This window comes from Sorex fumeus, unplaced genomic scaffold (assembly GCF_029834395.1).
Source record: "Sorex fumeus unplaced genomic scaffold, SorFum_2.1 ptg000128l, whole genome shotgun sequence".
Lineage (NCBI taxonomy): Eukaryota > Metazoa > Chordata > Mammalia > Eulipotyphla > Soricidae > Sorex > Sorex fumeus.
Window position 1 is genome coordinate 30,823,428 of NW_026606185.1, and position 72,089 is coordinate 30,895,516.

The 72,089-nt window shown below is 37.2% G+C and overlaps 1 pseudogene; it reads left to right on the forward strand.

Annotated features, from left to right (window-relative positions):
* The first annotated feature begins 26,088 nt into the window (after nucleotides 1-26,088).
* On the forward strand, nucleotides 26,089-26,432 carry LOC130045516 (uncharacterized; annotated as a pseudogene).
* The last annotated feature ends 45,657 nt before the right edge of the window (nucleotides 26,433-72,089 follow it).

The following is a 72,089-nucleotide window of genomic DNA, read 5'->3' on the forward strand; positions in this document are numbered from 1 at the left end:
TCTCATCCTGTTTTCATAAGGCCCAGGTGTCTGAGGTGTATGTTAGTGCAAGAAGAACGGTGAAGTCGAAAAGATATGCCTGGAGCCTGAGATTCTTCATCCTCTTAACAACCTCTTCGATGCTTTTGAAGGCGTTCCATGCTGCTCCCCTCCTCCTGTGCAGCTCAGGTGCCAGGTCATTCCTCATGTTGTGTTCGTGACCTAGGTACACGTTACTGCTGCATTTGGAGATGTTCATTCCATTGAGAGCAAATGGAATGGCAGGAACTAGTCCGTTTCTCATGAACGTTGTTTTTGTGAGATTCACCTGCAGTATGACCTTTCCACATTCACGGTCAAAGTCGTCCAGCATTTGTGCCTCTTGGCTAATGTTTGGTGTTAGGTTGCTTGAGAGAAGATTGCCCAAAGAACTTCACATCGGGATCCACGAACTAGAATGGAATGAACAGGGTGAGAGACTGTCTGAGTTCATCATGTTGATCAAGACCATCCACAGTAACTTGCGTTCCAAAAGGCCGAATCTAAATTTTGGACATGGGAGTCTCCTGGTGGACAGTTCCACAACAAAACTGACCACATCATATTCAATTGACAGTTTGGCCTGACTGATGTCGCTGTTGTCCCAAAATTTCAAAGGGGTTCCTCTTCACCCCCAAAGCTCTGCTGGTCTTCTTCCCCACCCAGGTCAGTTTATCCACAGGTATATGAACCCGGGACTTGGATTTCTCCTTGCAAATGACCCAGGCATCCTCTCGGAGCCTGGGAAAAATGCAGCTCTGAGGTTCTACCTCTTTCTCTTCATCCCCAAAGCTCTGATGGTCTTCTTTCCCATCCAGCCTTTACCCTCGTCCCCTTCATACCAGGTTCCCATAGGGGACGTGGCCCCTTCTGAAGTGGGCTGGCTTTGATAGAAGTGGGCATGCCTAATTTTAGGTGGGCCAACGCTCATGCAGCCGTAGGTAGTTTAGTCATATCAAGAAATCTAGTGTAACATCACAGTCCCCATACCTACAGACCAACATGAAGAAACAATGCAAATTCCCACAACCTCGGGTCGAAAATGAAAAGAGTCCAGAAACCTCAGTAGGTGCTACTCACCTAAAGGAACTCTCTGAGAAAGAATTCAGATATGAATTCATGAAGATGTTCAATGAACTCAATGAAACAGTCAGACAGATATCCAGTAACATGACAGAAACTATCGACAAATTACAGGAAGAAATGAGAGCAGAAATGTCATGAATAAAAGATTCTGTAGATCAAATGAAAAACTCAGTCTCTGCCTTCAATAGTAGAATGACCACAGCTGAATAGAGAATCAGTGAGCAGGAAGATCAGCTGCACCAAGCCAACAGGCAACAACAAACAGTGGCAAGGGAACCTCAAAATAGCTCTACAGAGAATCAGAGTCCTAGGAGATGATTCCAAGAGGAACAATATTAGAATCATTGTACTACCAGAAGCTCAGGGAAACAATCCCAATGAAAAAAACACGGTTAAACAAATCATCACGGAAAAATTCCCAGAGCTCGACAATGCAGCCATACAGGTTCAAGGAGCCCGAAGGGTGGTAACTAAAAGAGACCCTAACAAAAGCACTCCAAGACATATTAAAGTTAGAATGATCAATGCTGCCAATAGAGATACAATACTGCAAGCAGCAAGGTCAAAGAAGGAAATCACATACAAAGGAGCACCCCTTCGATTCACAGCAGATCTATCAGAGGAAACCCTCCAAGCCCAAAGGCAATGGCGGGATATAGTGAAAAAACTCACTGAAATGAATGCTTCTCCAAGAATACTCTATACAGCTAAACTCTCACTCAAAATCAAAGGAACGGTACACTATTTTCTAGATAATCGGCAGCTCAGGAACTTCATAGACTCAAAACCAAACCTAAAAGAAGGACTACAGGGGCTACTATAAGACAAGACAAACCCTACAAGCACAACAGACACTTACAGAAAGATGACACAAAACCCCATAACAATAATCTCTCTCAATGTCAATGGTCTAAATTCACCAATTAAGAGACACATAATGGCGAAATGGATTCAGAGACAGAACCCAACATTCTGCTGCCTACAGGAAACTCATCTCAACAGTCAGCGCAAACATAGACTCAAAGTGAAAGGATGGAAAACAATTCTGCAAGCTAACATCTCCCTCAAAAAGCTGGGGTGGCCATACTAGTATCCAACAACATTAATTTTACATTGAAAAAGACTAGAAGGGACAGTGAAGGCTATTTTCTCTTCATCAAGAGATACGTACAACAGGAAGAAATCAAACTCTTAAATGTATACGCACCTAATGAGGGAACAGCTACATACTTAAAACAACTGCTAACAGATTTTAAGGAGGACATTGCTAACAATACAAAAGTAGCTGGAGACTTCAACATCGCCTTATCACCTCTGGACAGATCAACAAGAACAAAACTCAGCAAGGAAAAATTGGTTTTGAAAGAAGAAATAGAAGAGAAAGGGCTTATAGACCTATACAGAGCTTTGCACCCCAAAAAGAAAGAATACATATTGTTCTCCAGTGCACATGAAACGTTTTCCAAAATATATCATGTACTAGGCCACAAAACATACCTCAATAGAATCAGGAAGATAGAAATAGTATCAACAGCACGATGCACTGAGAATAGAAGTGAATCACACACAGACACGGAGAACTAAATAAAACACCTGGAAATTGTACAACTCAATGCTGAACAATGAGTGGGTCAGGAAGGAAGTCAAAGAGACAATCAAAAGATACATGGAAACAAATGAGAATGAAAACATAAGCTACCAGAACTCAAGGGATGCAGCTAAGGCCATATTAAGGAGAAAATTTATAGCTCTGCAAGCATTTCTCAGGACGGAAGAAAAGATCCACATAAACAACTTGACTTTACAGCTCAAGATCTTAGAAAAGGTTCGACAGAATGAACCCAAATGAGAGAGAAGGAAAGAGATCATCAAACTTAGAGCAGAAATCAATGACATAGAAACCAAAGAAACAATCCGAAAGATCAATGAAACCAAGAGATGGTTCTTTGAGAAAATAAATAAGATAGATAAACCACTAGAAACACTCACAAAGACAAAGAGAGAGAGAACACTAACAAATCAAATCAGAAATAAGAATGGGTATATCAAAATAGAAACCAAAGAAATTCAAAAGATAATCAGAGATTACTTTGAAAGTCTGTATGCCACAAAACAAGAGAACCTAGAAGAAATGGATAAATTCATGGATTCCTATAATCTCCCAAAGCTGAACCAAGAAGATCTAGAGTACCTAAACAGACCTATTAACATCAAAGAAATTGAAATTGTAATCAAAATTCTTCCCAAAAACAAAAGCGCAGGTCCAGATAGATTCACTAGCGAATTTTTCCAAACACTTAAAGAGGACCTATTGCCCAGTTCTCCTCAAGCTTTTCCAGGAAATTTAAAAAAACAGAAACTCTCCCAAACAGTTTCTATAAAGCCCATATATCCCTAATACCAAAAGGAAACAAAGACACCACAAGAAAAGAAAACTACAGGCCAATATCCCTGATGAACACGGATGTGAAAAATTTCAACAAAATACTAGAAAATAGAATTCAACAACACATCAAAAAGATCATACACTATGACCAAGTGGGATTCATCCCGGGCATGAAAGGGTGGTTTAACATTTGGAAATCAAACAACATAATTCATCATATCAACAAAAGAAAAGATAAAAATCATACGATCATATCAATAGATGCAGAGAAAGCATTTGACAAGATCTAGCAGCCATTTATGATGAAAACCCTTGCCAAAACTGGGATAGAGGGGACTTTCCTCAACATAGTTAAGGGCCTCTACCACAAGCCTACAGCAAGCATCATCCTCAATGGTGAAAAAATGAGAGCCTTCCTCCTTAGATCAGGAACGAGAGAAAGGATGCCCACTCTCTCCACTACTGTTCAATATAGTACTGGAAGTACTTGCAATAGTGATTAGGAAAGAAAAAGATATTCAGGACATCCAGGTAGGAAAGGAAGAAATTAAGCTCTCACTATTCGCGGATGATATGATACTATACTTAGAGAAACCTAAAACCTCTACCAAGAAACTCCTAGTAAGAATAGGCTTGTACAGTAAAGTGGCAGGCTATAAAATCAGTACCCGATAATCCATGGTTTTCCTATATGCAAATAGTGAGAGAGAAGAAAGTTACATGAAGAAAACAATCCCTTTCACAATTGTGCCTCAGAAAATCAATTACCTAGGAATCAGCTTAACTAAGGAAGTAAAGGACCTGTACAAAGAAAACTACAAAATGCTATATCAGGAAATAAAAGAGGACATGAGGAAATGGACAAATATTCCCTGTTCATGAATCAGGAGAATTAACATTGTCAAAATGGCAATACTTCCCAAAGCACTGTACAAATTCAATGCAATCCCTATTACAATACCCATGACATTCTTCAAAGAAATTGAGCAAACAATGCTGAAATTTATATGGAACAATAAGCCCCCACGAATAGCTAAAGCAATTCTTGGGAAAAAGAAAATGGGAGGAATCAACCTCCTTAACTTCAAACTCTACTACAAAGCAGTAATAATTAAAACAGTATGGTACTGGAACACAGGCAGAGCTGTAGACCAATGAAACAGGGTTGATTATACAAACAACTCCCCCCAAGCATACGAGCATCTAATCTTTGATAAGGGGGCAAGAAAAGTGAAGTGGAGCAATGAAAGCCTCTTTAACAAATTGTGCTGGCAAAACTGGACAGCTACATGCAAAAAAGTTGGCTCAGATCTCTGCCTAACACCATGTACAAACATAAGATCAAAATGGATTAAAGACCTCAGCATCAGATCGGAATCCATAAGGTACATTGAAGACAAAGTTAGTAAAACCCTCCATGGCATTGAAGCTAATGGTATCTTCAAAGATGTCACAACACTGGCCAAGCAAGTGAAAACAGAGATAGACAAATGAGAAGCTTCTGCACCTCAAAAGAAACAATGACCAAAATACAAAGACAGTCTACAGAATGGGAAAGGATATTTGCCCAATACACACCCGACAAGGGGTTGATATCAAGGATATACAAAGTACTGGTTGAATTCCACAAGAAGAAAACACCCAACCCCATCAAAAAATGGGGCAATGAAACGAACAGAAAATTTCTCAAAGAATAAATCTGAATGGCAAAAAGGCACATGTGAAAATACATCATTAATCATCAGGGAGATGCAGATCAAAACAACAATGAGATATCATTTCATACCACAGAGACCTGCCCACATCCAAAAGAACAAAAGCAACTGGTGTTGGCGCCGATGTGGCGAGAAAGGGACCCTCCTTCACTGCTGGTGGGAATGCCGACTGATTCTCCAAAAATTAGAAATTGAGCTCCCATTTGACCCAGCAATACCACTCCTGGGAATATACCCAGAAGAGGCAATAAAGTATAGTCCAAGTGACATCTGCACTTTTTTGTTCATTGCAGTACTGTTTACAATATCCAGAATCTGGAAAAAACCTGAGTGCCCAAGAATAGATGACTGGTTAAAGAAACTTTGGTACATCTACACAATGGAGTACTATGTAGTTGTTAGAAAGGATGAAGTCATGAAATTTACATATAGGTGGTACTACATGGAAAGTATCATGCTAAGCGAAATGAGTCAGAAAGAGAGGGACAGACAGAAAGATTACATTCATCTGGGAAACATAAAGTAACAAAATAGGAGACTAATACCAAGAATAGTCGAGATAAATACCAGGATGTTTCCTCCATGGCTTGGTGACCAGTTGCACACTCTAGGGGTAAAAGCAGCTCAGATAGAGAAGGGAGCACCAAATTAAGGGCGTTGGGAAGATCCGCCCAGGATGGGTGATGCATGCTAAAGTAAACTATAGGCCGATCACGATTGCCACTCAATTCCTCTTTTGCAAACCACAGCACCCAGAAGGAGAAAGAGAACAGGGGTGAGTGCCCTGTCACAGAGGTTGGGTGGCATTTGTTGATGGGGGGTGGGACGAATACTGGGATTAGTGGTGGTGGAGAATTGGCACTGGTGGAGGGATGGGTACTTGATCATTGTATAACTGAAACCCAAGAACAAAAATTTGTAAGTCTACAACTGTACCTCATGGTGTTTCACTAATAAAAATTAAAAAAAAAAACTGAATGCAGTCAGAAAAAAAAAAAGAAATTCCAAATGAGATCAGACCACTGTCTCCCTCATGCAAAATTCTATTTCATGGAGTGGGAGAAAGGACTGAAAATTTTAAGAGAACTCCCAGAACAACCACCAAATGGGAGCTTTTTGGCACTATTGTGGCAACAGCAACATGGGAAGATGCCATCATTGACAACATTGACGAGGATTACGATTGACTGGTTCAGCATCCATGATAGTGTGGGGAATGTTGAGAGGGAGAGAGAGAGAGAGCGAGAGAGAGAGAGAGAGAAAACCACTTAGAGACGCCTGTCTTCGGAAACTCTCGTGCTCATTTGCTAACGTGGTTGGTGGGAAACTAGGGACATTAATGGAAGGAATTTACACTGGTGGTGGGATTGGTACTAAAACATTTAATGACTGAAACAACCATATTATTTGCAGGTATGTAAAGCATGATATTGAAATTTTTTAAAATAATAAAATATTGGAGACAGAGAGAGTATAATAGGTTAGGTGCTTGTGTTGCATTTGGTAGACCAAAGTTTATCCCAGCTACCGTAGAAGTGTTCCCTAAGCACAGAGCCATAATAAAATCATGAGCACTGCCAGGTGTGGTGCAAAAAACAAATATATAATAAAATATTAAAGTGATGTTTTTTTGCAGGCTCCCAAATTCACAATCCAATAAATCATCATCAAATGATGTTCATTAGCAAATTTGCCATGATCCATCTAATTCTGATGCTTAGAAACAGTATTGAAAAAAACAGATGAGTCTTTTTTTCCATTAATGTAACTAACAAACTGGGCATGAAGAGAAATCATGGCAATATGATAAAAATTGGAACAAGGTTATTAACATGAGATAATTTAATAGTGCATACCTTAGGTGAGAGAAAATTGAACTTCTAAACTGTAAACTATTAAACCATAGAGAAAACAAAGGAAGCAATAAAATCCTGCAAAAGCTACTTAACCCTGGATATTTTCCTGTGCAGCCAGACAACAGTCCCTTCATGAAAAATGATTTTTATCAACCTCATGAACTGGAGACATAATGGAAACCATTATAGTATTGACCTATCAAACCTGATGAAAAGATCCACAATGAAAAATAGATGGCATAAATAAAAAAATATGAAAATGTCTTCTTAGGTATTTTTCTCATCAAGCAAAAGAAATCGGGAGAAAACATCCAAACAACCTAGGAGCCAAACCACAAAGACAGGTAAGGTAATTATTTTCTGAGTCTTATTAAAGGGTCTTATTTCTAAGGAATGAGACTTTTGGTCCAGAATAGTTTATAAGATTACACAGGTATTAAAACTTCAAATATATAGGTTTCTGTTTCTGTACATTTTCTTTTCAAATAGGGCATTGACAATTTAACATAAGACATAGGCTACTCAATTCTAACGTTCAGTGCATGAAATACAGTAAACCTTTATTGTGTGTAGATTTCAGTAGTCAACTTATTTCAATCTTAGAAGATTTTTTAGATTTCTTTTTAACTTTTATTACAAGCAGCAAACACATGAAAAAAGATTAGACTTCTCTAATAACCGTTTGAAAAGGGGACTGACTTAATTGAATAGAATATCATTTTTATAGAAGATCTTAAATTGAATTTCATTTTCTGACATAGATATATATGCATACAATTAATGTTAATGAATGCCAGAAAATAGAGGTCTTTCCAAACTAGATATAATATAGAGAAACTGATTATTTATGAATAAGCATATAAAAAATTTGGTAGGATCATAATGTTTAAATAGATTAAAAATTTGTGATTAAACCTGTAGGTTAAATCATTAGAGTTAAATGGTAGTCAAGGTCAGCTCTGAATTATTTTGAATTTGTAAGGTTGGAATTAATAAAATTTTATTATATAGATAAGTAAAATATTAACACCACAAAGTATGTCGTTGGCTAAAGGTAAATTTCATAGAGTTGGCCTTAAGAATAGAATGAAGGTCACCCTTGAAAGATATTTGCTTGTAAATATCTCCCTTCAGAAGACCTAATCAATGAAGAAGGCTGAATCTGCATACATTTGTTTTACTGTGCTTCCCATATAACCTCTCTAACTGATCCTTTCCTTTCCCCAAAGTTCTTTGCATTAACTAAGCTAAAGAACATACAGGAAAGTCACATTGTTTTTCTGGGTCTCTTTCATATCATAGGAATTATCTATGGTATTAATAAATCCCATCTTACTTTTCCCCTTATCAAACTATCTGATGCTTTTTGGAATAGATGTTTGGCCAATTAAGATCCCAATCAAGTAAAGAGTAATTATTTTCTCAACAGTTTAACTGAAATTTTTATTGTTGAAGGAGAAACCTAATTCTATGAAATTACATACTCCGAAATTTTGTACTGGGAGAATGAATGGAATATGATAATTAAGTAGTATCTAACTTTTGTGACTTGGGAAAAGAACATTTTCAAATTTATAAAAATAATAGACACTGGTGACCTCGGTAGGGCGTGAAGGACGGACTGGAACGCCCCCCTTCCCATGAGGTCCCTGCCTGCCCGGAGGGGAAAGGGTGTTGCCCCAGTCGCCCTCTCCTCTGGAAAGAAAGATGGCGGCCGCATGGGAGCCTTGTGGACAGCAGGTTTGAGCCGGGGGTGGGGGCGGCAGGGACCTCATGGGAAGGGGGGCGTTTCGGTCCGTCCTTCATGCTCTACCGAGGTCACCAGTTGCCACCCACGAGCGGCTCTCCAGCACGGCCACTACTCCAGAGCACAGAAACCAATCTCTTAACTACCTAACTTTTAATAGAAATACTTCCAGGGTTAATAAGTAAAATAGCAGAAATCCAAAACCGCATGGCCGCGATAGCATTTAATTTTTAAAACCCATTTTTAAATTTTTAAATTTTAAATTTTTAAAACTCATATAATTCTTAAAACCCAGCTGTAGAAAGCAAATCATTTCACAACGCTTTTTCAGCATGTCTGATTTGGGGGGGGCGGGTGGTAAACTCTAAATAATAATGGTACATCTTTTATCAAAACAATGAATCTAGTCAAAGTAGATAGAGTGTTAACTAGAACTCATCTGCCTCACTGGAATTGGGAGGGATGGGAGGTGGGGTTCTATTGGGGTTCACGGTTAAAAATAAGTATTAGTAAAGGGAAATGTGTTTGATATTTACATGACTGAGACCTAAACCTGAAAGCTCTGTAACTTTTCCCACAGTGATTCAATAAATAAATAAATTATAAAAAAAATAGACACTAAGATTTTTTTAAAGCACATTTAATTGGGGGAGGGGCATGGCATTTGGTTCATAGTTAGTGGTGATCAGGGGGCTATGCTTGGTTCTGCTCAGTAATGATCCCTGGTGCTGCCAGAGATTTGAACCAGGGTCTATTGAATGGAAGGCAAACACCTTAACCCCTATACTTTCTCTTGGTCCCAAAGTTTAAAAAATTGGGGGTCTCTCAAGCAGTGCTCAGGGGACCTGGGATCAATCCCTGTTACACTAGGTCAGTTGGGCCAGATGGTTCAGTGCTAGAGCCCTGTGATGTATGTCAGACCCAATGGTGCTGAGGCCACTGTAGCTATGCCCAGTGATGCTTGTGAAAGGGGAAGCCTCAGTTTTTCTTTGCCAGCTGCTCCGATTAGTCCCACTTTTTTGCTGGTGCATTGTACATTTTTGACTTCCTGCAAATTCCTGTGTTCCCTGATAAATGGGGAGTTAACAGTTGTTTATCATAAAATTCTGCCTCAGAGCTTAGGCTCACAGGGAGACTAAGAAAATGGACAATACCTGAGGCAGATAGCTAGAAAGTCTCAAACCAGCCAGACCACTCCGTAAATTTCCTGCATTCTCTGTAATATTGTCTATTGATAAGAAATGCAAAGGACCTTTAAAAAGGCCTACACAAAACTTTTGCTTTAACTTAGTCCTATATTAATTTCTTCCCTACATGGGGTTTTCTTTTCCTTTTTCTTCTACTTTCCAAAAACCTTTCTAATTTCTAACTCTGAGTCTGACCGTTTTCATTATTCAATATTTTCAAGAGTGAAAATATGAAGAACCTGGGAATTACAAACCAACAGAGACCTGCCACTGCAGCTTCTCCATCATCTGCATCCCTCAGAGGACTATTTACTAAGTGCTGGGGATTGAATTTATGCATGTAAGGCTTGTGTTCCTGACCCTGAATTATCTCCCTGGATACTAAGATATTTATTCCTGATACATTCAGTCATATGTTAAAATAAAAAGCAGAAACATATTTTTACTATCGTATTTTGAGAATGGAAAGACAGTATAGTTGGTAAAGCACTTGTCTTACCTGCAGATACCCTGGTTGAATATCCAGCACCACATATTGTCCCTTGAGCCCACCAATAGTGATCCCTGAGCACAGAGCCAGGATTACTTGAGTACTGCCCTGAGTACTGCCTGGTGTGATTCAAAAACTAAAAAATAAAATTTTAAAAATCATTATATCATTATATCTTATCCCTATCTTATCCCTTATCCCATTATATCTTATCCCTAAAGTATACACTAATCTGCATGTCTATTTAGTTAAAAACAAAAAAAATAACACTTTAAACTCAAGGTAAATCACATGCCATGAAGAATGAGTTATTTTTTCACTCTGTAATATTAGATTGTAAAGGAATAATTGAAATATCTTTAGGATGCATGTCATTTTACAAAGTTGTTCTCTTTTTTAGACAACTATCATTCTCCACTCTGAATTAACAGCTTTAACAATTATATTCCACAAAAGTGTGCAATTTTTTAAATTTACAAATTCAGTAAAAAGGACTCTCATTTACTTCTAAGAAATGAGTGATAACCCATTTTTACTACTTTCCTCACATTCTTTGCCTTCTGTAACCCAGTGTTTTTTCCAGAGTCCTACTATAAAATCTGCCTTCATTTAACTTTTTTCCAAATGGACTACTTTTCTCAGTATTTCTTCATTTCCCCTTATTCTTACTATTCTCCATAAAGCATGTCTGAGCCAGTCCTCTCTGCATTTCAGGATTTAGTAATCTGAGAATTTAATTACCCAAAGAGCAGTTTGAAAGAGTATTAATGATTTAACTTGTCTCCCATAAACAACTTCTTATGATTCACTTTGAGTATTCAAATAAAATTCAATAAGCATATATTACGATGTGGTCAAGAATGTATTTTGCAATACCATCTTCTAGTTTGATGAAGTCCGAAGAGACTTGGGTTAAGTAAATTCCTCAAAGTCACATAGACATTTCAGACTGGATTCCAAACCATTATTTGTGACTGTAATGTAATCAGTATTATAATCTAATTTAATCTAACAGAATTATTAAACATGAATCTAGAAAAGCTGTAGGAGAGCTGTTTTGACAAAATGCATGCTGTGATAATTTGAGAGCTCACTTGGACAGACAGATATTTACTTCATGGATATGCAGATTTGTGCCCTTTCATTGTCCAAAACAGTGGTATTAGCACATGCATTGAGCTTTTGAAACATGGCTGGTGCAAATTTAGAGGAGCTGGAAGAGGAAACTGCACACAGAGTTCAAAGGCACAGTATTAAAAATAATGCAAATGATTTCATTAACATTTTGATTGATACTTTGGATATACAGAGTTGATGCAGAGGACAGGAAGCCCCCCTCCCACCACTCCCCTTCAATGGCAATGATATCTTGGGAAGCAATAAAAACAACTAGCTGTAAGGCTGCCTTAAACCCCACCTAGTGAGCAAAGGAATTAGAGCCTGATAAGACCTTTACCTAGAGTCAGCACAGCCCCGGGAAGGCTGGACAGCCCTCCTAGAGAAGCTCCAGCAGGAATGCAAAAACAATGGGCAGGAAAGGAATGTCTATGGAGACCACCAACTACTCCCAACTCTATCTCTTGGCAACCAGCCTAGCCGTGAACTGTTCTTGCCTAGGTAGATAGCCCCACATGGAGCAGATTGGGAGAAACATTGTAAAAGGCAAATTGAAGAAAGGAAGAGCATGTGCACATGCTGCCTCAATCCGTGTGCTGCCTGTGCCCATGTGTTGTTGCTGAACACATGTGGTTTATGAACAGACATTGAGATCCCTTCTTGAAATCGATACTTTCATACATTTATGCTGGCATGTATACTGGGGCTCTCTCTCTACTGGAGAGGCCTGCCTTCTCTCTTATTACTTTCCCTCTCTGTGTCTTTCTCTGTCTCTCTGTCTCTGTCTGTCTCTGTCTTTCTCTGTCTCTGTCTGTCTCTGTCTCTCTGTCTCTGTCTGTCTCTGTCTCTTTCTCTCTCTCTGTCTCTCTCTCTCTGTCTCTCTCTGTCTCTCTCTCTCTCTCTCTCTCTCTCTTTCCTCCTCCCTTGATTATTCCTCAAAACTTCCAAAATAAAACTTGTTTTTACTTTACTGCCCATCTCCTGAACTTCTTTTCTGTGAGAAAGGCCGGGGACCCAAAAGGCCTGGATAAGGTCTAGAACTAACTTTCCTTCCCTGAAAGGAGCAAGGCTCACAGGAGATGCTTATCAGTCTTAGATTTCCCCAGCGTTCCCCAGGTGGCAGAGAGAAACATTAGATCTTTTCTTGAGGCTGCCAACTCTCTCCTCCCCAGTTTACATGTCACCCGGGGACCCCACCAGCCTCAGAGTTAAATGAAATATAGAATTGAAATTAATCTCATCTGTTCCTTTTAACCTTTTTGACAAAGGTGTTGCAATTTACTTTTGTTCCTCATATTCTCTCACTTGGAGAGAACTTTCTTGGATCATACTGTTCAAAGTGGAGTCCCCAGACTTGCATCCACTGGGGTTTGTTGAAAATCAGAATTACAGAATGAATCACAAGAAGTACTGAGTCAGTCTGCATTTTTAACAAGATGTCATAATATAAGTAATCCTAGTACAGTTTGAAAAGAAACTTCTTGACCATTTTTAGGGCAGACACTGGTTCTTATTTTTCTGTAACTCTGTAATTCCTTGAAAATAGTGTCCACAGACAGCACAACTTCATGTGAACGCCTTGGTCAAGGCCTACTAATTACTGGTTTTAATAATAAACTATTTATAATAAACATAATCAGCTATTTATATAAGGTTTGCTCCAAACCAAATGGTGACTGTGGGACCAAATGGCGACTGGCTGATGAAATAGTCACATCCCCAGAATTAAAGATTCTACCCCTAGCACAGAAGACAGAACTTATAGCTTGTCTGGTGACTGAAAACCACCAGTCTGTGTTCCATGCTTCCTCACACTCATCTTTTACAGACAGCAGAAGGCCAGGCCTAGCACAATGGTGGAACCAGTCTGGTCTCTGCTTCCTTTTCCCGCCCAAGATAACTTAAAATCCTGCTTACCCTTTTCCAGAGAGAAGCTCAACTGTAGCCTTGCCATGGGCCTGTTGGGTCCACCCAGGAGTGCACCCCAGTAAACTTCTATTTCTTTACCTTACTTGTCTCAGTTCCTCTGTCTGTGCTGGCTGACATCAGCCATCTATCAATTTCTTTTCTATTACTCTTACTACTTTTTCCATGTCAAAATGCTGTTAGTTACCAATATCACCTTTGTGAGAGTAATATTGAGTTAAATTATTTTTCTATGCTTCAAACACTAAAGATAACAGACAATGGCCTTTGACAAGTGAATAATATGACATATGAAAGTCATGTAGATATTTCATTTCTTGAAATAGGAAAACCTGGGACTAAACAATTGTAATGAGTAAATTCAACAATGCTGCAAGGGCATAATTGTCAGCCAGCTCTCCTCAGAGAGTGGAGAATATGAAGGTTATTGTTCAACAGTGCAGGGAGACAGGCTGTTGCCTTGGTCTGTTTTGTAATTTGCAATTTGGGGATGGAGGGAAACGAAGCAATAATCTTTTCTGTTCCTTTTCCCCTTGTTCTTGTTACAAATAGTTCTCATTCCAGTTCACAACTCCGCCCCTACTTATGGAGGAATTTAGTTAGAGTTTGTTGCTTCTGAAAGCGAAGGATCATGCTAATGAATCACTAAAAAGAAAGCTGGTCTAATTATAGCCAAATGGTGCAAAATAATCTTACTTATGATTGCCCTTGATTAGGTGTAGGCTGCTATGTTCGCTGCAGGGGACTGTGGATGATCACTGAAAAGCAAGGTGCCCACTGGCTGTCAGAGGGGGGAGGATGTACAGAAAACAAAAATACTGCAGTTTTATTCTATTATTTTGGGGTTAAAGTGAAATTTTAAGGTTTCCCATACTCATAGCTCACTGGAATTGCTTACTAGTGAATTGATCCCATGTTCAATAGGTACATATTAATCAACTAATAATAAACTATTTACACATAGGCTATGATTGTATTGTGGTCAGATTTCATTCGTATATGAATAGCAATTTGTTTAAGTCACTACTCACAAAGGGTGATTTACTGGAAATCTAAGTGGAATTTCATGAAACTCATAAGTCTGGCTTGCAGAGTGTCATTCTAGAACAGATTTCAGGTAGCCCAGAACTAACTGTGGACCTGAAAAGTTCCAGAGGATTCAATGGCTATTCTGAGACTTTTCATTAAGTGTCCTGCCATTGCTTTTACTAATCCAGTGGGGGATGATCCAGTTCTCTCATTCTTAGCTTCCTTCTGCTGAAATTTAGCTTCTCCTTCCTTATTCTTCAACTTAAGCTTATACTATTCTATCACACTTTCCTTAAGCATAATCCTACGTCATGATCTTTCAGACATAAACCTTAGCACTTTATTGGCAATTATTAGTTTAGTAGTTCAGATTTTAGAGCAAGTATCATGAAGTTATCTCTGCAGGCCAGTACACAATTATAACAAAATGTATAGCAACGAGGACCATTAGTGAGGATGTTTCCTTTACAAATGGTAGGGAAGCAACAAATGTCGTAATTGATATATTCTTTTTATATTTTCTCTTATTAACAAACATTTATTTAGTACATGTATTTGTTGGCTCTGCTCTGAGAGATTGGAATAGATCAATAAGCTATACCTGACCTTTCAAAGTATTAATAGTAAGAGTGCAATGCAGAGAATTACCATGGTGCAGGGGAAGGGGAAGAGGACTGACAAATTGACTAGATAGGATGCAAAGAGAGGTCTCCTTAGTTAAACTGGTACTTTGAGATATTCTGGAAGTGGTGCTATTTGAATAACTTGCAAATCAAAAATATAGAGAAATGCAACTTAAATTAGTAAAATCTTCCCTTCCGTTTCTTAGGTTATATAAAAATATAGGCAAAGTTTTCTTGTGATACACAGACCACTGAGAAGAGACATTTCAAATTTAGGTTGTTAAGGTTTCTAGAGCTGTTCTCATTCTCCAAATAACCTATTCCTTTCAGGTACTGCTTCTTGTATACAAAACTGGGATTTATTTTGCTTTGTTTGGTTCTTAATAAAATATCAAGAACTCTGTGACTCAGAAACTTGCCTTCTTGGTCTTTTTCTTCCAAATCATAACAAAGTTCTTAGGTCCTGAGCATGGTACTTTCCACACAGATTCATAGCACAACACCCCCCCCCCCCAACACACACATACACACATGCACACACACACACCCACACCTCTACAAGGCTCAATCTCCCATCAGATCTTTTAATTACTTGTTTCCTGACTTTTACTTCAGCATCATCATCTCCCTCTTGTTCCCCATGCCACTCCCAGGGCTATTCTCAGCAGAGAAGAACACCACCAAAGTCCTTGAGCTCTCTCCTATATTACACATTCAGTTGCCTTTGCTACAACTGCTTCTTCAAAAAATGTCAATGGGGCCAAAGAGATAGTAGAACAGGTAAGGTGTTTGCTTTGTTTGCTTTCCTTGCTTTACTGGATTCAATTCAAGCTCTAGAACCACATAGGATCAACCCCGCCATCTAAAAGTTCTTGAACAATCTGGTCAGTCATTAACCTCCAGACATTTCAACAGGTCAGTCCTTTGTATCCTTCAAGTCTTCAGTAAAATTTCATGTTTTGAAACATAAGCTTGATAAAGCCTGTTATGATGATTCTGTTTAATATTGTCAGCTACCTGTTAAATCCTATGACCTTGCTTTTTATAAAAATGTGTTATTGCATTTCAATGTGCTATATGTTTATTTATGATGAACATTGTTTATCTCTCTTTTTCAGTTAGTGTTTAAGTTCCTTAAGGACAGTGTTTTTGCATTTGTATAATGATGTGTCCCTTGCGTCTATACCATAGAAAGTTTCGATAAATATTGAATGAATGAATAATGGAGTCCTACCTAGCAGGCACACATTCATTTGGCACTTCTAAATCTTGCCACATCCCTGTGTGTTGCTGAAGAATAAAATGGGTTATCACGACCCAAGGGTTCCATCATCTTTATTCTCCATCCTGTATGGGGAACTGTATCTTCTTTCTCTTGAAGCTACTGTTCTTCTTCTGATATAACCCTTTTAGGGAAACAAAGCCATGAGGGAGGTTATTTTTAAACAGTGTAAGCTTTTCACCTTGGCTTAAACCTCTATTAGGAATGAGAAGGGAAAATAAAAAATAAATAATAATTGATCCAACACTCATAGCTGTCCCTGTCTTCCCTAGGAGAGTCAGTTGTAAAAAGCCTCAGGGCTATGGTGAATCCATAATTTGTGAAAGCAAAATTTAGAAGTCTCAGCTTTAAACCTACTGATATTGACTTAGCTTTCTAAGTGGCTTTGTAACTAAAACATATGGTGTCATTTCTGTTTATAAGACCTTGTTTTAGTACTTTCTGTCAGTTGGGCATTGAAAGTTAGTTTATATGTTCTGATATGTAATATTTTTAAGCCCATGTCACATAGCATCGTATAAAATAGGCCATTGTTTTTCTGAATTTATCTTGCTAGGTTGAAAACAATTATTTGGTTACATAAATGAAGCATAAATTTTAACAATAAAGTTTGACAATTAAAATATGGTGGAAGACTTCCCTAGGGTAAAGACATATTTAAATGAAGATTAGATTTCAACATTTAATGGGTTTGGATTTTTACTAAGCTAAAGATTGAAACTATACTATCAGAGAGAAACTTTTAAATTCTACTGTAAAATATATACATAGTTCTAAGAGCATAACACCAAGCAGAGATTTTACATTAAGGAGAATGATTAAAAAATATATTTGTTATTGGAGTTGTTTGCCTGTAGAATTATTTTCCAGCCTTTGACTCTAAGTCTGTGTTTGCTCTGACTCTTCAGATGTGTTTCTTGTGGGCAGCAGAATGTTAGGTTCAATTTTCTGATGCATCCTGCCACTCTGTGTCTTTTAACTGGTACATATAACCCATTGATGTTTAGAGAGATTATTGCTATGGGTTTTTGTCCCATCTTTCTGCTGAAGCTTGGTGTATTTGAGGGGCTTGTCTTGTCTTAAAGTAGCCCATTTAGTTGCTCTTGTAACCATGGTTTTGAGTCTATGAAGTCTCTGAGCTATTGTTTGTCTGTGAAACTGTGTGTTGTTCCTTCTGATATGAATGAGAGTCTAGCTGGGTATGACGACTGGAGGAATCGGTCAGAATGGGAGATGTGTGCTGAAAGTAGATAATGGACCAAACATGATAACCTCTCAGTATCTGTATTGCAAACCATAATGCCCAAAGTAGAGAAAGAGTATGGAGAATATTGTCTGCCATGGAGGCAGGGGGAGGGTTGGGAAGGGGAGTATAGTGGGAAGATTGGTGGTAGGGAATATGTTCACTCATATGTGAAGCTTGACCCTAGTGTGTGGAAAGCAACCTGGATGGAGTGTGGTGGCTGTTAGGTAGTGGAGGTCGACTGCTGGGGCTGGGGCAGGGCTCATACCCGTCCGGGTGGGGAGGGCTGGGGCAGGGCTCATACCATTGGGGTGGGGAGGGCTCACACCCGTCCCCCTCTGGGACACCTCAAGCACCCCAAGTGAAAACAGCTTGGCACAGAGTACGGTGACATGGTTATTGGGGCCACATTCATTTGATACTCACTTCCAGGAAAAGCAACCATGACTTCTAGAAAATGGCCGATGATGGGATTATTTGGCACCGGACCACAAATGAAATTTTTTATCATCTAATCTCTCTAATATTCCTCCTAACCTCACACTATTCATGATTATAATTTTATGTCACATAAATCTTTACCCAAATTATTTATAAATCTTTCAGGCAAAACAAGATAATGTTCAGTTAACCTAAATTTCAGCCTTATGAACTTAATTGATAGCACTGCACTGTCCTGTCCTCCCATTGTTCATTGATTTGCTGGAGTGGGCACCAGGAACGTCTCCATTGTGAAACTTGTTACTGTTTTTGGCATATCAAATACACCACAGGGAGCTTGCCAGGCTCTGCTGTGTGGGCAGGATACTCTCAGTAGCTTGCTGGGCTCTCCGAGAGGGGTGGAAAAATCAAACCCGGGTTGGCCACATGCAAAGCAAACACCCTATCTGCTGTGCTATCACTAATTAGATCTTTTTGAATAAAATTATTTCATGTTATAAATATTTCAGCTTCATTTTATTCAGCATTACATTTATTGTGCTCATATTTTGAATAACAGTAAATTTTACATATTTTTATATTCCTCGCTAGTTTTTAAAATTCTTATTATTAGGATCAGGACCTAATCAATTTTTTTAAATATTTATTAGTGAAAAACCATGAGGTACAGTTATAGACTTACAAATTTTTGTGCTTGGGTTTCAATTATACAATGATCGAGAACCCATCCTTCCACCAGTGTCCATTCTCCATCACCAATGATCCCAGTATCCCTCCCACCCTAAATTTTATAATTCATTCATTTAATCCATAGTATGTTAGAGCTGGAGAGATAGTATAATGGGTAAGGTGTTTACTTTGCACAGTGTAAAACTCGGGTTTAATCCCTACTTTTCATATGGTCCCTAGAACCCACTAGGAGTGATTCATGAGACCAGAGCCAGGACTCTGACCAGTGCTGAGTACCACCAGAGTTGCCAAAAACAAACAACATATACATAGTAAATACCAAATTGCTTTTTATATATATAAAATGTGTATATATATACATACACACACACACACACACACACACACACACACACACACATATATATATATATACTTCCTCAGTAGATTTTTCCTGAGTAACATGATAAAAATTGATTTAAGGCAAAATTTATATATAATTTACATTAAAATATTATTATGCTTCAGTCAGAATAATTATACCATAGTTCAGGCAATACATATACAACTTTTAGAAGATGATCAAACTGGGGTTAGCTGCATGCAATACAAGTCCCCTACTTGCTATATATCTTTCCAGCCCTGATCCCCACCTTTGAGATCAGTAAAGTGGCAGCAATCACAGCAAATTCTTTCTCACAACAACTTGATTTTCCAAACATTACATGCTTTTTTGTTTTTTCTTCATAAACTTTCTTTCCTAATTCTTCCATCTTAAATTCCTCTGCTCTGTATCTTAATTAAAACATGTTTGCAAAGCATATTAAATTCTTTAGGATAAAACATAATGGAATTACGTATATGCACAGTAATGTGATATCTTGGTTACCTCCATAATTTCCAGACTACTCCAAATTGGAAGCAGCAAAGAAATGTACAACGTGAAGTTATACGTAATACATAGCACATGTCCACTGAGTGTCCAGAAAACTGGAAGCACATTTCCACTGGGTGTCCTAGAAAGTTTTATTTAATACATGAAAAAAAATACTCTTTATTAAATGGGAACAAATTGAAACAGGAAGCTAATTTTAGTTCAATAAAGTTAACTTTGATTTACTGAACTATCAGGGAAAAATTGAATAATCTTGTACAATGATTTTTAATCTCAAACCTCAGTTTCTTTATCTGTGAAATGTGGAGTTAGAATCACTCATCTCATTTACTTTCGAGATCTGCCAAAATGTCAAGTTAACAGGCTAGTACAATTTTTTATGTAGAGACTTATATATACACTATTGTATATAACATTACCTTTATAATTTGAGGTCTGAATGATCAAGATGACAAATGAGTTCATGGTTTAAACATAAGTGAATTGCAGAAGATTACAAAATTTAAATGATTGCCTTAAATATTAACTATTTGCAATATCTACTCACTTATTCTTAACATCAGATACACTCTGGGTACCCTTTCAAATATAGAACTAATGAGATTTTTTCTTCTAGGGTGTCCCTTATTGCTATTTTACTTTTATTCTTTAATCACTTAATCACTTAACTTCCCGTTAGTCGTCAATTTGCTCGAGTGGGCGCCAGTAAAGTCTCCATTTGTTCCTGTTGCATGCTAGTGTAGCCCAATGGCATCTGTTCGCTCCGGGAACATGAAGGGCCTCAAACCGATCGTTCATGATCTTGACGAAGAAGTCAGACCATCTGGTAGGTGGGCGGCCAGGCGGTCTTTTGACATCCCGTGGAATCCAGTCTGTAACAGCTCTAGTCCAGCGGTCGTCTTTAAATCTCATTACGTGACCAGCCCATCTGATTTTCGACACCTTGGCAAATGAGACAGCGTCCCTGATTCTTGATCATCGACAGATGTCAGAACTCCGGATTCTTTCTCTCATTTGAGTGAAACGTGATATTCTAAGCATAGCTCTTTCTATTCTTCTTTGGGAGACCTGAATAGTGTTCTCATCTTGTTTGCGTAGGGCCCAGGTCTCTGAGGCATATGTTAATGCAGGAAGAACAGTGGAATCAGAGATGTGCCCCGAGCCGGAGGTTCTTCGTCCTCTTAGCTATTTCTTCGATGTTCTTGAAGGCGTTCCAAGCCGCTCTCTTCCTCCTGTGCAGCTCGGGTGCCAGGTCATTTGTCATGTTGACCTCTCGACCTAGGTACACATAGCTGTTGCATTCGGAGATGGAGATGGTCATTCCGTTGAGAGCGAATGGGGCGTCAGGAACAAGGCTGTTTCTCATAAACATTGTCTTTGTAAGATTCAGCTGTAGTCCTACCTTTCCACACTCACGGTCAAAGTCGGCCAGCATTTGTGCCGCTTGGCTGATGTTTGGTGTTATTAAAACAATGTCATCAGCAAAGCGGAGGTGGTGTACTTGCCGACCATCTATCTTCACTCCCATTCCTTCCCATTCCAGTTGTCGCATGATGTTCTCGAGGGTGGCACTGAAGAGTTTTGGTGAAATGGTATCACCCTGCCGCACCCCTCTCTTGACATCAACGATCACTTCTTTGTAGAATGGTGAGATCCTCGTAGTGAATCCGCAATACAACTCACGGAGGATCCTGATGTATTGGTCTTGAATGCCCTGATTGGCTAGGGCTTCAATGACTGCTTCCGTCTCAACAGAATCAAAGGCCTTCTTTAAATCAATGAACGTTAAAGAGAGCGGCATCTTGAACTCCCGAGAAACCTCAATAAGCTTGGATATCGTGTGGATATGGTCGATGGTGCTGAATCCTTTGCGGAACCCTGCTTGCTCGCATGGTTGTCCTTCATCTAGTGTTCTGCCAATCCTATTCTGGATGACTCGAGGGAACAACTTGTAGATGACAGAAAATAGGCAGATCGGGCGATAGTTGCCAATGTCATGGATGTCTCCCTTCTTGAACAGTAGTACGGTCCTGCTGGTTTTCCATTGGGACGGAACCTTGCATTCAGACAGGTAGTGAGTGAAGAGCCAAGCCAGTGTATTGATGAGTACTGACGGCAGGTTCTTCAGGTGTTCAGGTCTGACTTGTCTGGGCCGGGTGCTGTTTGTTTCTTTACCGAAGAAATGGCGTGTCGGATTTCGGAAGGGAGAACGTTGGGAACGACATATCCATCCTGTGGAATTTGGTATGTCAGCAAGTGGATATGGCTATCTAAGAGATTTGAGTAGAAGTCATGGATAATCTTCTCCATTGACGTTCTGGAGGATGTGATGGATCCATCAGGACGTCGGAGGGCAGTCATCTTGGTCTTATAGTTGGCGAAGGACAGGCGGGCGTTACGAATACTTTTCCCGGCTTCTGCCGCATCTACCAGTACTTTTGCTCTTCTCTCTTTGAGGTCTTCCTTGATCACATCTCTGCACTGCTTTGCGAGCTCGGACGTTAGCTTGCGGTTGCCTGAGGTATGCGCCAAACCACGCTGGCGAATTAGCTCAAGAGTTTTCGAAGATAGGCGATTTTTTGTGGCCACCTCTCTCTTGGCGTTCCTCGCACATTCATGGAGGTGCTGAACCAGTCGATCGTATTCCTCGTCAATGTTGTCAACAATGGCATCTTCCCATGTTGCCGCAATAGTACCAAAGAGTTCCCAGTTGGTGGTCATTCTGGGAGTTCTCTTTTTGAACTTTGCAGCCCTTTCTCCCCGCTCTGTGAAGTAGAATTTTGCACGAAGGAGTTGGTGGTCCGATCCCGTTTGAAATTTTGGGACTACAGCGACATCGGTCAGGCAAAACCATCCATTGAATATGATGTGGTCTATTTCATTGTGGAATTGTCCACCGGGAGACTCCCATGTGCATCGTTTAGATTCTGCCTTCTGGAACTGTGAGTTACTATGAATGGTATTGGTCGACATGATGAACTCAGACAGTCTCTCACCCTGTTTGTTCCATTCTAAGCCATGGGTCCCGATGTGAAGTTCTTCAGCTGATCTTCTTGGTCCTATCTTGGCATTAAAATCACCCACAATGATCTTGTAGAAGGTGTGGTCTTCTTTATAGAACTTCTCTAGCTCCATGTAGAACTTCTCGATTTCTCTTTCATCATAATGAGATGTTGGTGCGTAGATAACGAAGATAGAAACTGCAGGCAGTGAGCCACATCTATTCAAATGTAAACGTCCTATTCGGGTTGTTAGGCATTCAAATGAATCAATGCTCTTGGCCAAGTTTGTGTTGACAAGGACACTGACGCCTCCAACACCTCTTTTATCGCATGTTCTTTTATTCCTTACATGTATTTATCCTCCATCTAAATTATAAATTCATTAAAGAAAGGCATAAGTTTTGGACTTTCTATCTTTGAAAGGAATTTCATATTTAGGCATCAGAGACTGAGCTATCAGTGAATCAGTAACTTTTATCTGATCATCATATCAGCTACATTACCATTACCATTAAATATGAACCACATTAAGTGCCTGTGTAATATATCATAAGGAGAATAAATATGGTTCCAAAGCCCAACTATGCTAAAGCTTCTACCCTGTAATTTTCAGATTTGAAAAATCATAAATCACTGCCTGCCTTTTAGAGATGTCACAAGATTATGTGAAATAATATCATCAATGCTGACATATAATAGATATTTGATAAGTTCTAACTATCAGTAAGTTATTATTAAAGTGATTAGAGCAAGTCGTTTGCATCTGTACATTTACACAACTAATTGGTGGTTTTGACTTCTATGTGCAAGATTGCTTGAGACTCTTCTCAAATATTTTAACTCTTAGGATCTGTCTCTAAATTATGACTTTGTTGCTCCTTGGCTATGCTATCTTACAGGAGTTTTTTAAAATAACAGCCACATTTTTAAATACTTCAGTTAGAACATTCCTCAGAGTCCCAGAGGTATGAAACATTTGATTCTCTACTATTAAAATATTGAAATATTTGATACTTATTAACTTGCAAGTTAGGCATCTTCTTGAAACAACCTGGAAGCTATTAACATAAAAAAACGCAGATAAAATTACCTAGTATAACTTTTTGATAAAAAAAATTGCTTTCTTATAACCTTAAGTTATATAAGAGGCCCTCCTACTTCATATTACACCATCACTTCCAATTTTCTAGTATGGTTAAGGCTTCAGCTTATCCACATATTCTTTAAATTTTAATATTTTCAGAAATCTTTTTTATGGTAAAGTTTACAATAGTTTTCATTTTATTCCTTGTCAAATGGCAATCCAATGTGTAATTGAGATTAAGTCAATTTTAGTAAATTTCTTCAAGGTTTTTGACACATGTTCCTTTGCTCAACTTTCAAGTACTATAGAATTTTGAACAGTTATTCTAAATTATTTTACAGTTAAAATATCCTTAGTATTTAAAGTCCTAGTTTTTTATTAATAAACCAACACAAAGATATTAAGACATTATTAAAAAATGATTAAATAGCACAGTGGGTAAGGCGTTTGCCTTGCATGCGGCCAACCTGGGTTCGATTCCCAGTATCCCATATGTCCCCAGAGCACCACCAGGACTGATTCCTGAGTGCAAAACCAGGAGTAACCCCTGACCATCACTGCGTGTGACCCAAAAAGCAAAAAAAAAAAATAATAATAATAATAAATAAAAAATAAATGATTAACTGATTTTATTCTTCCCCAAAGATGTCATTTCTTAATGTATTGGTTAAGACATAAGGCTGATTGCTTTAAGACAAAAATCAAAATAATGATTGCTGCTCCAAAGAAACAATACAGAGTAAGAGACTTGTCTTGCACATAACAGACTCCTATTTCATCCCCAGAAAAATATGGGTCTCCAAGCACTGACAGGAGTCATCTCTAAGCTTACTCCAGACAAGAGTCAGGAGTCAGTTCTGAACAGACAGGTGTGGCAACAACAACTACAACAACAACAACAACAACAACAACAACAACAACACACACACACACACAAAACCTTTGAGAAGACTGAAGTTATTTTCTCCTCACATGAAGTGAGGCTACCACCTAGGGCTATAGGAAATACCACCATCAGCAGAGACACACTCCTATCTTGTTGCCTCAGCATTAACTTGCATTTTACTATACGAGGTAGATATCGGTTCCTATCGATGCATCCACATAATGGCTCATGGGACGTGCTAATTAGAAAAATAAAATGTCTCTTGCCTTTGAAGTGCACAATCATAAGTGGTCCCTATAAATTTCATCCACATCCTAGTTGACAAAACTTAGTCATCTGAGCTTATGTAATTTGAAAGGAAGATATTAAAAAAAAATATATATATATATAAGGTTTAGCTGAGTTGTCATGTAAATTCTTTTTAAACTAGATTCTATAATTTATACATTTTAGTTTCCATATCACTGTATCACCGTCATCCTGTTGTTCATCGATTTCCTTTAGCAGGAACCAGTAACGTCTCCTTCATCCTCACCCTGAGATTTTAGAAAGTGCCACATTTGAGGCTCTTTCAGGGTCAGGGGAATGAGACCCATCATTGTTATGGGTTTTGGTTTCCATATAAGTAGTGAAAAAATAGGCATTAGGAAAAATCTAGTTTTTTCCTATCACTAATAATCAGTAAACTCAAGTGAATTAATAAACAATGAGTCCTATTTAGTCTATGCACTGGCTGAGGAATTTAGAATACTCTGATGGGCTTCTGAGAAAGGTTAAAACAAAGGTAAAAAAAAAGTAATAGGAAAGAGGAAGCTGAGGCATTAGAAACCAAGTGTGATTACTTTTTGTTAGTATTCTACTTAAAGTTCCGTCTGATGAGTTAAGCATTTAACGTGTTCAGATCTAATCTGCCAAGTGTATAACCTGCCAACAAATTAAGGGAAGCAGCATTTTTACTTATAACAGTAAGTTAGGTGGAGATATATGGACTTGTTAAACTAGTACAAACCAGTGTCAAATATTCAATTTTGATCACCAACTCAGTACAAATTCCCCAAACTGCTAAAATTTGAAGATATATATTTACTTTGTAGTACAGGTTATGAGTGTTCTAGAGCAGTAAGCAAGTAATTTTCCCCTTTCAGGGTTATTTAATATTTCTGTGTATAAATGTACCACTGTTATTCAGCTAATTCCCCATTGTTGATAATTTGTTCTTTACTGTTGCAAAACAAATGACTTGTGTGTATATTATATATCACAATATTGGCATCATATCTGTAGGACAGTATTAAATATTATACTATATATAATTCTAATATTTTTAAAAAAGCTGTGGTGTTATTTAACCTTATATTGTAACCTTGGTCTTTACCTTTTCAGGTATAGAGGATTCTCTTGTATATCATGAGCAATTCGGCCTGCAAGAGTGCGCTAGCCACAGGCATCATGAAGAAGCCACACTGCTACCAGCCCGACATGGTGGCGCTGTGGGAGATCTGCCCCTATCAGAAGTCCACTGAGCTGCTTATCCGCAAGCTGCACAAGATCCCACAGGAATTCAAGACCGACCTGCGCTCCCAGAGCTCGGCTGTTATGGCACTGCAGGAGGCGTGTGAGGCCTACCTGGTGGGGCTCTTCGAGGATACCAACTTTTGCACCATCCACGCTAAGCACGTCACATTATGTCCAGGGACATCCAGCCGGCGTGCCACATCCTTGGAGAGAGGGCATCAAGTTTACAATGCTAAATCTCAGGGCTGGGACAAATGGAGATGCTACTGGCACCCGCTCAAGCAAATCGATAATTAACGGGATGATAGTGCTATAGTTCTATCATGAGCAAAAATGAAATTAATCAGTAATTACTTGACACTTTCCTGCATATGTTTTGATATGATATGCTTTACCCTTTATTAATACTTAGGAGACTATTAGCGAGCTGCTTAATCTCTGGGAACAGCCTGGCCTGCCCAGTTTTGGTGATCTTGGGCAGCTCGCCCAGCTGGGAAGGCCCATGCCACAGGGCATATGAAGGAGGAAACGAGGGCCAAGCTGGTTGATTGATCAGTTGCCGTTTATTACATTCTCCCCACATGCCTGTTTCAGTCTCTCTGAGACCCCCACTCTAGTCTCAAACTGTCCCTCATTCCCATCTCCTCCTGCCTCTCCCACTCATATCTCAGCACTCCCTCTTGCAGCCTGGAATGTCTCTCCTCTCCCCCAACTCTCTAGTCTTTCACCCCCCAGCACTCTGGGCCAACACTACACCCAGTCCAGTAGCAAAATCAACATAAGAAAGCCCTTCCTGACTGCTTATCATGCTCAAGGGCAGAAACACTACCTATGGGTATTCCTCTTTTCCTTTGTCAAATAACTAAATCAACATCTTAATTAACATCTTAATTCTACTTCTTAATATTATAAGTTAATATTATAAGAAGTAGAATTAAGATGTTAATTAAGTTATTTTTGTATGGACACAGTAAGAGGTACATTGAGGCTTGTAGGGTGGCTTTCCTGGAAACATCTTGCCACAGACTCAGACTACAGTGCTCAGACCAGATTAATCTTTCCTAACCCTAGCAGGGTCCAAATCTAGTTATTACTTTTTGGATCATGACAGAATTTGTCCATGACCATGCTCTTAACTTATAGTTAAGCATTCCTATAGTTATTATAATTAAGCACTTTGGCCAAGCTCATTTCGATGCCAGGGTAGCATGTAGCTCACCACTTGCCCTGGGTCTATCCAGTTCCTCATAGGGACCCCGCTTTTGGGGTACTAGGGAATAAGGGCAACTGAGGCTTAAGTGGAGAGAACAAATATCCAGGAGGTAAATATCATTGACAGTCAATTAACTCCCAAGTTACAAAAGCAAAGCATTAACTGTCTTCTTGTACTCATACAAAAAGGACATTGCTCTGAATTAACTATGCAAAGGACTCAAGGAGAAGAGAAAAGCAATATTTACAGGTCAATAGAGCACAAAGAAGTTACAAATAAACACAGAGAAATGGGAGCACTGTGATGGGAGCAACCCAATAAACCTAAGCTCCCTGCGACAAGGCAGAAAGGACAAACCAATGTTATACTACAGTGAGCAATTATACATTACTATTCTCAAACTTCCCTTATTCATTGATGTCAGAAAATACAACTATTACATTTTACACCATCTTCCTTAAAACTATTATTTAGTCTTTGCTAAGAGTTAAAGATAAATTCAATGTTTGACTCCACTCTTATTCAAAAACTCTTAGTTATTTGGTCTATTCTCTAACAGACTTTTGGTAGGGTACCAGAGAACAGTATTTAATGAATTTCTGAAAGTTCATAGACATTGCCTTTGACTTTTTTAACAAAACGATTATTTTAGATCATATTTTTTTCTTAGCACAGCGGGTAGGGCGTTTGCCTTGCACGCAGCCAACATGGCCGACCCGAGTTCGATTCCTCCGCCCCTCTCGGAGAGCCCTGCAAGCTACCGAGAGAATTCGATATGCCAGACACAGTAACAACAAAGTCTCCAATGGAGACGTTACTGGGCCCGCTCGAGCAAATCGATGATCAACGGGAAGGCCTTTACTTTACCTTTACTATATTTTTTTCTGAGTAATCCAGATAAATCGTTCCATTTACTTTCAGCTTAAAAGAGAACTATTCTTTCCTCTAACAGTTATGTGTTCATTTTGACTGGATGCACTAGTATATTATATATATATATATATATATATTTTATATATACCGATATATGAATTATATTATATATTTATTATTTTGCACAATAAAGTTTCTTTGATAGATTCTATTTTTCACTTTCTCTGTTTCCTTTTGTCTCCCTTTAGTTCTTGGTTTATATTTTTCATTCATTTTATCATTCTTTTATTTTTTAATTTATTTTGGGGTTGGAGCCACACCCAACAATGTTCAGGAGCAAATTCTGACATGGAGCTAAGGGTTATTCCTCTGGTGCTCAGGGATTGGACCTGGGCCTCTGCATGGAAACCAGGTGTTCCAGCCCTTTGAACGAACCTGCAGCATCATCATAATTTTAAAGCATTTCATATGGGGTTTATTCATTTTGGTTTCTTATAATTTAATGTTTATTTGTCCCTTACTTTTATAAATCTTACTTGGGTTTTGACAGATCTCTTTATAAACTTTTTTCCTTTATCCTCTTGTTGTTTATTCTGCTTATTCAAAGCTTCCAGCATTTTATAAATTTCTTTTATAGCATACCAAATGCTAGGCTAGGGATTTCAGTTGTCCTGGAGCCATGTCTTTTTGTTCTTTTTTTGTATATAAGAAATTGTTCCGTGATTTTGTTCCGGTATTATTTTATGTAAATATTTTTATCTTCTACTAAGAAATGTCTGAGGCTAGAGTAGATTCCCAGTTTCATAGCAATGGGTTACCCCCTTTCTCTATGTTTCTGCAATATTCAAAAGATGATCTAGTATATACATAAATCTAATTCTCTTACTCTATCAATTTTATTTGGAATTTCTCTTTTCTTTGACTCATGCCCCACTTTTGACAAATTTTAATTTTACTCTTGGAAGATTCAAATCCATGTTAGATTTTATTCTTCTGGAGTGTTGAGCCACTGGGGTGGGTTGAGCAAACCATTCCAATCTTGACCACCTCACCATGCTCCTCATGCACTGTCGCACTGTTGCACTGTCCTCCTGTTATTCATCGATTTGCTTGAGAGGGTCCAGTAATGTCTCCATTGTGAGACTTGTTGTTACTGTGTTTGGCATATCAAATCTACCCATAATTTGGGGGCTGCACACTATCATATTTATATATGAGCTTTGTATTATGTTTTCATCATTAGCTATCCTGAGTTTGCCAGCTGTCAAGGCAAGTCTCTTCTTGATGTGAGTGTCACATCATAGGTATCTTGTTGGTATTGCTGAATTGTTCTACTTTGTTCTCATTTAGAGTTTATAGTTATCCATGTTACTCAGTTGTGTTATATATAGTTACTGAGTGGCTTATTATTTTTTTACTATTATAGTTTGCTTTTTGGGTCACACCTGGCAATGCACAGGGGTTCCTCCTGGCTCTGCACTCAGGAGTTACTCCTGGTGGTGCTCAGGGGACCATATGGGATGCTGGGAATCGAACCCGGGTCGGCCGCATGCAAGGCAAACGCCCTACCGCTGTGGAGCGATAGCACAGCGGGTAGGGCGTTTGCCTTGCACGCAGCCCACATGACCGACCTGAATTTTATTCCTCCACCCCTCTCGGAGAGCCCGGCAAGCTACCGAGAGTATCTCGCCCGCACGGCAGAGCCTGGCAAGCTCCCTGTGACGTATTCGATATGCCAAACACAGTAACAACAAAAGTCTCCAATGGAGACGTTACTGGGCCCGCTTGAGCAAATCGATGATCAACAGGAGGGCCTTTACCTTTACCTTACTATTATAGTTATCCTGCTTCTTTCTTTGTGGGACTTTATGCAATTAACTTGTAATTTTCTTTGATTCCTTATCTGTAAACATGTTATTTCAGAATTTGATTCATTGTTTTCATGAGATTCAACAAGTCTCATGATGGAGACGTTACTGGGCCTGCTCGAGCAAATCTATGAACAACAGGAGGACCGTGATCATGACCGTGACTCAATTTTAAGTATTTTAATTTGTGTATTTGTATATACAAGATTCCATATGGCTGCTTTTTTTTCCTTTTCTCATCTGCACTGTCAATATGTGGTGGTAGAAGTTATCTTTGTTTCTGAAACAGCAGAGATTTAACAACCAAGTATTTTATGTCTTTCAAAATAAATAAGATTTCAGTAAGCAGTAATGAGACAAGAGGGAATAGCTTCTAAGTGATGAGATAAACGGAAGATAAACAGGTACTGAAGCAAAGATTGTAAAATGAAATAAAGAAGAAATAATACAGAATAGACTATAGAAGTATTGAATAGAGCATAGAACAGGTAGAATATACAATGGAGTACAGAAGAAAGACTATGTACTGTTGGAGCCACATCTTTAGGATTCTGAATATCTTTCCAAAGTATGAACTTGTGCTAACTTTATATTTTAGGAAGATAACCTATTAGTGATGAAAAGGAAAGAGAAAAGTACTGTGATCACCACCAGAGGCCACTGCAATGAAGAACATACCATATTTTGGGTACACAGAGTTATCACTGGAGGGAACTTCTATCTGCATAGAAATAATCATCCTGCATGTTGTTTACTCTTCTTTCCTGATTTTTAATTTTTTTCTGTAGTACACGGGATTGAAGGCAGAAACAAAGATATACAAGTCAAACTTTCTATCACTGAGTACATCCCTAGCCCTGTTTGCTCTTACACATTAAACCCCACCAAAGTCTGTTGGAACAGAAAAATGGGAAATTACCTTCTATCATGGACTGCTTAAGGCAGATAAACTTCCGTTTTGCTGAGGAAATTACTCATACTACAGCTAAAAATGTTGAAGAAAGAAATACAGGATAAGATGGCAAGAGAGTTAGTAAACTTTCTTTGCATAAGACTGTTCCAGGTTTAATCAATGGTACAGTGTGTGATTGATCACCTGAGTACCGTCAGGAGTGATCATTGAGTGCAGTCAGAAGTAAGCCCTTTAAACAATGTGTGTGCTTTATTCCCATTGAATAGAAAAAAGAAATACAGGTTAACATATCATATACAATATTTATTTGTTTAAAGTCAACTAGACTTCTGCAGAAGCTGAGATTTAAGTAACAGAGCAGTATTCCAGTAAGAATGAAACCTAGGAAACATCACTGAAAGTACTGAACTTTGAAAAATAATATATCTATGCTAGATTCTAGTGCTGTCCTGTCCTAGGTATTTTCAGCTCATATTTTGCTTCTCCTTTGAGCTGTTGGAAGGCAGTATACATTCTAAATGCACCTATGGTGGATGTTGTCTCTTTCTTATTGGCCAGAAAACAATTTCCCTGTCACATAAGAATTTTCTAAGCTTAATTTCATCTGAGGATGCAATTCGAGCATATATTCTTTAACAAATGATGTAGAGCAATCAGTAGATAAAGATCCCCGGCTTTCTCCTCTCTTGATGGGAACATCTAAGCTGCTTCTAGAAAATGCCTTAAAGTATTCCACTAAGACTGAGCCCTCAGTTACTCACCATCTACTCATCAACACTTATCATTGAGCTCCTTTCCATGTTTAAGTTGCCATATGTTACTTTATCCCTCTCGGAGAGCCCGGAAAGCTACTGAGAGTATCTCGCCCGCATGGCAAAGCCTGGCAAGCTCCCTGTGACGTATTCGATATGCCAGACATAGTAACAACAAAGTCTCCAATGGAGACGTTACTGCGCCCGCTCGAGCAAATCGATGATTAACGGGAGGGCCTTTTTTTACTATGTTACTTTATACATCCTGGGCACACACTTCTAGTTATCTTTATATCAAAACCATTGTCTTGTCAAATGCTTTCTCTGCATCTATTGATATGATCATATGGTTTTTATCTTTTCTTTTGTTGCTATGATAGATTATGCTGATTGATTTCCAAATGGTAAACCATCCTTGCATCTCCGGGATGAATCCCACTTGGTCATGGTGTATGATCTTTTTGATGAGTTGTTGAATTCTATTTGTTAGTATTTTGTTGAGGATCTTCACATCCAGTTCATCAGGGATATCGGCCTGTAGTTTTCTTTTCTTGTGGTGTCTTTGTTCCTTTTGGTATTAGAGAGATATGGGCTTCATAGAAACTGTTTGGGAGAGTTTCTGTTTCTTCAATTTCCTGGAAAAGCTTGAGAATAACTAGCAATAGGTCCTCTTTAAATGTTTGGGAAAAATCGCTAGTGAATCCATCTGGACCTGGGCTTTTGTTTTAGGGGAGCTTTTTGATTACAGTTAAAATTTCCTTGATGTTAATAGGTCTGTTCAGGTACTCTACATCGTCTTGATTCAGCCTTGAGATATTATAGGAATCTAGAAATTTATCCATTTTTTCTAGGTTCTCTTGTTTGGTGGCATACAGACTTTCAAAGTAGTCTCTGATGATCTTTTGGATTTCTTTGGTTTCTGTTATGATATCCCCCTTCTCATTTATGATTAGGTTTATTAAGGTTCTCTCTCTCTCCTTTCTTTGTGAGTCTTGTTAGAAGTTTATCTATCTTGTTTATTTTCTCGAAGAACCAGCTCTTGGTTTCATTGATCTTTCTGATTGTGTTTTTGGTTTCCATGTATTTGATTTCTGCTCTAAGTTTTATGATCGCGTTCCTTTTGCCTGATTTGGGTTCCTTTTGTTGATCCTTTTCTAAGATCTTGAGTTGTGAAGTCAAGTTGTTTACGTGGGCCCATTCTTCCTTCCTGAGAAATGTTTGCAGAGCTATAAATTTCTCCTTAACACAGCTTTAACTGTATCCCATAGGTTCTGGTAGTTCATGTATTCATTCTCATTTGTTTCTAGGTATCTTTTGACTTTGTCCTTGACTTCCTTCCTAACCCACTTGTTGTTCAATGTTTAGTTGTTTAATATCCAGGTATTTGATTTGATTCTCTGTGTCTGTGTGTGATTCACTTCTATTCTTAGTGCATCATGGTCTGAAAAGACTGCTGGTACTATTTATATCTTCCTGATTCTATTGAGGTATGTTTTGTGTCCTAGAACAAGGTCTATTTTGGAAAATGTTCCGTGTGCACTGGAGAAGAATGTGTATTCTTTATTTTAGGGGTGTAAAGCACTGTACAGGTCTTTAAGCCATTTATCTTCTCTTCCTTCATTCAAAGCCATTGTTTCCTTGCTGAGTTTTGTTCTTGTTGATCCATCCAGAGGTGATAAGGTGACGCTGAAGTCTCTGGATTTAATTGCGTTGCTAGTAATGTGGTCCTTAAAATCTGTTAGTAGTTGTTTTAAATATGTAGCTGTTCCCTCATTAGGTGCGTATACATTCAAGAGTGTGATTTCTTCCTGTTGTACATATACAGCACCTGTTTATGATGAAAACCCTTGACAAAATGGGTATAGAGGGGACTTTCCTCAATATAGTTAAAGCCATCTATCACAAGCCTACAGCAAGCATCATCCTCAATGGGGAAAAACTGAGACCCTTCCCTCTAAGATCAGGGACGAGACATGGATGCCCAATCTCTCCACTAGCACTGGAAATATTTGCAATAGCGGTTATGCAAGAAAAAGATATTAAGGGCATTCAGGCAGGAAAAAAGAAATCAAGCTCTCACTCTTCGCAAATGATATTATACTATACTTATAGAACCCTAAAATGTCTACCAAGAAACTCCTAGAAACAATGAACTTTTATAGTAAAGTTGCTATAAAATCAGTACCCAAAAGTCCATGGCTTTTTTATATGAAAATAGTGAAAGAGAAGAAAGTGACAAAAAAAATCCTGCTCACAATTATGCCCTAGAAAATCAAGTACCTAGGAATCAGCTTAACTTAGGAAGCAAAAAACCTGTACAAGGAAAACTACAAAATGCTACCTCAGGAAATAAAAGAAGACACAAGGAAAGGGAAAGAGATCCCCTGCTCATCGATTGGGAGAATTAACATTGTCAAAATAGCAATACTTTCTAAAGCATTGTACAAATTAGATATGATCCGTATAACAATACCCATGACATTCTTCAAATAAATGGAGTAAACACTCCTGAAATTCGTATGGAACAAATACGCCCCCACGAATAGCTAAAGCAATTCTTGGGAAAAAGAAAATCGGAGGAATCAACCTCTCTAATTTCAAACTCTACTACAAAGCAGTAATAATTAAAACAGCATGGTACTGGAACAAAGGCAGAGCTGTAGACCAATGGAACAGGGTTGAATATACTGACATCTCCCCCCAAGCATACAAGCATCTAATCTTTGATAAGGGGGCAAGAAAAGTGAAGTGGAGCAAGGAAAGCCTCTTTAACAAATTGTGCTGGCAAAACTGGATCGCTACATGCAAAAAAAAAATGGGTTCAGATCTCTGCCTTACATCCTGTACAAAAGTAAGATCAAAATGGATTAAAGACCTCAACATCAGACCGGAATCCATAAGGTACATTGAAGACAAGGTTGGCAAAACCTTCCATGATACTGAAGCTAATGGTATCTTCAAAGATGTGACACTACTGGCCAAGCAATTGGAAACAGAGATAAACAAATGGGACTATCTTAAACTGAGAAGCTTCTACACCTAAAAAGAAACAGTGACCAAAATACAAAGACAGTCTACAGAATGGGAAAGGATATTTGCCCAATACACATCTGACAAGGGGCTGATATCAAGGATATGCAAAGTACTGGTTAAACTCCACAAGAAGAAAACATCCAACCCCATCAAAAAATTGGGTGATGAAATGAAAAGAAACTTTCTCAAAGAAGAAATCTGAATGACAAAAAGGCACATGAGAAAATGCTCTACATCATTAATCATCAGGGAGACTCAGATCAAAACAACAATGAGATATCATCTCACACCACCGAGATATCATCTCACATCCAAAAGAACAAAAGCAACCTGTGTTGGTGCGGATGTGGAGAGAAAGGGACCCTTCTTCACTGCTGGTGGGAATGCCGACTGGTTCATCCCTTTAGGAAAACAGTATGGACGATTCTCCAAAAATTAGAAATCGAGCTCCCATTTGACCCAGCAATACCACTCCTGGGAATATATCCCAGAGAGGCAAAAAAGTTTAGTCGAAGTGACATCTGCACTTGTTTGTTCATTGCAGCACTGTTTACAATAGCCAGAATCTGGAAAAACCTGAGTCCCTGATAACAGATGACTGGTTAAAGAAACTTTGGTACATCTACACAGTGGAGTACTATCTAGCTGTTAGAAAAGATGAAGTGATAAAATTTAAGTGGTACTACATGGAAAGTATCATGCTAAGCGAAATGAGTAAGAAAGAGAGGGACAGACATAAAAATATTGCATTCGTCTGGGGAAGATAAAGTAACAAAATAGTAAACTGACACCCAAGAATAGTTGAGATAAGTACCAGGAGGTTTATTCTATATCTTGGAGATCCAGCCGCACATGCTAGGGGAAAAGGCAGCACAGATAGAGAAGGGAGTACCAAATAAAGGGTGTTGGGAGGATCCTTCCAGGATGGGAGATGCATGCTGAAAGTAGACTATAGACTGAACATGATTGCCACTAAATTCCTCTTCTTCAAACCACAGCACCCAAAGGAGAGAGAGAACAAAAGGAATGCCCTGCCACAGAGGCAGGGTGGAATGGGGGCATGGGGGTGGAAGGGATACTGAGACCCATGGTGCTGGAAAATGGGCACTGGTGGAGGAATGGGTACTTGATCATTGTATAACTGAAACCCAAGCACAAAAATATGTAAGTCTACAACTGTATTTCTTGGTGTTTCACTAATAAAAATTAATAAATTAAATTAAAAATACTTTTATCTTTATAAGAGTACCCAGGTGATAAGGAGAACTTAATTTTTTAAATTTTTTTCCAAAATATTTGATATTTTGGTTCAAGTATTCCTGGAAAATCTCTTCCATTTAAACTTGTTAAACAGTAATTAAAAGAATTTCTTCCTTAATATAGAAACTATATTTCTCACATTGCTATTCAATGTGCCTAATCTTGGATAGAATAGATAGATATTAAATAATTATATATTGAATAAATGACTGAATGAATGAAGAAAAGAAATGCTGATACGCAAGTCAGTTGTTCATGAAATTTAGTAATAAGCAGCCATAGGAGGTTTATTCAGAAACCTGACATTAAGAAGTGATAGACATTTCAGAAAGCAGGCACTTACCATGAAGAAGCAGAAAAGGGATTTGTGGAATATATTTTTTTTTCAAAAAAGAAACTTAATGCTCAACTTGTGAGCAGAAAGAAAATGATGAATCCTGTTGTGTTCATTTAATCCTTACACTGTTAATGTAATTCAGGTCTTATCTGTTTCAATTAAGGGGTAGAGAAAATAATGAAAAAGTGAAGATAACTGTCCGAGTTTATGCAGTAAATAGTGATTGGAGAATGATGAAACATGTCACATGTTGTGCTAGCTGTCATTGATTTGTAGAAGTGAAGACTCCTACAAAGACATGAAGAGCCTCCTTTCTGAAGAAATCAGCCACAGAGGTACTGTCTCTCCAATTCCACCTGGGAAAGTCTGTTCCCTGTGAAGAAATATTGTCAGGGTGGAGTTTGGTGAATAGGTCTGCTGTCCCAACAGGATAATATCTCTTACAGAATTTACCCATAATTTTTGGAAAAAAATAGAAGGAATTCCCTGTGGTGTTACAAATGGAACCAAATACTGCCAATACTTAAAAAATAAATAAATACTTTAAAAATTGGCAGCACAGAACTATTTCTTTTCTTCTTTTTCCATCTATTATGTATTTGTTTGAGCAGGCAGCAGTAACTTCTCTATTGTGAGAATTTTTGTTACTGTCTCTGGCATATTGAATACACCACAGGAAGCTTGCAAGGCTCTGCCATGCGGGTGGGATACTCTCGGTAGCTTGCCGGGCTCTCCGAGAGGGACGGAGGAATAGAACCCAAGTGGGCTACGTGCAAGGCAAATTCCCTACCCACTGTCCTATCACTCCAGCCCTTTTATATATTACTGAACATAATTTCCTCAATTATAACTGAAGTAATCACTCTCTTTTTAAATGTGTGCTCCCTCTCTAACATTAGAAATACAGTGTTTCGCATGCATCACTGTATTTCCATGGTAGCAATTTCTCCAAATCTTTGCCTTGTGACCTCAATGAATGCATTTGGCAGGCAGAAAAGGCTGATTGGAAAAGGAGGAGCTTTTGTGAACACTAAGTACCATGGGAAATCAGCAGTGATGTGAAAAGAAATATATAAAATCTACCTAGCGCAATATATCTGCTTTTAAGGAACTTCATTAAAAGTATATATTCCTTAAAGTTTGTCTTGGACTGACTGTGGTTTTCTACAGATAAAACTTTAAGAGCATTTAAAGTTCTTTTTCAAAGTGTTTTTTTTTAATCTTGGGCCACACCTAGAGATGCTCAAGGTTTACTCATAGCTCTGCACACAGGAATCACTCCTATGGGGCTTGGGGAAGCATATGGGGTGTTAGGTATCAAACCAGGGTCAACATGAGCAAGCAAGTGCTTTATCTTCTGTACTAATACTCCAGCCCCTCATTTCTCTTATTTTTAATTTACTCAATATAAACTCTGATAGAGAAAAGGAGAACGTATTTTCTTTGTAACAGGACTCATATCATTTGCCATTGATTTTTTTTTAATTGGGCTGGAGTGAGAGCACAGCGGGTAGAGCAGTTGCCTTGCATCCAGCTGGCCCTGGCTGAGCAGGGTTTGATTCCTCCACCCCTCTCAGAAAGCCCGGCAAGCTGCCTAGAGTATCTCACCCGCATGGCAAAGCCTGGCAAGCTACCTGTGACATATTTGATATGCCAAACACAGTAACAACAAATCTCACAATTTGTTGTGAGACATTACTGGTGCCCACTCAAGCAAATCGATGAACAACAGGAAGACAGTGATAGTGACAGTTTCTTAAAATTATCAAATCAAAGCTAGAGAGATTTGTTTTTTGAAATGGAAATTGAGCCACCAGGAGTTGTCTGAGCAAAGATGCGCTTTGTTTCAGAGGAGGTATTTATCTTGCTATGTTCTAGAATTCAGTCTTTACTAATATCTTAACTCAGAAGAACATTTTGAATCTAAGAAATATGTTGCACAGAATTGTCCCTCAGTGAGGGCTAATCAGTGAGCACCTAATGAAACAAGGAATGAATGAGTAGTCTACCAGTTGGGGCAAAAGAACCAGAACTCATATATGGACATGGTGAGTATCATGATCAGTGAAATGTGTCAGAAGGAGAAGAACAGGCATAGAATGATTGCAGTCATTTGTTGAATATTAAAAAAAATAACATAAGACCAATACACAAGGACGGGAAAAACAAGGGCGAGGAAGATTATTCTATGGTTGGAAGCCTGCTACAAGTGTTGGGGGAGGTGATAGGTATAGAGAAGGGACCATTCTGACAAAGATAGTTGGAAATGATCACCCTGGATAGCAATTGTGTGCTGAAAGTAGGTAAAGAAACACACAATATAATCTCTCAATATCTGTGTTGCAAACTATAGTGCCCAGAAGGAGAGAGAGAGAGAGAGAGAGAGAGAGAGAGAGAGAGAGAGAGAGAGACAGAGACAGAGAGACAGAGAGAGACAGAGACAGAGAGAGACAGTGAGAGACAGAGACAGAGACATAGTCAGAGACAGACAGAGAGGTGGGGGTTGGTTGATGGAGAGAAAAGTGTCTGCCATAGAACCATAGAGGCAGATTGTGGGACGGGACAGCAGTAGGGAAGTAAGGAAACTAGGGTCATTAGCAATGAAATGGACACACTAGGATGGTTGAGTGTTGGATCATTATGTGACTGAAATCTGATCACAAACAGCTTTGTAACTATGTATCTCATGGTGACTCCATTAAAAAAAAACTAAAAAAAAAAAACAGAACTCAGGAACTCATAGTAGATAATCAAAAGATGGTAAAACAAGAAATAGAGGTCGAGGAGTACTAATATGGGAGGTGGTGGTGGATATGTATATCCAGCAGGAAAATGTAGTAATTAATAGCATAAATCTTCAAATTCAGTCACATACGGAATCGTATTCTACAAGCACAGCTATTTTTTAGATACTGGATGTGAAACTTTATTTCTCTACCCCTAAATTTTCTCAATTGAAAAGATGTGCATTCATTTATCCACTATTTTCAAATTTACATTTTCAAATCAGTCTTTGTTCTAAAATCTGGATAAACATGTATGCAATAAATGGTTTTACATAAAACACTGAAGACTGACACTTAAATAAAAGTCTGTGTTTTTTCCCCTCCAACCGATAGTGAGGATTGGAGAGCATATAACTATGAAAGAACTATGTGATAGGAATGAAGAGAACAGAGTATAAAGATATTGAGTCTTGAAAGAGTAGGCATCGTCAGGGAGCTGAAATGAAATAGGTATGTGTTGTGGATGAGGGGAATATAGGAGTTGAGGGCTCCTGCTAGGCAGAGGTTAATCATGAAGAAATTCATGTTAGTCTAAAAAGACTTACTATTTAAATGTTATGGAAAATGTAGAGAGAGTGTTTTTGTCCCCTATTCCTTCACAATTGTCAAATATAAATGGATTATGATGGGATGTGGTGAATTCACCAAGAATGTCCATGGTGGAGTGTTTGATCTAGGTGCAAGCTGCTTAGGGCAGCAAGGTAGACAGCATGGTTCAATACCATCGATCAAATGAGCTCTACAATCACTGTGACAGGCAGTTTATAAAGCATAAGGTGAAAATAAGAGTGCAGCTGAGGGCTGTTTACCTAGGCCTACAACTTGTAATAAACCCTAACAGATAATTTTTTTGAAGTTTTAAAGGAAAGGTGGCAAAGTCTTTTACATCAGTATAAGAACATGACTAGCAAAGTTTGTATGTGTAAACGAAGTCAGGTAATAGATCTGCTACTAACTTTCCCTGTCCAAATGTGGTGATTCCAAAAACTGTACATAACAGAATTTATGCCTAGAGATTCTGAATTAATTGACGGAAATGTATGGACTGTGTGTATTTTCTGTGGTGTGTGTGTGTGTACTTAATAAGTAGAAATCTTCAAGATTTCTAGCTTGTAAAAACATAAAATGAGCAGAATATCCTCAAATTTAAAGAACTGTACTATATTATATCACCCACTCTTAATGACTAGCCACATAACAAATAGAAAAGCAAAAATGAACAAGATTTTGAGAAACAACACAGAGGTTAAGGCATACACCTTGAATGCAGCTGACCCAGTTTCATTCCCCAGAATCTCATGGTCCTTGAGCATTCATTGGTGTAGTTTTTGAAATCATTGTGCATTACCAGGTATAGGCCCTGCAGCCCATAAGCACCACTGGAGTAGTCTGGAGAACGAAATGCCCATTCTTAGGGTTTTGCTTTAACCACTGCTTGTCTTACAGAAAATAACTGAAAAAGATAAATAGGCCTCCTGAACACTGTATGAACACACACACACACACACACACACACACAAAATGAACACTAACCAGGGCTAGCTCAGTACTAAAACATTTGCCTTACCAGTGTACAAGTGTGAAACACTGAGTTTGATCCTCAGCATCACCCCAAAAATCCTCAAAACTACAACATAAATATACTCCTGTGTTGCCATTAAAAATGTTTTCATAACTGTACTCAATATTCAAAAGATTTTGAACAATATAATGTGAAAATAACACCACTTTAGTGGACCTTAGAGTCATAATTGGAATTTGTGTGGATGTAGAGGCACTCTACAAAGAAGAGAAACTTTTCTCTGGACTCCTTGTAACAGAATAGAAGCTGACACTTCTATTTTAAAGCATGTCCTGCTTCCTCTGTTCATATTGAGTGTGTTGTAGAGGGAAGGGCTTTGTTTAGTCAACGTGTCTAATGATGACAGGTCAGTTTGTTATCCAAACTCCCTGTATACATTATTTTTCTGCTCTGCTAGACAAAGAAAATTATTGTTAACTGGAGAAACAGGTACAGAAAAGAATTATGACCCTCTACACACTCTTATTTTTTAATTTACAAGTGAAGAAACTTTAGGCAGAAACAATGTTGTCTTGGGTACCTCGAGGACATTATACAATTGAGATGGAAGACTTTGGCCTTCTCTGGAGACAAATGATGGGATCCTCCAAATGTTGTTCATATCCCAAGGCTTTATTTCAGTATAAATAAGGAAGAAGCCTCTAGAAACAGTGTGTGTGGTAAATCTTCCTGAAGAACAAAGTAGGTGTGCTAAGATTGTGTAGCAGGAGGCCTCAAATGACAGTAACTTTTACATGTACCCAATTATCTCTCATAATAACAATGCCCCAAGCCTGAGAAAGTGAGTTGCCAATGGTCCTAATCAGTGTTGAAGCTGCCATCCACTGAGACTTGATGTCTGAGTTCCAGCTCTGTGATACCCCTCTAAGGCACTATGGTTAGCTGTGCCCTCACGGAGGAGGGGGAAACAGACAGTCTTAGTTAGAGTGACTAAGCACATAGGGTATTCTATCTCATTTTTGCTTAGCCTCATTCTTGGAGCTCCCACATTGTTTAAAATAAGATGGTCTTAGTAACTCACTTTGCTAAGTAGTCAGAGGAGGAATGTTTCCTGCATGTCTAACTGGCTGGGTTGAATAGGCATACATCATTCTACCAAACAGCAGAATGCTGAAGTTTCTCGTTGGGCTGTATCTAACATAAAGATAGATGAGCAAGCTATAGTAAGGAAAAGATTGTTTTATATTTCAATTGTATTTTATGAATATGACCAGTTGTTTGAACCATCTTAGAAGGCAAGTTTAATTCATTAATTAATTTTACACATAAAAATACATTTTAATAAAATTATTTTTAAAATTAAGGCCATGTGCCATATAAAACTCAACTTATTGGTTTCCTACCTTAATTGATTCATAGAGAGTTCACAAAACATTTAAACTGATAATCTAATACTACAGCATATACTTGAAATGATAAAAATAGTAAAGTGAAAAGTTAGTGCTTATAAAATAACAACATTTTAAGATGGGATTACTTTTATTTCAAAATTCTTTATATTTTTATCTCTTTAAGGCAATCTTGATAAAATTATTTTACCTTTAAGAATGCCTTAGTTTTTAAGAAGCTTCTGCATCTCAAAAGAAACAGTGACCAAAATACAAAGACAGCCTACAGAATGGGAAAGGATATCCGCCAAATACACATCCGACAAGGGGTTGATATCAAGGACATACAAGGTACTGGTTGAACTCCACAAGAAGAAAACACCCAACCCCATCAAAAAACGGGGCGAGGAAATGAACAGAAACTTTCGCAAAGAAGAAATCCGAATGGCTAAAAGGCACAAGAGAAAATGCTCTACATCACTAATCATCAGAGAGATGCAGATCAAAACAACAATGAGATATCATTTCATACCACAGAGACTGCCCCACATCCAAAAGAACAAAAGCAATAGGTGCTGGAGTGGATGTGGCGAGAAAGGGACCCTCCTTCACTGCTGGTGGGAATGCCGACTGGTCCAACCCTTTTGGAAAACAGTATGAAAGATTCTCAAAAAATTAGTATTTGATCTCCCATTTGACCCAGCAATACCACTCCTGGGAATATATCCCAGAGAGGCAAAAAAATATAGTTGAAGTGACATCTGCACTTGTTCATTGCAGCACAGGAATTTTGCTCCATTACTTGGAGGCCAGCCACACATGCTAGGGGAAAAGGAAACTCAGATAGAGAAGAGAGCACCAAATAAAGGGTGTTGGGAGGATCCTCCCAGGGTAGGAGAAGCATGTTGAAAGTAGACTATAGACCAAACATGATTGCCACTCAATGTCTCTCTTGCAAACCACAGGACCCAAAAGGAGAGAGAGCGAACAAGGGGGAATGCCCTGCCACAGAGGCAGGGTGGGAAAGGGGAGGAGGGGGTTAGGAGGGATGCTGGGACCCGTGGTGGTGGAGGATGGGTGCTGGTGGAGGGATGGGTAATTGATCATTGTGTGACTGAAACCAAAGTACAAAAATTTGTAAGTCTATAACTGCGCCTTATGGTGTTTCACCAATAAAATAATAATAATAATAATAATAATAATAATAATTGAAGCATAAGCTTCTAAACAGAAAAAAAGAATGCCTTATTTTTCATCCCTTTCATGAATATTAGAGTATTAAGTCATTTTCTATATAAGCGTAATTTGGGAAGATTCAAGAAAATCAGATGTAGGATTTACATCAGATTTTTTCTCCATTAAGTTTACCTGAAAAGAAGGTGAGGTTTTCAAATTTCCATATTAATTTCATAAATTAGAATCCTAGGAAGTAGAGTCTAAACTTCTTAGAGATTCCCTCAAGATATTCAAGACTGAATACCAGTAAACTTCCTCAAAGTGAAATATACTTTATCTGAAGGAAACAATTCCAAACACATCTCACATATAAGATTATTGAGTAACAAAAAGTGAGTATTTGTGAAAAGTTACTACTTCACAGAGTTTTTATTAAAAGAAAATAGACCCTAAGGTTTTGGTCTCCAAGTGAAGTAGTTAAAATGATCTCTATAAGATATTGGGATCAAAACCAAGTAAATCTATCCTATTTTACTAGTCCACTATCCTAAGTAATTTCAACAATAAAAGAGGTGTGTGTGTGTGTGGTGGTGTATGGTAGAGCGTGTTAAGTGAGCATGAAATAATTACCAGTAGGAACATGGATACTAATGAGTTTTCCTAGGAGACATTCTGAATATCACTATCATCACCAGTTCTGCTTATTGATGTCTTAAAGTCAGTTTTATTGAGACATACTGGCATACTGTCACCGTCACTGTCACTGTCCTTTCGTTGTTCATGATTTGCTCTAGCGGGCCCAGTAATGTCTCCATTGTGACAATTGTTACTGTGTTTGGCATATCAAACATGTCACAGGTAGCTTGCTAGGCTTTGCCGTGAGGATTAAATACTCTCTGTAGCTTGCCAGGCTCTCCGAGAGGGGCAGAGGAATTGAACTTGGGTCGGCCATGTTGGCTGCATGCAAGGGAAATGCCTTACCCGCTGTACTATCGCTCCAGCCCCTACTGGCATACATTAAAATGAATTCATTTTAGGTGTATATGCTTGAGATTTGACAAATTATTTAGTCAAGCAACCATCACCACAACTAAGACATAAACTATTTTCACTTTCTTGGAGTTCCATTAAGATGGCCATCTCTTTCTACCCTTTGGTCTTGGCAATCTAGAGTCTGTTTCCTGTATCTACACTTTTGTCTTTTCCAGAAAGTCACATAATGGAATTATGCAGTAATTTGCCTTTTAAGTCAGGCTTCTTTCACTTTGCACAATGGTTTTGAGAGACATCCAGGTATTTGTTATAGCACCAGAACATTCATTTTTATTGATTTTTGTACTCTAAGGGTATAACACACTTTGTTTTTTCATTTGTTGTAGATAATATTTTTTGATTATTTTGTAACTATAGTTTTTATAAAAATTTGACAAAAGTTTTTCAAGGCTGAGTGATTTCATTTCTCTTGAATAAGAGCTGAAGAATATCGCTGAGTCATAAAGTGTTCATTTAGCTTTTGAAGAAAATGCCAGTTACCCTAAGTGGCTATAGCATTTTGCTTTCCTGCCAACAATATATGGAAGTTTCTATGTTAGTACTCTTGATAACACCTTTTATTGTCATTTTGGTTTATAAAGACACTCTAATATGTAAGTAATGTCTCTTTAATTTTACTTTGAATTTCTTTAATGTCTAATAATTTCCCCAAAGTGCTTATTTGACATCTCTCTTTTTTTTGGTAATAAAATGTCTGTTCAAATCATCTGTCCTCTTCATTAGAATTGTCTTCTAAATCTTTAATTATGAAAATTGTTTATATGTTCTAAATATGATTCTTCAAAAGGATATGTGTTTCATAAATCACTGTCACTGTCCTCCCATTGTTCATCGATTTGCTCCAGCAGGTCCAGTAACATCTCCATTTTGAGACTTCTTGTTACTGTGTTTGGCATATCGAATACGTCACGGGTAGCTTGTCAGGCAGGCTTTGCCGTGCGGGCGAGATACTCTTGGTAGCTTACCGGGCTCACCAAGAGGGGCAGAGGAATCGAACCCGGCTCGGCCATGTTGGCTGCATGTAAGGCAAATGCCCTACCGCTGTGCTATGACTCACTTCTCGGCCTTTTGGCTAAGATCAAGTGTAGTTTCATAAATATTTTCTCCAAATTTGTATTTTGTTTTTGTTTCCTTAAATATTTTCAAAGAAAGAAGATTTTGATTTCAACAAATTTCCCAAGTATTTTATGACTCATACTTGCTATATCATACATAAGTGTATACACATATACATACATATTAAACTTTGCCTGACTACAAAGTGTATTTTATAACTTCACTTTTATGGACTTATTATATTTCCATAATGCTTTTTGAGTTAATTTTATAAGAGCATAAAATATAGAATCAGTTTTTATATTTTACATATGTATGACTCATTATTTCATCAATGACAATATGCATAAAAAATCCTAAATGCCCACTAAAATCTCTTAGAAACAATAAACAGGTAGAGCAAAGTTGCAGACTTATAAAATTAATTTTAAAAAATTGGTTGCATTTTTACATACAATGACAAATAAAAGAAATAAGAAAAGAATTTCATTTAAACTACTGTCTCAAACCATCAATGGGGACAGAGGAATAGTATAGCAAACAAGGCATTTGCTTTGCATATGGCTAACCAGGGTTTGATCCCCAGCACCCCATATGGACCTCTGAGCCTGCCATGAGTGATCCCTGAGCACAGCGTCAGGAGTAAACCTTGAGCACTGCCATCTGTGGACGAAAAAAAAAAAGTCAAATGAAAATAATAATAAATTAAAAATAAAGAATAAACAAGTACTTCAAATTAACTTCGCCAAATTATATTTTAGTTATTAATTTTTGTTTTGTTTTGAAGTCACACACGAGTGCTTTGGGGAACTCTGTGATGCTGGAGACTGAACTTGTTTGGGTCAACAGTGTCTAAAGCAAGAAACTTAACACCTGTACTATCTTCAGCCTCAGATTTTTAAAAATTCTACTCTTTGTGGGCCACAACAGGTTGTGCTCAGAACTTACTGCTGACTCACTTTATGCTTATGGATCATACTTGGTGATACTTGGGGAACATATATTGTGATGGTGATGAAACCTGACGTCTCACATGCAAGGCAAACACCTTAACACTACTATCTTTGTAGACCTACAAAATATTTTTGATAAAAACACACATAAAAACTACCATTTATTCAATGGATTTTTTTTTTCTTTTTGGGTCACACCCGGCATTGCACAGGGATTACTTCTGGCTCTGCACTCAGAAATTACTCCTGGTGGTGCTCAGGGGACCATATGGGAAGCAGGAAATCAAACCTGGGTTGGCCGCGGGTTGGCCGCATGCAAGGCAAATGCCCTATCAGCTGTGCTATCACTCCAGCCCCTCAATGGATCATTTTGACACATTTAATATATTAAGATAAAGGGCTGGAGCGATAGCACAGCGGCAGGGCATTTACCTTGCACGCAGCCAACATGGCCGACCCGAGTTCAATTCCTTCGCCCCTCTCGGAGAGCCCGGCAAGCTACCGAGAGTATTTCGAGCCTGGCAAGCTCCCCGTGATGTATTCGATATGCCAAACACAGTAACAACAAAGTCTCCAATGGAGACGTTACTGGGCCTGCTCAAGCAAATCAATGATCAACGGGAAGGCCTTTACTTTACTTTACTTTACTTCATATAAGTACTCATCTATATATACCTTTTTTCTGTTCTATTCCCTGACTCAAATAGAATGTATCTATATTTTGCTTGTGCATTGTGCATTGATTTTTTTAGCTTTATAGTAAGTTTTAGCTTTATAGTATTTATATTAAGTAGCAAAAGATTTCCATCTATATTGTTTGCATTGACTATTTACTATAACTTCTTTTTTCACATAACCTTCATAATTGGATTATTGATTAATTTAAAAAATTCTGCTGGAATTTTATTTTTATGTACTAGTTCCGCAGATCAATGTATGATAGTAGACGTGTCTAAAACTGTTCTCTTCTCATTAGTAAGCATGATATAACCTCACTTTTTATATAGATCTTGTTGAATTTCTCTTATTATTTTATACATTTCAGCATATAAAATTATTACATACTTTAGATTTATCCTTAAGGGTGTTAAGTTAAATGGAACTTACAAATTTATAATGTATATAATCTTCATTATTTATAGAGAGCATTTAGAAATACAATAAACATTATTTTATATGTTGACTATCCTGCAACTCAGCTAAACTCTCTTAATAGCCCTATAATATTTTTATGGTATTTTTGAGGTTTATACATTGATAATAATATCTTGCAAATCAAGACGGTTTTATTTCTTTATTTCCAAGCACTTTTATAATTGCTTCTTGCATTATTTTGTAACCTAGGACTTTGAGAAGTAGAGAAGGCAGTTATTCTTGCCTTGCTTCAAATCTTGACCAGTGGCATGCAGTGGAGTGAGGTGCAGAATTAGTATTTTAAAGACAAAATATGATTAATTATTTTGTCACGAAGTAATTTAATTTCAAAGTTAGTCGTAAATCTTTCAATAGACATGATATATAAATTTGAAGAACTTCTCTTTTGCTTCTAAATTTCTAACAGTTTTCATGAATAGATCTTGATTTTACCAAATGCATGTTTTATATCTATTATAATGACTAGAGTTTTTCTTTTTAGTTGGTTGACATAATTAATTTTATTACTCCGAAAGCTACAGGTTCCAGAAATAACTGCTGTTTGCATTTTCATAAATTTTCTTTCAGTCTTTATAAATGTAACTTGTTTATCAAAATAGGAAATGATATTTATACAATTTATATGTTTCTTTTTAACATTTTAAGAACCACAATGTCATTAAATTTTGAGAACACAATATTTCCAAATAAACAAAACCTCATGCTATCTATGTATATTATATCATAGTGATAATAAGCATAAAATGACAATGATCATTACAATAACTAAAATTATAGTCCTTCTGTACCCATTTTACTCTAAGTACTGTACACATATTAATATTTTACTCCTAGATTAACTCTAAGAGCTATATTGTGTTGCTGATGATGATGGTATATTAGATCAACTGTAGCACTGTAGCACTGTCCTCCCGTTGTTCATCGATTCCCTTGAGTGGGCACCAGTAACATCTCCATTGTGAGACTTGTTGTTACTGTTTTTGCCATATAGAATATGTCATGGGGAGCTTGCCAGGCTTTGCCGTGCAGGCGAGATACTCTTGGTAGCTTGGAAGAATCTAACCCGGGTCAGCAGCATGCAAGGAAAACGCCCTACCCACTGTGCTATTGCTCCAGCCCAGATCAACTATAATTATGCATTTTACTAGGTATTTCATAGATTGGGTTTTAAAATTTTACATAAAATTAGACTCGTTGTATGTGATATTGAGGAGCTAAGCATATTTTTCCTAAACAGCGAATCAATTTTTCCAACATTATAAATTCTATATTTCCCTAATTAATAGATAACAATTTATCTTTTACTAAGTTATTATATATGTTCTCCTCTATTTTTCTTGTTAATCTATTTTCACTTTGGCAAACATACACAATACAGTGTAGAATAATCTAGATTCTGGTGCAGTATTGCAACTGTCATATGACCTTGAATAAATTACTTACTCTCTTGGAAACTAGTTTTCTCATTTGCATATTATTGTTTTAAACATTAAATGAATTACAGTACAAAAAGCACTTAGTTTAATGCATGGTACATAATAAATTCCTAGGAATATTTGCAACTTTTATTATTTCCTTTACTGTGCCAGTTTTACAATTTTAATTTATTATATTTGTGAGAAATACTCCTAATTCCATTTCATCACTTTTTTTTTCTCCTCAGGCTCAACTCAGAGTCATGTAACTATTATGATTAAATTCTGGTGAACCTGCAATACTTCCCCTTATAGAAAATGGAGACTATAATTTTTTCCCATTTTTTTTTACCTTCCTTATTTTTATTAATTTATTTTTTTATTTGGGGCAGCACACCCACCTGTGCTCAGAGCTTATTCCTGACTATTAGGATCACTCCTAATAGTGCTTAAGAGATCAGATGGGTTTCTGGGGACCAAACCCAGGTAAACCAAGCACACAGTAAATTTTCTGCCTGTTGTACTGTTACCCCATTTCCTTAGTTTAGAATGAAATATAGAATATGTGGCCCATGAACCCTCTTTGACCTTCAGGTATGGATGGTAGTCTAGAACTATGATGTCAGAGCAAAAAGAATAAATTTAACATCTTATCATTTTTTTATAATTTATTTATTTATTGAATCACTGTGGGAAAAGTTACAGAGTTTTCAGGTTTAGGTCTCAGTCATGTAAATATCAAACACATTTCCCTTTACCAATACTTATTTTTAACCGCGAACCCCAATAGAACCCCACCTCCCACCCCTCCCAATTCCTGTGAGGCAGATGAGTTCTAGTTAACACTCTATCTACTTTGACTAGATTCATTGTTTTGATAAAAGATGCACCATTATTATTTAGAGTTTACGACCCCCCCCCCCCCCCCAAATCAGACATGCTGAAAAAGCGTTGTGAAATGATTTGCTTTCTACAGCTGGGTTCAAGAATTAAATGTTGAACCCAGCTTTTGGTTTTGGATTTCTGCTATTTTACTTATTAATCCTGGAAGTATTTTTACTAAAAGTTAGATAATTAAGAGATTGGTTTCTATGCTCTGGAGTCGTGGCCGTGACGCTTTTTTGCTCCAAGCTGCTGGTTTTCTGCGTTAAGTCCTTGTGCTTCTGGGGCCGTGGCCGTGCTGGAGAGCCGCTCGTGGCGGGCAACTGGTGACCTCGGTGGGGCATGAAGGACGGGACGGAACACCCCCCTTCCCATGAGGTTTTTGTCGCCCCCTACCCCCGGCTCATACCTGCTGTCCACAAGGCTCCCATGCGGCCACCATCTTTCTTTCCAGAGAGGAGAGGGCGAATGGGGCAACACCCTTTCCCCTCCGGGCAGGCTTAACATCTTAACATTTTGAAGCTTCTGATCACCATTCCTTTTTCTGAAATTTAATGTCGAGGACTAAATTCTTGCTTCTTTAATGCAGTTTAGTAGACTTTCTCCTTCTCAGAATATCTAATTTTCAATGACATATTTGAATATTAAATCCATGAAGATGCCTAATTAAACATTTAAGTATTTTGTGCTTATTTTTACCTCATTAAAAGGTCTAATTTGAACATTTACAATTTAAAAAAAATATTTAATTTTTTTTCATTAAAGAACCATGCTTTACAAAATTATTGATAACTGAGGTTTTTTAAAATCCTTTTGTTTTATTTTTTGTTTGGGGTCCACAACTGGCACTGCTCTGGGCTTACCTATCCCATCATCAGTGTTAACTTCCCTCTACCAGCTTTTCCCATGCACTGCCCACCCCATCCTCACCCTCTTGCGAATTTCAAAGTTTGATGGTTGCAGTTTAGATCTCATCTTATCAGTGTTGTTGAATTTGTGCTTTATACCATTCTCCAATATTTACAGTTTAAGCAGGTGATGTTGGAGAGTGGTATAAAATTTTAATTTTTTCCATTAAAAAAATTGGGCAGGGGTCACACTCTTTGCCGTGTTGCTTCTTCCTTTTTTATACTTAGGGATAATGTGGTGCTCAAGGGAAAATATGGTTCTGAGGATCATACCAGGAACTCTCACATGCTAGGCATTCACTCAGTCCTTCAAACAACAACATATATTTTAAAAATTGCATTAAAATATACTTTATACTAAGTTATGAATTAATATGTTGTCGTTGATGCCAAATTTCAGAAAAAAGGTAAAGAGAATCTCAACCAGAAGGCAAAGAAAATGGATTTTTTGAAGCTCCTCTAGTATGAACTGAATATAAAAAAAAAGTGTTAGAAATAAATATGTTATCCATTATTGCTTAAAGTCTCAGTCACACAAAATAGATTAATTGTCAATAAAAATAGCAAAACAGTTTCCCAAAGAGTCTTAAGTAATGAATTATGTGTTTGGCATTTTGCATTGATCACATAACCACAATAATTAGAAATCTTCTTATTTATAGTCTATAGAAAACCGAAGTTCAGAATTACACTTCATTTATTATTTTGAATTGTAAGCATCAGTCATTTATAAAATGTCTCCATGTTGCTTTCTAATAAGGTCAAGTTTCACCAAGTTAATAAATTACTTTAGCATGAAGAAATGGATTATTTCAAGGATCCATATATTTATGTGCTGTCTCTAAGTAAAAAGTGAAAATAAAGGAAGTTAATAGTCAATCATTACATTACTTAAAAAAATAACTAGTACTTTTTGACCCATAAATGGCTACTAATATTGAATTCATTCTCAGGGAAATACAACCAGAAAACAGAATGATTAGAGAAAAGGTATTTAGAACAGCATCCCTCCAAAGGTTACATGTGGGGAAATTGCTCTAATGCCCGTAGTTCTCACAAAAGCAAACTTTTATAGCTATTTCATCCTTTGGTCCCAGAAGATACCTATTAGGAAACTAGAGTAGGTTAAACACATGCATCTAATTTTAGATGATATGTCATGTTTAGACCATACATTGCACAACAGAAAAATCCTCTTAATTTTTATGAAGTGGTTTTCATAGTAAATTCCTTTTGTTTTTTTTCCAATGAAATATACCTATGTGTCTTACTAGAGATTTAGACTGATCCACATTTATTTTTTATGACCCACAGCATTTAAGAGTGTTAAAATAGGAGATTCTAGCACTGTAGTACTGTCCTTCTGTTGTTCATTGATTTGCGTGAGCGGGCACTAGTAATGTCTCCATAGTAAGACTTGTTATTGCTGTTTTTGGCACATCGAATATGCCGCAGGGAGCTTGCCAGGCTCTGCCGTGTGTGCGGGATACTTTCGGTAGACCTGCCCGCTGTGCTATCACTCCAACCCAGGAGATTCTAAACTTGTTTAATTCTAGTATCATAACTATTGAAAATTTTTTTCAAGGCAAGTATAATTGCTCTAGGTTTTTTTAAAAAAATTTCTATTAGGTACATATTATGTATGAGGTTATGGCTGGAGAGATAGCACAGAGGTAGGGCGTTTGCCTTTCACGCAGCCAACATGGCCAACCCGAGGTTGATTCCTCTGCCCCTCTCGGAGAGCCCGGCAAGCTACCAAGAGTATCTCGCCTGCACGGCAGAGCCTGGCAAGCTCCCCGTGACGTATTCGATATGCCAAACACAGTAACAACAAAAGTCTCCAATGGAGACGTTACTGGGCCTGCTCGAGCAAATTGATTATCAATGGGAGGGCCTTTACTTTACTTACTTTACTATGGCAATACATAATCTATAACTTTTGTTATTCTAATCTTGTAGGGGCAGACTGATATGAGAATAATTTTCCAATCCATTGTACACAGAGGAAGCCAAGACTAGCCACTAGAAGTATCAGGAATTTCTTGCAAGAAACATATTTCTATTGCTTAATGCTGAATAAGTAGAAAAGATAGATTAGAAGACATTTTTCTTCTTCAAGTATTTTCTGAACTCATAAGATGCCAGTTTATCCCAGATAATGTTTAGTTGACTTTGAGCCATTTGAGAAGAAAAATAATAGAAAATTGTTTATGAGGTGTGATGCTGGGTGATTTAATTCCAACAGTTTTGTATTTATCATCATATGTAATCTTAGCAATAAACATGTAGACATGAACTATTATCCACACACTCCTTATTTTACAAATAAGTATAATAAATTTAGAAAATTATAGTGTAACATTTATTAATAAACAGAGCAAATTTTCCCCATTTTGTATGATTATAGACATATCCAAAAGACCAAAATCCCATGCCTAATTTACTTCCATGTTTCTGATCATCTTCTGTACTAAGAGAGCAAAGAAACGGAGGGTCTGAATTTTCAGCAAGGATTATATATTTTAGGATTTATACAAGATTTTAAAATCAGACGGTTCTGGGTTTAAGTTCTTAACTTTGTGACTTGCAAGCTCTGTCAAGTTACTTAGAATGTTTGAAACATTTTCTTCGCAAAACATTTCTTGGCAAAAAGTGAATGATAAAAATATTCACTTTAAAGTATCTCTGTGAGGGCTGGAGCAATACAATAGTACAGTGAGGTAGGGTATTTGCATTCATGTGGCTGACCAGACCTGGGATTCCCAGGTTCCCATAAGGTTGTTTAAGCTTGCCAGGAATAATTCCTGAGTGTAGAGCCAGGACTTATCCCTGAGCATCACTGGATATGAAACCCAAACCAAAATAATTTTTTAAAAGTAAAGCAGTTCTATGAAAATTATATTAAAATTCCATATAGAAACACTTAGCTCTATGTTTGACACATACATTTACTTAAAGAATATTAGCTCAAACTCTGTAAGCAACTGAATCTGCCCGGAACTATGGAAACTTGCGTAGTTTCTTGACAGATTCCAGGAGCTATTCCAAGTGTTCAGGATTCTTCTGAGGGTATTAGCTGTAAATTATACTCGATCTGTTGTAGAACTTTCTAGGCCACCTAAGCATTGCTAAAAGTTAAGAGTGGTAAGGAGGGATCACTCTGGGAAGTTTCGTGTATGTCATTGCTTACTGGGTCCCAGATGAGTATTAAAACCTAACTGAAAAGCTATCATGGAGAATATCATACCACTTGTCAAGGGGAACATCATACCACTTGTCTTTAATGGACAGATGAACCCATAAGTAATTGAAATACTGCCTTCAAAACCCCTAATTGAGCTACTGGCTTCTTTAAAAAATTAGAGAAGAGAGAGATAGAGATTCTGATTTAAAAAGTATTTTCTATCTATTGATAAATATTCTTGAGCTTCCAATAGGTGAAAGCAAAATATCCCAAGACTTAGCATTGTGTGCAAGTTATCATATACAATTAAAAAGTGTTCATTTTTCTAAGAAAATTCACAATGTGATCATCTTAGAGAAAAATAGATATTTGCTTTTATTCATAACATTAACTCTAGAAGGTACTTATAATAGAAAAGTAAATATAGTTTGAATATAAAAGAATATAAAAAGTGAATAGAGGGAAAGAAAGATGGCGGCCGCACGGGAGCCTTGTGGAAAGCAGGTTTGAGCCGGGGCTGGCGGGAGCGGCAGGGACCTCATGGGAAGGGGGACTTTGTGGGCCGTCCCCCACGCCCCACCGAGGTCGCCAGCTGCTCCCCACGAGCGGCTCTCCGGCACGGCCACGGCCCCGGAGGCACAAGGACTTAGCACAGAGAACCAGCCGCTTGGAGCAGAAAAGCAAATGGACTTGTGTTAAACCCCGCGCCACCAAGCCTGCCCGGAGGGGAAAGGGCGTTGACCAGCCCGCCCGCTCCTCTCTGGAAAGAAAGATGGCGGCCGCACGGGAGCCTTGTGGAAAGCAGGTTTGAGCCGGGGCTGGCGGGAGCGGCAGGGACCTCATGGGAAGGGGGGCTTTGTGGGCCGTCCCCCACGCCCCACCGAGGTCGCCAGCTGCCCCCCACGAGCGGCTCTCCGGCACGGCCACGATTCCAGGGCACACAAACCAATCTCTTAACTAGCTAACTTTTAATAGAAATTCTTCCAGGGTCAATAAGTAAAATAGCAGAAATTCAAAACCGCGCGGCCGCAATAGCGGCCGCGCGACATCATTTTATTCTTGAACCAAGTTGTAGAAAGCAAATCATTTCACAACGCTGTTTCAGCATGTCTGATTGTGGGGGGTGGGTCGTAAACTCTAAACAATAATTGTGCATCTTCTATCGAAATAATCTATCTAGTCAAAGTAGATAGAGTATTAACTAGAACTCATCTGCCTCACAAGAATTGGGAGGGGTGGGAGGTGGGGGTCTATTGGGGTTCGGGGTTAAAAATGAGTATTGGTAAAGGGAAATATGTTTGGTATCTACATGACTGAGACCTAAACCCGAAAGCTCTGTAACTTTTCCCACAGTGATCCAATAAATAAATAAATTATAAAAAAAAAAAGTGAATAGCTAGGTAGATGTAGATACAAATATGACATAGATAGATATATCTCAAATAGTGCTTTTATTAATTTTCATATGCTATCAGATTGTTTTATATAATTTTAGGAGTTCTTTCTATAAAATAAATTCTATATTTGATATAAATATAATTTAGCCAGTGGTTTGCTTTTTACAGATGCCTAATTGCTTTAATGACATCAAATGAATTACAATGAAGATAAAAACTTGAAAAATACTAGATAGTACAGGTGCTTGGTTTGCATAAGGATGGTGTCCTACAGGTACATCCATGGATAATATATATTGCCTTTCAATCTGCTTCAATTATTTGGAGCATTTAGCAAGCATAGCTAGAAGGGAGTTTAGATTACACAGCTCAATCTCTCATTTTGAATTGAGAAAACTGATATCCAGAGAGGCTATTTGCTCAAGTAACCAAGTTAATTAAGCACCCTTCTAGAAATAGAAATTTATTTTCCTATACTACCTATATCATTATAAAATATGCCCCACACTGTAAATTTTTGAATGGTTTATACTAAAGACCTAGTACCAAAATAATTAAAAAAAAATCCCAAACCCAACAATTATTCAAACTCATACATTTTAGAGATTAGCATGACTTTTTTTCATTGTTTTAAATATATATTAATATTGACATCGTTTCAGGTTTTTATTGTAGTTGTTGTTTGTTTGGAGGCTACATTCAGGATTTATTCTTGGCTCAGTGATTACTCCTGGTGGTGGTGCTCAAATACCGTATGGGGGTGCTGGGAATATATCCTGGATCAGCTGCATGCATGAGTTTTAAGAGAATGCCTAGCATTTCGAGAACATGCCAGCAGAAAATGCATAAGATGTACTAGCCTTATGATACGTCTGTTTAAGCAATTTGAAAACTATCTCTGAATTGTGTATATCTGAATCACATTCTTTGTCAAATTACTAAATTGAGTTGCTTTCCATTAAAACTGTCTCTGAATTGTGTATATGTACATGAAATTTCAAATATATATATTTTCAAATATATAGAGAAAAGAAAGAGAGAAAGAGACCACATCACGTAACATATCATATAGCTTATAAACTAGTTTCTATTTTCCTCACTTTCCACCTTTCTCCACAGCCTCTTCTTTATGAAAGCTCCACGAGAAGGTAATTCTCATTGAAAATCTTCAAGTCTTTCAGGAATTTTAATTTTGAAATTGCATATTTTTATCGACAAATTCCTAAAACCTAGACTAGCAATGAACACATAGTTTATATGTAACAAGAATGCAATTTATGTGTTTTAAAGTAATTGATGATTTTTTCATTCACCAATAATAAATTTGGTTATTATGCTTTATGAAACTTCATCTTCACCAGATACATCATCTCAAAGTGGATATTTAGAATCTCTGTAAATATTGTAAATATTGTGCTATCTATAAATAACACAAATGGAATTTTCTTTGAGAAAAAAAGAAAGAGAAAATATATCCAACCAGGGTTTTATTTTATAATGCAATAGCTATTGTAGAAGCCTGGAGAATATTTTGATAACCTCGTTAATAACCTGTGTTCTATGTCAAATTACTAAATTGAGTTGCTTACCGTTTAAGTAAACTAGGCATGATGAATGTCAAGAATAAATATAATACTTCTTGTTTGAGTTTTATTTTAAAAATAAGAATATAGGCCACTACTCAGCCACAGATTGCCAAATTTTATAAGATTAAATTTTTGATTGTATGAACTGCAACAGCAATTATTTGTTTTAAGATTTATTAGTTTCCAAGGGAAATGAGAACACTGTTATTTTCTCAACATTCCATAGTGATGGTTATTTCCCTCATGATCCCATATGAGCTTCTAATTGGTGCTATTATATTTCTCTCAGAGGTTATAAGCAATAGATATCTCGTGCCTTTGACAGCAGCAGTACTTTTTCAGCAATGTCTGCCAGAGTGATAAATATTTAAAAACAATGGGCTAGTTTTTATAAGTTCCTTTGTTTTTTTTTCCCTTTTATTGCTTTCATTTCTTCTTTTAATGAATAGCAGGAAATGTTGGCTATGTTGCCAGTTGACAACTGGTCTCTAGTATGCAATCATGCTTCTAAGCAGCCTTATGTTTTGTTTTCTATTTGTGCTTGGTTGCCCCCTTTAACCTTATCAAAGCAGTTAAATTTGTTCAAACTGCCAACCAGAGCCGTGTCAGCGTCTTAAAGACAGGCACTGCTGACATGACTCAGCAAAGCTGAATTGATCTTTCACCCCCTGGGACATTTCACATAGCTCACCAGTGCATTCCCACCTCCACCAAGCATGATTTAAAATTCATTATTTGCCTCCATATTGTGAGCAAAGCAAACTATGCAAATCAAGTTTGAAAAGCCATAATGAGAGATGTTAGTAAATCCAGTATATTGTGTTTTCAATCACTTCATGATAATCATACCAAGTATAATGTTGCCAATTTGTGCAATAAAGAGTGTTTTCTGTATAAAACTTTATTTTTACACCATTCTCTATCTCAAGTTTCCATTTGAGTTATTCTCTGATTTTGTGCTTAAAGACTAATAAGCATAAGTTTATATAATGCATTGCTTAACAATATAAAACTAAGTTTTTTTAAAATTATGTTTAGACTTTTTTTAGACTTACAAGTTGTTGTGCTTGGGTTTCAGTTATACAGTGATCGAGTACCCATCCCACTACCAGTGCCCATTCTCCATCCCCACCAATCCCAGTATCCCTCCCAACCCCCATCCCCCATCCCACCCTGCCTCTGTGGCAGGGCACTCCCTTTTGTTCTATCTCTCCTTTTGGGTGCTGGGGTCTGCAGAAGAGACATTGGGTGGCAATCATGTTCGGTCCATGGACTACTTTCAGCAGGCATCTCCCATCCTGGGCAGATCTTCCCAGCACCCTTTATTTGGTGCTCCCTTCTCTATCTGAGCTGCCTTTAACCCTAGAGTGTGCAGCTGGCCTCTAAACCAAGGAGTGAACAACCTAGTATTTATCACAGCTGCTCTTGGGTGTTAGTCTCTTATTTTGTTATTTTATGTTATCCAGATAAATGCAATCTTTCTATGTCTGTCCCTCTCTTTCTGACTCATTTCGCTAAGCATAATATTTTCCATGTAGTACCACTTGTATGTAAATTTCATGACTTCATTTTTTCTAACTGCTACATAGTACTCCATTGTGTAGATGTACCAGAGTTTCTTTAACCAGTCATCTGTTCTCAGACACTCAGGTTTTTTCCATATTCTTGCCACTGTAAACAGTGCTGCAATGAACAAACAAGTGCAGATGTCACTTCGACTATACTTTTTAGCCTCTCCAGGGTATATTCCCAGGAGTGGTATTGCTGGGTCAAATGGGAGCTCGATTTCTAATTTTTTGAGAGTCGTCCATACTGTTTTCCAAAATGGTTGAACCAGTTGGCATTCCCACCAGCAGTGAAGGAAGGTCCCAATACAGGTCGCTTTTGTTCTTTTGAATGTGGGCCAGTCTACGTGGTGTGAAATGATGTCTGGACATTTTTAATTGGTTTTAAGGATGCATGGATTTGAGAATACTAAGTTCACTAAGCAAGCATCTATAAAGTCATCACAAATCTTTTTCATAATGTATTTATCCCCAAGTTACTTTTGTGTTTAACTGCCATGAGGTCTTCAGAGAAGAAATCTTACACTACACAATGTTATTGAAAAATATTTGTTTAAAGACATTAATAGTTTGAATAAAAATTTTCTTTGAACTTACTATGATAAATAATTTGCAGAGTAAAATTTGATCATGTTATCATAAACCCTATAAACAAAATTTCAATTTCTTTTAAATAGGCAACCATTTACTGAATCGCTACTATGAATCAGACATTAGACATAGTTTTGTATTATAAAAATAAGTAAGTTCTTTTTGATTAAAAAAAAAACTCAGTATAGTGAGGGGAAATAGATAATAAGCAGCTAACAAAGATGCTGTGTACTAATAGCTATGGGGTATGCTATAATTTCTAGGCATTATTTATCAAAAATTTCCAGCAATGAAAAAGAAATAACACTCAACTCAATGACTGTGAAATACCTCTTACATAAGACAGAAAATTTGGCAACATAAATAACACAAAATTAAAGTATTTGTTATTATTATTAGTATTGGTGAACTTATTGGTTCACCAAGTTGTGTTCATCACTATCATACAGATAATATATTTAAGACGCCAGAAGAGTTTGAATGACCCCAGAGGAGATAAATTGCGATTATATGCATTTTAATACCACTTTAATTTCTCTTATCAGCATAGTATATATTAATATCACCCCAGATCACAAATATTTTCTGATTTTTACCTTCTTTCAGAAATATTTTATTTTCTTTCTTCTCTCTTTCTATACACATTTATGCTACTTATATATAATGTACACGCTCATGTGAGATTTTATGCTTAATTTATCTAGTTTCATATGCAATCCTCTAAAGTTAGTGATAACTTTTAGCTTCCATTTTTTCTTTATTATTTAATTTTATAGCTCCATCATAGTTAATGCCCTTCAAAGCCATGATAGTCAAACCTTGGTTTAATGCACAAAGGTCAAAAGCATACAGGCATATCTTACAAGACTTTGATTGAAATGACCTTCAATGGCCCTGTTTCTTCATAATTTTATCACTGACGATTGTTGGATTTCATATATCACAGAAAGAAATTAAGACAAACTCATTTTATAGAAGAATCAATCATCAAAACATATTATTTGTTGTGAATTTATGAAATTGACAACTGATAGAATTCTAAATGCAATCTTTACTACCGCTGTATATTCCTTCAATAACCTTCACCTGACTTTATTTTCATTTCACAATCAAATTGTAATCATCATGCTCTCGTTGCAATTATTTAAAACACATTTCTGTCACTCATGAAAACTTTAAGCAGTTTCTTTCAACATATTCCAGATATTGCCAAGTTTTCCATGTGTTTTTTTTTTTATTGGAACTCTTTTACATTATGTTAAATGTAAGCTTTCTTATGAAAAGTTCATATGAACTTTTTATGAACACATGGTTCACTTTATTTAAATAGAAAGATGACTACTTGGTAAATATTTACATATTATACAGTATTCACCCATCTGAAGGCTTTGAAACAATTTCAGGATTACCACTTACTTTCCTAACAGGTTTTCTGATGGAATCACAAAGGACCTGGAAGTCTTTTGTAAAATTTAAGTTAAGCTATTTTCTAACTCAGCATACAACGGTTTTCCACCAAGTTTGAAGTTTGGCTTAGTGGAGTTCAGTGAGATTCCAGAGACCAGTGGCTTTCAAATGCTTGAATTTAAGTATTCAAATACTTTTACTGAGAGTAAAGCAGATGGAAAAGTGAAGAACGTATAAAAGTTGTTAGACGAGACATCATGAGGGTAGTAAGAAGTATGACTATTCAGGGATTGGCAAATGATTTGAAATGGCAATAGAGAGGAACATATCAGCACCGACTCTGAGATTCTGCTCCTGGATTTGGACTCTACTGAGATTGAATTCATTACTTCTATGTAATTGCACCTCTTCTTCCTAAGTCGTGCTTTCCTCATAATCTTAGTTATAGTGATTTATTTTGACTAAAAGTCCTCTATGACAGCTTCCACCCTGGCCAATTCCGCCTTTGGTCTTCACACTCCTTTACTTATTTGTATAAATTGCAAAATGAAAATAGATTGAATTTCCAGTTGCTCTGCTTATATTACTGGTTGGTTTCATAATTCAAATTGCATGAACCATTACCTCTAGTCAAAAAAATGGAAATAACTCTCTAATAAACTTGGAACGTTTAACATTATACAATAAAAAATAAATAGGATGACATATATGTCAATTGTGAGGTGATTATTATTTATAATACAGTCATCGAAGCATTTTCATACCCAATTTTTGGTCTGATTTTTATAATTCCAAATAGCAGAATTTAAAGAAATTTCAAATGAGAGTCAGCGCTATAATCTTTGGATAAAAAAACGTATTACTGTTAAATATTCATAATTTGCAGCAGGGCATGAAGAAGAAATTTTGAAAATATTAAGTTGTTCCTTTTTAAAAATTTAAATTCCAATTCTTCATATTAGAGACAATCAGCTCTAAGATCTAAATATGCCAGTATTTAAAAACAATTACTTATTTTTTGTAAATGTTTCCCCTCAACTTATTCAGTATACTAAGAACTTAACTCGTGATTTCCAATCTTGACCTTTTATATGCCACAAGAGTTTCTAAGGCACACTTACAAAAAACAATTTTTCAAAAAATACTACTCTGTTATCAACAATAAGGAGAAATCACTGGAATTTCCATTCTTTATGTTTATTTGATGTCCAAACTAGCTGTCGCAATGTCATCAATAGCTCAGTTGCCACCTGCTCACCTTTGCCTACATATCTCTAGTTAGTTGTTCCTGAGAAATGATGTTTGCCCTAAAAGGAAGCACTCCCAGAGGAGACTGACTTACTATCAAATCCTTTCTCTCAAGTAAATCTCCTCTGAGAGTAGCAATGTTTAAGTTAGATGTCTGAGGTTCTTATAGCTCAGGGTTTTATCACTCAGACCTTGAAATTGAGTATCTGTTTAAGCTTCTCTGCCTATTTCTTTTTTCTGTAGGAATACATACAGTGGCACATACTCTTTGAACCTAGGACTTCTGTCTATACAACCTTCTGTTCAAAGAAGATCAGTGTCTTGGGGAAACCTTTACTGGAAGTGACATTAAATGATCCATATTTATATCACAGTACTTCCTTGGACTAGCCACACAATTTTTAGGTAATATATTTTGAGTCGCTGTACATCACACAATATATTCTTAGCATTTTACACACATTAATTCAGTTTTCAAAATATCAATGTGAGCTAAGCATATTATCTCCATTTTGTTTCTAAAAAGCCTGAGGTAGTGACAGTTCAGGTCACTTGTTAAAGCTGGTTACAGTCATTGGAAGTTCATTAATCTTATTTGAACTTGCTTCTTCACCAATAAAATGGGAGTAATAACATGGCTCTTACAGAGATATGCATATATTACACAAGAATGTGAGTGTGATGTTAAATAAATGTTAAACTTTAAAGAACACTGTAACTACCAATATTTATGGATGCCAAGATACTTTGTCAGATCCTAAATAATCTGTCTGACTATGATTCATGACTTTCTCAGACTTACTAGTTACTTTCATCCTGAGCATCCACTTCTACTTGTAGCCTGCAGGTACATATATATTGATATTACCAACAAGAGCCTTCGTTCACTAAATCAAATAAAGAATTTTCTCTCACTTTATCTAACCAAGATGGGTTCGCTGAGTGAAAACACTGTTTAAATGAAGACTGTTGAAATACCTCCAAACAATAATTCTATGGTACAAATAATCTTCAGAGTTACTGTATGCTATTTAATACTTTCACAAAAATGAAAGTTTATTTTTAATTTAGCCAATAGAGGACGGACTTATATCTGAGTCAATAAATTAAGAAACAGAAAATATTAATCAAAGATAGGCAGTTGTCTCTAATACTGTCATTTGACCTTATCATTTGTGTTCCTTTTGTGACGATAATGTTATGCTGTGCTTACTTTTAAAGAAGCTGTGAACTCATGAATTAATATGTGAGTCCAAGGTTATATTGATTGTATTCACTTTTTTATTCTACATTGGGCAGCATGTCCTTCAGATTTGCATTTTTAACTCAATGCCTGTCTGCAATCTGTTTTAAATCTTTGGCCCTGTTCTATTCTGGTAAGTCTGTACAGTATACTTAAAATGGGAGCTCTAAGATAATTGAATCCGTTCTTTCCTGTATTAAATATGAAGAAGTCTATTATCTGCTACAGCAAGACAATAACAGTGTTCAGTTCCTCTTCATATTTCTCATGAGATTATACTGGATCGTCTGGGTCAGTCATATCAGCAAGAAACTGAATAAATTTCTATGGTTCTCCTTTGGGAGATAGCATGTCTTCACAGGGTGGAACCCAAGTAACAAGTGGGCAAAAAATCTGTTTTTCTGTCCAAGAAGTTTCTTTCCAAGGTTTCCTTTATATATTCTTTCACGGTTAAATCACATACTACAAGATATGTACAATGAAATGGGCCTCAAAGGCTTGATTTATTAAGATTATGAAAATGTTAGAAGTGGAACCCATATATTTTTCTTTGACTCAGAGTACTCTATATTCCAGCCTTAATAAAACTTAATCAACAAGTGTTTATTGATCACATTTTATATTTGCATTTATAAAAAATTTGATCAAAAGGAAATTGCACTATATTTTTGAAACTAGATATACATGTCAAGTTTTATACACACATATACGCAAGTTACTGACAGGCTAAAATTCAAGTTTGCCAGAAATTGAAGGGCCCAGGGAGGGCAATTAGGAAAGGGAAGGGACCAGTATGACAATGATAATTGGAAATGATCACTCTGGACAAGAAGTGGGTGCTGAAAGTAGGTAAAGGGATATACATGATAATTTCTCAATACCTATATTGGAAACCATAGCGCCCAAAAGGAAAGGGAGAGAATAAGCTAGAAAGAAAGAAGAGAAATGTCTGCCATAGAGGCAGGCTGAGGTGGGAGGTGAGTGGCGGGGGCCAGCGGGGAAGGTGCTGGAGGGAAACTGGGGACATTGGTGATGGGAAATGTACACTGGTGAAGAGATATGTATTGGAACATTGCATGACTGAAATCCAATCATGAACAACCTTCTAACTAAGTATATCATGGTGATTCAATTAAAAATAAATAAATTAATAAAATACAAGATCATCATATGTCCATCTGTAATGAATTTGTAAGATTTTATAGGTAAATTCTATGTATATGTATTTGGCTTTGCTTATTATTGGAGGGCATGCACCAGAACTACTCGGAACTTACTTCAGCCCTATGCTCAGGGACCACACCTGCACTGCAATGTTAGGTATCCAGTTGGGGTCAGTCACATGGAAGATAATCCTTGATATTAACCCTTAACCCTTAGAATTTAACTCCAGCCTCTAAATATTTGTATGAGACTGTTATTTCTGAGTAGAAATAAGGAAGGTTTGATTCACTGTCAACTCTATATTTATACTTAGTTTTGTGCCTAAAGGAAGGCAAGAAGGAAACCAGAGACGGAAAGAGAGAGACGTTGCTTACAGTGATGAAAGTGGACAGAAGTGTAACCAGGGAAAAGCCTAAGTATACCACTCCTAGAATTTGTTAAAGTGTCATTACATGATAACTTTTCCTAATTACTGAACTAAAGTCAGATGAGTATAATAACACACATTCAATATATACTAACACACCTATTCGCCTTTGATAAAGTTTATGAATATTAGCATTTTTATCAGACGTCTCTGTTCACCATACAAATGGCAATCGCTACTGAGGCAGATTCATGCAAATTAATCTCTAGACAAGCATAGGTATTCCCAAATCCATAGTGTAATTTTAGAAGACTTACTTCTATAGTCATATGTACATTGTATGAGTAAATGTATATTTATGTGTAGAATTGTATATTGCAATATTTTGCATAAAATTTAACCCAATTTTTAAAAACTAACTATATCTGAAATTTACCTCTTTATTTGCACAAAAATTTTACATTTCAAGTCAGTTAATAAATTGGTTATAAATCCATAGAATCATATAAGCTATCACGGTCACGTTCCTCCCATTGTTCATCAATCTGCTCAAGCGGGCCCAATAACGTCTCCATCGTGAGACTTGTTGTTAGTGTGTTTGGCATATTGTTATCTATTTTGTATTGGCAATATTTAAAAATCTTCTCTTTGGGATGGAAATAACACTAATAACATTTGTAATTAATATATATTCATTAATATATATTAATATATGCATCAATATATATTCACCCTAACATTCATCCATATTTGCATAACATTTACTCACATATAGAATATATATAATTATATATAATCATGCAATAATATATAATATAATGTATTATAATGATTACACAATAATTATATGATATTACTATATAAATCATATTATTATACTATTATTAAATTTTATTATATGTAAGTATATGTAATATTACATATTATATATAAAATCTAAACCAGGACATGTCGAATTAGGGTTACAAAAGACACAATTAAAGCATAACACTGGGACAACCAAGGTGACCCTGAAATAAAAAAACAGGACATTGTGATGGCCAGTTAGACAAATGGCTATAGTGTTAGAAAAGTTTCTGTGCCATCCTAAATGTTATATAAAGTGATGGGTAAATGGGGAGATAATTTAGTGGAAGATATTCTGGTAATACTTTAATGAGCAAATATATAATGAGTTTTGTATTTTTATGAAATAAGTAATTCTTAGTTATATTTCAGAAATAAGTATACAAGAATCTCTTCTGTGAATTTTCCCTCTATATCCATTCACACATCCATTGCAAATAGATCACATTTTATAATGCTAGTCAAGGAATACAATCAATAAATAGAGAATTTTAAGACTACAGAGTATCACCTAAAAAAGTCTTTGTAACTGCTTCATAACCTGGTAACAACTCCTTGCTTAATTTAAATTTCAAATGTTTTAACTTTATAGTATATAATATAGAATATTACATGCAGGGTAGACATATACAGTTGTGGATGTATGAAAGCATCTTGTTACTAATATATATGTAATCAAGAAAAGCCATATTTCTAGTTACTTTGTAAATTGTCATGACAACAGTTAGTATATTATCCCATGTACAGTTCATTAATAAGAATACTGAAATGATACAGTATACAATTTCAATAAGTAAAATGGATGTTAACTTTATTCTTAAAATTAAAATCAATTTAATCTTTACATGCCTTACTAGTGTTTGCCCCATTTACTTTTATTTAAATTATTTTATTCTTAGAAAATATAATTCATTACGAACCTACATTTGAATGGTAGAGTGAGCAAATACAGTTTCTGCTTTCGGGGATGATCATGAGATTGTAATAGTCTCTTGCCAAGTTATTTCAGTAGAGTTAACCTAGCTTGAGAATTCAGTTGGATAATGGTCAAAATGTATATACCTATTCCTGGGTAAACACATCCTTTTAAATAACATCAGTATTTGCTAACAGTTAAGTATCATCAAAATTATTAGATTGGCATCCATAATTATAAAAATATTATATAGAAACTTATCCACTCATTCCAAAAGATTTATTGAATACTTACACTGTTGAGTAGGGGTTTGTATTCTTATCTTTGTAAGAATACAAAGGTGGGCTAATATGTAACATTTTTTTAACAGATTACTGTTGGAGATCTCCCTGCCACAGTCCCTTGACCCACTAGTGGTCTTTGGTCCTGTAGGGAATGTCCCTGGTCTTGACTTCTCTGGGAACCAAACTGTTGCCTGGGAAACCTAACATTTCTAAGAATAACATAGGTTAATTGACTTTGACTGCCAGTGGTCAATAGCTGGAGACATGGGAAACAGACATCTTTTGATGTCAGCAATGCTTTAACCTTGTCTCTGCTTTGAGCTTCAAGGACAGTACTCCAGCAGTTTCTGCCTAGTCATAATACCGTAACTCCCTTCACCACCTGTTAATTAGTACATGTAGGCACATTCCCTCAGCTTCAGTTTAATCATTGCTTTTTCTAATACACTTTGTCATATGACTATAAGTCAATGTCTCATGCAGGTGGGTTCGTCCTGGCCATACTTCACACATATGTCTTGAACATCATTAATTGACCTTAAGGTAAAGGTAAAGGTAAAGGCCCTCCCATTGATCGTCGATTTGCTCGAGCGGGCCCAGTAACGTCTCCATTAGAGACTTTGTTGTTACTGTGTCTGGCATATCGAATACTCTCGGTAGCTTGCCGGGCTCTCCGAGAGGGGCGGAGGAATCGAACTCGGGTCGGCCATGTTGGCTGCTTGTAAGGCGAACGCCCTACCCGTCTTTTTCCCAGGGTCCAGGTAGTTGCTGGACAACGATACATTACTTCTTTGGGAGATAAATAAATAACATACAGATGCAAATCCCATCTGATATTATATTTAATAATTCCAGAGAATAATGAGTTCTGTGACAAAAAAGTTACAAAAGTTCAATTTAATTTAGTTTTATCTGTATGCATGGTGTTTTGTATGTGCATATTGTGTTTTTTCATAAAATGGTAATAGAATGAGTTTCCAATGTTCGATAAGACATGGAAAGAGGACTGAAGAGATAGTACGGGAGCGAGACCAGGGTTCACTCATGTGTTTTTCCATTACTTCATGGACTGTCAGTCATCCAGGTTAGCCCTATGATTCTCTGGCACTGTCTGCATAGGCCTGATGGTTCCTGGCATTTCGGGGCCACAGCAATGCTGCATCCACAGATTCTAGCATTGAACTATTGACCCCTGTTAGTTGAGTATCATTGGGAGTGGGCGCTGGGCTCCTTGATCCCTTCCCTCAAAAAAACACAGAAAGGTTTGGGGACATATTAGAGGTCAAAGCTGAAAAAGGCTCTGAGAAGAAAATACAAGCATATATGAATACTGTGAACGAGTGAGAACGAAAAGCAAGTACACTGGTAGACAGAGTTCAAAGAGAAGGATCTGGTCATGAAAGACACTTAGATCAAAGATATGATTAGAGAACTATGACAATACAAATGATCCCACCCACAAGTCACCCCCAGCACTAGATGTCTACTTCTTAATCCACAGACACTGCAAAAATGTTTGCTTAAATGTAAATTTAAGTCAGGAAGGGCTTTCTTATGCTGATTTTCCTACTAGACTGGCTGCAGCCTGGGTCCACAATGCAGGGGAGTTGGAGTGACAAGAGAGCTGGAGAGAGGGAGATAGTTGGCGAGTTGAGAGAGAGAACAGGGCAGCAAGATGGACCTCAGAGACACTAGCAAAAGGGACAGAGGGAGAAGAATGTAGAAGAAAAATACAGGAGCAGACACATGGAGAGAGAGAGCCCAGGATGAGAAATGGAGCACTGAGAGATGAGAGGGAGAAACAGGAGGAGACGGGAATGAGGGGCGGTGAGAGACTAGAATGGGAGGCTCAGAGAGACTGGGGCAGGCGCGTAGGAAGAATGGAATAAATGGCAACTGATCAATCTAACAACTTGGCCCTCTTTTTCTTCTCCATCTGCCCCATGGCCTGGCCACCCCAGCTGATTGAGCTCTCCAGGGCTCTACCGAATGTGGGTGGCTAGGGGCGAGCCATTGGGGTCTCCTCAGCCGCCACTAAAGATATTATACAATTAATTACATGTGGTATATATTAAAATGAATAAATAGTAAGTAAAACTAGACATTCAAAGTATAAGGTACACTTGTCACATTAAAGTGTTTCAGTAGTCACATGTGGCTGCCATATTAGACAGTAGAGACAAAGAACATTTTGATCATCATAGAAAATTCTATTAGACAAGTCTGATGATGGTGAGACAATATAAAGAGGGATAAAAATTATCAAGGGCAGATCTCTGGCTTATTCTAAGTCTCCCAGTCATGAATATGAAAAGGAATCAGCAAAAGGTATTGAGGTAGCTCACTGTTCTTTTTCAAGACTTAATAATAAAATGGGAGCTAGAGATGTGGCATAACATCAAGGCACAAGCTAAAATAATGCACTTGTAACTAAAAATGCTAGTGTACAACTAAGTAACATAAATGCTATTTATTCATAGATTCCTCTGATGGATTAGCCAACACATTGCAGTAACTGTTATTCTCTGAGATTCTAGTTATTATCAAGTCCTTTCTATAATGGAACCTTGGCTCTGAGAGGTAATTAGGAAAAAGAGAAAGGCAATGAAAAGAAGAGGTGACATCGCATAAAAGTACTGCTTCCTTTCTAATTTTGTACTGGAATAACTTTGAAGAAAAAATGGAAAAGGAGATGAGAACATGAATGATGAGAAGGAAACTCAAACTTAAATATGAAAAATTGACTAGCACTCTATTTTCTCCAACAATTTCCAAACACACAAAACTTTCCCATTTGTTTGAGAACTTTCTATTTCTGTTGCTAACAAATGGTGATCAGCTGGGGAACAATCAAATATTTCTCACCTGCAGTAAAGGATGCATTGTTTTAGAGGCAATTGACATTTGATATCATATTATTTTATAGTTTTGATGTGATTTTGAAAAGTCCAGAATAAAAGCTCCTCTCATATCGAGCCAGACCGAAGTGAGAGATGAGCAGGAAACTCTGAAACTTTAAGAGCTGGCGATCCTGAAAGAAGCTATAAGTAGAGGTAAGGGGGCAGTTGCTATCCTTCCCCCCCCCCCCATTATAATATGGTGCATAAACACTGTGTTGTTAACAAGTATTTCCTAACTTTATTCATTTCTTTGTAAAATATTTTTTTCTGTTATGGCAAAATAAGCAAAAGGAGATTCAAGTTCAATATTACAAAACTATTGCTGTATTGGCACCAAGCCTATTTAAAAAGAATAAGTACAATTAACCAGAATATAAAATTTTCTGAGAAGAAAGAAAAAAACAAGTTAGGAGTTTTCATTAGTTTAACACATATCCACTGAAGTCAACCTCTATCTTCGGCTCAACGAGCACAGTGACTATAATGGTTTTCCCCCTAGAAACTAGAACCTGCTCTACTTAGATTTATACCACACCCAGTGATGTTCAAAGGTTACTCCTTCCTGAATCTGTACCTTAGAATCACTACTAGGTTGTGCTCAGGGATATGGAGTGTGAATGCTGGGGATTGAATCTGGGTTGGCAGTATGTAAAGCAAGCAACTTACCCTCTGTGCTATCTCTCTGCCTCATCTACATATAAGATGTAATGGCACATGTGCTAAGCTTTTACTTTATACATATACAGAGGGCCTCCATCAATGATATTTTTATGGAGACCAAGGTTTAAAGTAAAAAAGTGAATTCTTAATTTGTCATGATCTCTCAATTAGTATACATGGTAAGTTTATACATGTTTTTAATAAACATTTTTTGATCCAAGAAATAGAAAATTCCTTCTATTTTCAAGGAGATGGAGCCACCCACCACTTCCATATAAATGGGATGTTCTCCTATCAAGATCAGAGCAAAGAGAGAATGATGTCAGATCATTTAATTCAGCAATGTTATTCTCACTGAAATTTGGAATACAATAGATTACTTTATCCATGAATAAGAGTCAATCTTCACACTTTAGTAAACCAAGAAATAGCACTGATACACAGCCCAGTTTTTTCAGGTATGAAAAAATAAATTTCTTTATTCCTTTCTATTTCAAATACATAAAAACTAGAGACTGTTAAAATTTTTTATTCCACCTTAGATGTTTCTCTTGTAATCTAGTTAATAAATACTGCAGCTGCTCCTAATGAAACAGAAATTATCATGGTAATAGAATTGAGAGTAGATTGGTAAGGTTTTATACTTGGAATGGAATAATGCCATGAGATAGACATCATAAGTAAATTATACTGAAGTTCTGTGGTTCAAGCTAATATCCATAATTATCCTGGAATCATGACAAGAAAGTGGGGACTCTACTCTGACTAACTGCAACTTGCTTCTCAAATACTTTTTTTTCAATAATATATATTTTACAGGAAAAGTCACTCGTTTTAGACCAGTAGTTTTGCCAAGTTTGCCAAGTTTCAGCAAACATAAGGGGATAGTAATTTGTACCAGACTCAAAACAATTCATTATCAATTCTTGAGCAAATTAAGACATGCAAAATTATTTTCTAATGCTATCTTTACTAAATTTATCACACAACATTAGATGTTTGAAACAAAGGAGGACTCAAAGTTCTATCCTCTCTCAAAGAAATAGTTTCATTATTGCCAATGATAAAATTTTCCAAATATTGGGATGCATATTTGTAACTGAACTGTACGTTGCCTTCAGAAATATATTCAGGAATTCTTGGTAACATCCATTTCACCAGATAATTTCTTTTTGGTAGTTGTTGTGGGACCAAACCTGGCAGTGCTCTGCCCTTTCTCCTGGTATTGTGCTCAGTTGTCACTCCCACCAGTGCTGGAAATTGAACTTTGGAGACCAAGTACCAGGCTAGGTCCTTATGTACAATATTACTTTCTGACCCAACTTTTTCCTTCTTGATGGACATTTCAGATAACCCTATTGAGTTTCTATTGCAGCTAGACATGGTCTCTCTATTGGTCACTAATTGTTTTTGCAGTAAATTAGCAAACAGGAGTTTAGAATAAAAAATATGACCTAAAAATCTTGCTTTCTTATTTTCTACTGGTTTCACTTGGAACAGGAGTGTAACCTTCCTGAGAATAAGATTCCCCATATGTAGCACTGTAGCACCGTCCTCCTGTTGTTCATAGATTTGCTCAAGTGGGCACAAGTAGCATCTCCATTGTGAAACTTGTTGTTACTGTTTTTGGCATATCAAATACGCTATGGGTAGCTTGTCGTGCGGGCGGGATACTTTCAGTAGCTTGCCGGGCTCTCAGAGAGGGACGGAGGAATCAAACCCGGGTCAGCCACGTGCAAGGAAGGCAAACACCCTACCCGCTGTGCTGTTGCTCCAGCCCCATATGTAAATGGAATAATATCAGCTCCTGACATTATAAAAGTTGTTTTCAGTGACTTTTATTTTCACAATTTATGCAGTTTATTTACTTGATTGAAAGCCGTATGGTACAAAAGAGTTTCTGTGTTAGCCAATGGAACAGAATTGAGAATCCTGCTTTAAACATTCAGATTAACAGGTAGTGTTCTTTGACAAAGGAGCTAAGTACACATA